Raw genomic sequence first — 72,089 nt, forward strand, 5'->3', positions numbered from 1 at the left:
AAATTCTTTTTTTCCTTAACACTCCTAAGTTGAGACAAAAGGACATCATAAGAACCCTAAATATTAAAAAAACTAAAGCAAGAGATAAATATCTTGGCTTCCTTCTATCTTCTCAAGATTCTTTAAAAAGACCTTTATAATATAATTTAAAAAATTCAATCAAAAAATTACAATTGTACAACAAATTCTTATCATACACAGGTTGAGCCACTCTCGTAGGGCATGGGTAACAAATCCCATCGTCGTAACTTCTTTCACAATGAAACAGCCTATCGAACTATTATAGAGGTTGGAGTACGAAACTCCTTAAATATTACAGGCCAATATTACAGATTTCAAATAATAATAACAGTGAATAATAGAATAAATGAATAACAACTTATGTATAAAAAAGGCTTAGATTAAGCTAGATCCAAACCAAGAAGAAAACATGGTCTCTAGGCAACACACCCACAAACACAAAACTGACTCACAGTTGCAGCTTACCACTTACAACTTCAGATCACAAAGATCAACACGAAACTGTCACCAAAGACCCACCACCCACGTTCACACAGAACTTTGAAAGTGGGAGAGAAAACTATTTCTGAATCAGTGATTTTGACCGAGGAGTCAAACTCCATTTATAGGGGTGAAAAGAATCTGTGGATAAGGAAGATTTGGGTGGCTTTCCAAAACCATCATTTTGGATTTGGAAAGCCACCGCCATTAACGGCGGTGAAAGAAGGAAAGAGGGGCAGCCATGGAAGGAATAGAGAGAGAGAGAGAGGCAAACGGCGGAAGGTAGAAAAGGGAAAGAAAAATAAGAGTAAAGGGTTAGGGTTTAGTATAAGTAGGTAGTCACCTGGGTCGCGTCATTGGGTGGTGGGTCGGGGTGGGTGTAGGGGCAGGGGCCTTCCAAGTGGGTCGATCAACAGATGGGCCTCCAAGTGGGCCTACGAAGTTGATGGGTCATTGGGTCCAAAATTATAACATACTCCACCTTGGACCAAGATCCATTTAGGGAGCAAAGTCCGGAGTTAATTTTGGATTTGGCGTATAATCACAGCCGAAAAAATTCTCCTTGGGTGTACCTGCAATTTTGAACAAATCTTTGAAAACATGTATGTTAGTCAGGAAACAGATTCAAAATTTTCAAACAAGTGATGAATTTTTCTGTAGGTAAGCACTTAGTACTTATATCTGCTGGGTTTTCTTCAAATTTGATTTTTTCCAGTTTTATGACTTCTTTTCCTACAATGTCCAGGATGAAATGGTATCTAACCTCAATGTGTTTTGTTCTATCGTGGAATACAGGGTTTTTACATAGTTGAATGGAGGATTGGCTATCAGAGAACACTATGAGTTTGTCTTTAATTAAGGAACCCTATTTCTTTTATTAAGCCATCTAACCAAATTGCCTTTTTAAAGGCTTCAGTAGCTATACTCAGCCTCAGAAGTAGATAATGCAACTATATATTAAAGTTGGGATTTTCAACTTATGCAAGAGCCACAGAAAGTAAACATATAAAAGGTAGTGGATTTCTTACTATTCCTATCATTTGCATAGTTAGAGTCTACATACCCAACAAGTCGAATGTTTTCAGAGAATTTAGAAAAAGTGATACCAATATTGTCAGAGCCATGCAGGTATCTCAGTAACCATTTTAGAGCTTCCCAATGAGGGGGCCCGGGATTAGACATGTATCTACTAAGACAACAAATGGCATATGCAATGTTAGGTCTAGTACATACCATAAGAAACATAACAGATCCGATAATATTAGAGTATGGTACCTTTTCCATTTTTTCTCTTTCAATCGCAGTTTTGGGGCTTTGATCTTTACATAGTTGAAAATGGGCAGCTAGACGCACAGAAATGGGTTTAGAATTTTCCATAGCAAATTTCTTTAGAATGGACTGAATCAATGGTTTTTTATTTAAAAGTATTGTGAATTTTTCTCTATTTTTAGCAATGTTCATTCCAAGGATCCTTTTGGCATCACCAAGATCTTTCATTTCAAAAGTTTTACAAAGGTCCTTTTGCAAGTAAATTATAAGTTGAAAACTAGGGCTAGCAGTGAGCATATCATCAACATATAACACAAGAAAAATGGGTATGTCATTCACATGCTTAAAGTAAAGACAATGATCATAATGGCTTCTTTTAAATTTAAAAGAATGCATGAATAAATCAAATTTCTTGTTTCACTGTCTAGGGGATTGTTTTAAGCCATACAAAGACTTTTTTAATAAGCACACATAATCAGTTTTAGACTTATCAATAAAACTAATTGGTTGAGTCATGTAGATGTTTTCATCCAAATCACCATGCAAGAAAGCAGTTTTAACATCCATTTGTTTTAATTTTCAATTATAATGTGCAGTGAGAGCAAGGATAATACGAATAGTGGTATACTTAACAACTGGAGAAAAGATTTCATTATAGTCAATTCCTTCCTTTTGTGTGAACCCTTTGGCTACGAGTCTAGCTTTATATTTTATGGGATTTTCTTGCTTAATTTTGAAAATTCATTTACAGTCAAATATTGTGGAGTCTTTAGGTTTGGGAACTAGAACCCAAGTTTTATTATCTTTCAGAGATTTCATTTCCTCTTTCATGGTACTCAGCCATTATTCCGATTTTATTGCTTCATCAACACTACTAGGTTCAGAAAATTCACTATTAAGGGCTATGTGAAAGTCTCTAAGTTTTGAGGGGATCCTAGTTTGTCTTCTATTTCTATCCCTAGCTAGTTGGTAGTTTCAAGAGTGATAGTATTTTCAGTATTTTCTAGATTTTCTGCATTTTGTTCTTCTAAGTTATCACTTTTCCCTTCCCCCTTTTGCTTATCCTTTAAGTTTTCCTCCACCTTATTAAAAGTAGGTTCTTTATGTTTGATTTTTGTTTATCTAAACAGGGCATTTTATTTTTATTAAAGGTAACATCCCTACTGATTAAGACTTTAAAACTAGGTTGACTACAAATCCAAAGTCTATAACCTTTTACCCCTTCAGAATAACCAATAAAAACTCATTTCAAGGATCTAGGTTCTAGTTTATCTGAATTTTGATGAACAAAAGCAGAACATCCAAACACATGTAATGAAGATGTGTAAAGTTGTTTTTCAGACCAGACAGATTCAGGAATTTTACTAGATAAAGGAAAAAAAGGAGACATATTAATTAAATGAGCAGTAGTACAACTTCACCCCAAAAAGATTTTGGTACACCAGAACTTATTAACAAACATCTAACCTTTTCAAGTTGTGTTCGATTCATGCATTTAGCAACACTGTTTTGTTGGGGGAGATAGGGATGGTCTTGTGTCTTTTAATTCCAAATTTTTCACATAAGTCAGAAAAATTTTGATTGCAAAATTCAAGACCATTGTCAGTTCGAAGGGACTTCAATTTTTACCAGTTTGATTTTCTACCAAAGTTTCCATTTTTCAAATGTTTCGAAAACTTCATATGTATGTTTCATCAAGAAAACAAAGACCTTTCTAGATAAATTATCAATAATAGACAAGAAATAATGATTCCCACCATGAGTGACCACACTTGAAGGGCCCCAAACATCAGCATGTACATAGTTTAAAATGCATGTAGACATAGAAGGGTTTGAGGAGGATGAAACTGAAAATGTACTATATGCTGCTTACCCATTACACAATCGTCACAAAATTCTAGTTTTTCAAGTTTGTCATTTAAGATTCCTTCCTTCCTTAAAAATTTGAGTCTTTTTAGACTTATATGATCAGGTCTTTTATGCCACAGAGATGTTTTATCACATTCAGACACAGATGCAACAATATTGTCATACATGACACTGCACATATATAGGTTTCGTTTCATTTCAGCTTTCAAAACAATTAATGGACCTTTCATAATTTTCATAAGGCCCTTTCCCACCTGCCCTCTAAACCTTCTTCTTCGAGAGCAACAAAAGAAATAAGATTATGACTTAAATTAGGGATATACTTGACGTTTCTTAAGGTTAACTTATAACCTTCTTTAAAATTAAAGGAAATGTCACCTAGACCTTTTATTTCACATCTCTTTTCATTTGCCATTGAAACAAAACAAGAATTTTCTTTTCTAAAGTTTGAAAAAAAAAATTTAAAGGACTCAAATGAAAAGTACAACCAGAGTTAATTAACCATTCATATTTATTTTTAGAATGAACTGAGTAAGCTTGACATACCACAATTACTTCACCAGAATTTTCATTAGAAACATTGTTAACTTTTTCTTTGTCTTCATAAAACCTATCACTATTTTCTCTTTTAGATTTTCTACAATCTTTAATGTAGTGTCCCTTAATACAACAATTATAGCATCTTCTTTCTTTTGTTTTATCTTCCTTATATGAATTTTTTCTAGTCCTAAATTTGCTTCTACTACCACTCCTACTCCTACTTCTGTTGTTGTACCTAAAACCAGAGTTCCTAAATTTTGGTCTTCCCCTAACAAAATTATCTTCATGTTGGTTTTGACTAGGTTTATTGGCTTTTAAATCCATCTATTTACTTTTTAGATCATTTACAACTGTTTCAAAGTTCACATTATCCCTACCATATTTAATTGCAGCTTTTACATCAGAGTAGATTTAAGGAATAGCATTAAGCAAAACAATGGGAGAGTATTCATATATATTTTTATCACCTATGTGTTTCATATCTTGAATTAATTTAGTGAAGTCATTAAGATTTTTATCAATATTCTTTGATAAATCAAGTTTATATCTGAAAAGTTTTTCTGACAAAAAGAGTTTACTTGGTAGGGATGTCTCAGTGTACAAATCTTCTAATTTTTCCCAAAGTTCTTTTGAAGAATTTTGTTTTCCTAATTTTCTAAGAATAGTATCATATAGGTTCAAAATAATTGAAGAATAGACATATTCGTCATTTTCTAATTTTTTATCTTCTGAAATGTTTTCTGCGTATTTGCCATCTATTGCTTTGAACACTTTTTGTTGAATAAGAATTCCTTTCACTTTTTTGTTACCATATTGAAAAATCACTTTTGCCATCAAAGGGTTGAAGATTGTATCCGGCCATTTTAAAAATAGTGTGTTCAAGAGATGTTCCACATATTTTCAGAAAAAATTGTTTTCCAAAATTTTTCAAAATATCAGCAAAAAACACAAAAAAAAATGATCACAAATTTTAATAATTTCAAAGAGTATAACAGTAGATCACGACAGCAAGGTTCAGAAAAATTATCTCAACAGATTTTAATAATAATTTCAAAAGTAATCAAAACAGATCACAATAATAATTTTAGAAAAATTATCTCAAATAGATCTCAACAATAATTTTTAGAAAATGATCACAGCGAGTCACAGTAATAGTTTCAGAAAAAAATAATCACAACAAATCACAATAACAACTCCAGAAAATATTCACAGCAGATAATAATTCTAGAAATAAGAAACTGAGGCTTTCCAACTTAAGTCGCGACCAGATACCCGACGACCTCAAGGGTCTGGCCAGGTGAGATATTAGGAGATTTAACCGCGGTAAAGTAGTAGTAGTAATTCCACAGACCCAATAATAGCACGACAATATCACTAAGATATAAACAATTTTAAAAAAAAAATTACAGAAAAATAAAAGGAGGGGTTTCAGAGGTTACCACCACCAAGGCAAGATAAGCGATCAGAGACGAGGCTCTGATACCACTGTAGGGCGTGAGTAACAAATCCCTTTGTGGTAACTTCTTTCACAATGAAACAGCCTATCAAACTATTACAGAGGTTGGAGTACGAAACGCCTTAAATATTACAGGCCAATATTACATATTTCAGATAATAATAACAGTGAATAAAAGAATAAATGGAATAACAACTTATGTATGAAAAAGACTTAGATTAAGCCAGATCCAAACCAAGAAGGGAACACGCTCACTAGGCACCGCACCCACAAACCCAAAACCGGCCCATGGTTGCACCTTACCACTTACAACTTCAGATCACAAAGATCAACACGGAACGGTTACCAAAGACCCACCACCCACGTTCGGACAGAACTTTGAAAGAGGGAGAGAAAATTGTTTTCGAATCACTGGTTTTGTTCCGAGGAGTCAAGCTCCATTTATAGGGGTGAAAAGAATCGGTGGATAAGGATATTTGGGTGGGTTTTCAAAACCCATCACTTTGGCTTTGGAAAGTCACCGCCATTAACGACGGTGGAAGAAGGAAACAGGGGCAGCCATGGAAGGAATAGGGAGAGAGATGCAAACGGCGGAAGGTAGAAAAGGGGAAGAAAAATAAGAGTAAAGGGTTAGGGTTTAGTATAAGTAGTCACTTGGGTCGGGTCATTGGGTGGTGGGTCGGGTCGGGTCGGGTGTAGGGCCTTCCAAATGGGTCGGTCAATAGGTGGGCCTCCAAGTGGGCCTACCAAGTTGATGGGTCATTGGACTGCAAAATTATAACAACTCTAATTGAATGTATTTTGAATACTATGTCTCAATATGCAAAGAATACTTTTACCCTTCCAATGGAACAATTCCCATACCTCTAAAATTTGCAAAAAATCCTTCGGAACACTACATCATCAACCAACAAAAGGAGCGTGGTTAAATGGGATATAGTTTGTTTTCCAATGGATTACGAATGACTTGATATCAGAAATCTAAAATATCTCAACAAGGCTTACAATGCAAAAGTTGCATGCAATCTACTTTTAAAACCAAACACACTATGGGCAAAGTTAATTAAGGCCAAATACTACCCAAACTTCTCAATTCTAGAATCCATAAAAATAAATGATCAAAGTGGAATTTGGAAAAGTATCTACAATATCCTTCCTTTTATTCAAGAATCCATTTTCTGGTGTGTTAGAGATGGTCAAAATATAAGTTTTTGGAATGACAAATGGATTAATAACTTCAAATTATCGGACATTATCACATTACAATGCAGAACTCCTATTGATAAGAAAGTAGCCTACTTCATTAAGAATGAATACCCATACTGGAACTTCCAAATGATTAATCAAATGATACCATACGAGCCTGAATCATAAATTTAATTCAAAGCATTGCTATTCCAAGATATAAAACACCAGAAAAGAGTGGTTTTTTGTTTTTTAATACCATACTTGTCACATAGTTCAGAAAACTGTTTGTTGCAAAACTCCAAACCATTATCAGTTCTTAAGGCTTTGAGCTTACGACCAGTTTGGTTTCCAACTAGATTTTTCCAGTTTTTAAATTTTTCAAAAATATCATATTTTTGTTTCATAAGAAAAACAAAAACTTTTCTAAAATAATTATCTATTATAGAAAGGAAATACTTATTTCCACCATGTGCGTTCACATTTGCAGGAACCCATACATTTGCATGAACATATTCTAAAATGCTATTTGAAGAGGTGGGAGATGGGTATGAGGTAGTAGGAAAATGCACTTTATGTTGCTTTCCTAATATGCAATCATCACAAAAATTCAAAACAGAAGGTTTTTCATGCAAAAAACTATTTTTATGTAATAACTCAAGTCCTTTGAAACTATTATGACCCAATCTTTTATGCAAAGTTCAGATTTATTTTCTGTAGAAATATTTCCAGAAAAAGAGTCATACTTCACAGTGCACAGATACAGGTTTCTCTTTTTCACTGCTTTGAAAATGGTCATGGAACCCTTAGAAATTTTCATAATCTCTTTACCCCATTTCCCCTCCAGTCCTTGTTCTTTTAGGGCAGAGCATGAAATCAGATTATGAGCAAGATCAGGGACATACCTAATATTCTTAAGGGTAATTTTTGAACCATTTTCAAAAGTAAGACATGTATCACCATATCCAAGCACATCACATAATTCTTGATTTGCCATTGATACAGAACCTAGTCTTTCAGTTTTAAAATTCATCAAAATTTCTTTATAAGGAGTCATATGAAAAGTAGATCCAGAATCTACAAGCCATTCATATTTATTCAAAGAATTTTCAACAAAATTTACATCAGATACCATATACACTTCATCTGAAGTTTCTTCAGAAACATTAGCAGAGTCATTATTTTGTGGGTTCTTTTTTGGTTTCTTACAATCCTTAATAAAATGACCTCTACCTCCACAATTATAACACCTACAATCCTTTTTGGTATTTTTATCTTCATTTCTTTTATTGTTGTTGTTATTATTATATTTAGTCCTAAAAGGACTTCTTCCCCTACTTCTGCTACGACATTTACTGTATTTTCTGAATTTAGAATTATTATTATTCCTAGTCTTAGGTCTTCCTCTTACATAATTTACTTCATTATTACTAGTACTAGGAATGTTTATTTTTAAATCCATTTCTTTGCTTTTTAACCCACTGATTACAGTTTCTAAGGTTACATTATCTCTACCATATTTGATAGCAGCTTTAACATCACCATAGGATTCAGGAATGGTATTTAACAGAACTATAGGAGTATAATCATCTACATTTTTATCTCCAGTAAGTTTTATGTCTTGAATTAATTTAGTAAAATCATCAATATTTTTTTCAATATTTTTAGAGAGATCAAGTTTACACCTGAAAAATTTTTCTAAAAGAAATAATTTATTAGGAAGAGATGTTTCAGTATAAAGTTCCTCTAATTTATTCCAAAGATCTTTAGGAGTGCTTTGTTTTTCAACTTTTCTAATCACAGTATCAGATAAATTTAAGATAATAGAACTATAAGCATACTCATCATTTTCAAGCCGTTTTTCTTCAAAAACAGTTTCAGAGTATTTTCCATCAATTGCTTTAAAGACTTTTTGTTATATTAAAATTTCTTTCATTTTTTGTTGCCAAATAGTAAAATCAGATTTTCCATCGAAAGGTTGCAAGTTATAACCAGACATTTTACAAAAAACAACAAGTCACACAGCAGTAATATTAATCACAGGGTAATATCCAAAATACACAGATCACAGAGCAACAACAGATTATAGAGTATTAATGTAAACAAGTGGCAGTAAAGTATCGCAAAGATATTTAACAGAATATTGCAAGGGCCTTGACTGTCTCTCCACCAGATACCCGACGGCTTCTGGAGGCTGGCCAAGGGAGTTTAACAGTAACGGATTGGGGATCTGGGACCGAAAAGTAAAGGAGTTTTAGAGTTGGAACAGTATTACCGTGAGTGGCGTTTTCAGGCCAAAGACTTAACCCCGCTTTGATACCGCTCTTGAGAGTGGATCGGTCTCCGGCAAGATTGCAGTATAAAAATTACAGAAACTTAAAAATAGTTACAAACTTTTCTATAACGAATTACAATGGCCCTATATAACAAAAATAAACATACAAGTAATAAATCGGGGAAATGCAACAATACAGAGAAAGGGGACATAAACAATTTCAGATTAATCGGCTCAGAGGCCTAAGACCCAGGGGCTAGTGAGGCCGAAGGCCACAACCTTGCTCACGGTTGCACAGATCACACAGATGCCACAAAGGCTTGTAAACCACAAAGGTTATACTCAAAATTCCACCAAGGAATTGCCACTAAGGCTTTTGAACCAGAAACCACAAAGGTTTTTGCCACAGAGGCTTTCAGAGATTTAGAGAAAGGAGAAGACAGAGGAATAATTAGTTCGTTAACCATGAACCAACAAGAATCAGCCATTTAAAGAGGCCGGCTCTTAATTGGTTCATTAACAGCCATTTTTGGAGAAAGAAAGAGCACAGAAGTCGAAGGAGTGGGGAAGGACCCAAAGGGTCGTCTGAGAGAAGAAGAAGAGATGAAGACGGCGAATTAAGGTTAAGAAATGAGGGAGAAGGGGTTAAGTAAGAAAGCAGCAGGGTCAAACTTTCAATGGGCCGGGTTTGTGGATAGGTAAGGTTTGGGCCTAGTGGATTCGGCGGACCAATGAGCAAGGCCCAATCATTTGGTTTGGGCCATATTATTTTTACACAACCTCTATGCAAAAAACAGTGTTGATAATCCTATTTGTAAAATCTGAAACTGTCATGCAGAAAATATAGACCACTTGGTGTTTAATTGTCCGACCCTAATGCCGCTATTCACACACGTTCCTTTATTAAGTTTTTCTAATTTTTTACCTTGCCTTAATAAATTCAAGAATAGCGAGACTACCCAACAGGATATCTTACACACCATTCGGCATATTTGGAAAGCTCGTAATGAATACCTATTTCAAAAAAGAAAACCTAATTACACAAACTTTTCTATGGATATACAAAGGTTAAATAGTTTGTTCAAAGAAAAAATCGTAAATCTAATCAACACATGAAAATTCTCGAGTGGGAATATCCCCCAAAGCCTGTATATAAACTGAATATTGATGGTGCCTCAAAGGATATCCCAGGCTTAGCAGGGGCTGGTGGATTGATTAGAGATTGGCATGGACAATCCATTTCGGGTTCCGCACGTCCACTCGATACTACTTAAACACAGCAGAATTATGGGCACTCTGGATGGGACTCCAACATGCACTCACTCTTGAAATTTCACATCTTATTGTTGAATCTGATTCACAATTTCTGATTAACAGCGTCACCAAGGATCCACTTCAGGCACTCAAAATGATTGACAATCTGCCCGGGACTGCCGGAGCAGCTTGTCTAATTTTCAAGAAGTTCCGTTTCACTTTTGCTACAGGGAGCTTAATCAAACGACAGAGAGGCTAGCCAACCATGCTGTATCTTCTCAAGTATATGAAACCTTTTACTACTGTCCTTTTTTTGTTTTTTTTTTCTGCTTAATTTTGTGAAAAAGGACAAATCATGTTTTGTAAATCGTCTATGTAAAACGTCCATGTATACTCTGTCCCTGCAGAAGCTTTGCTTTTGCTTTATCTAATATATTATGTTATGTTAAAAAACAAGAAAAAGAAACATCAAACACAGCACTGCGTCTGTTGAAACCAAGGAAAGCCGATTAGTACTTCTCAGAAACTCCATAAATTTTCTAAGTTACGATTTGATCACATAATTCTGCACGATGTAGACGAACACTATTTTGGCGACTCCCGTGTTCTCCAAAGTTGTTGATATTAATTCTGATTCCTAAATTTTTAATTTCACTATTTTCATAAATATCAACATTTAAAGATAATAAACAAATTCTAGAGCACAAATCGACTATGTATTTCAAAATTGCGAATCTTAATTAGCATGTCCTGTCAATAAAATTTAGACGTGAATTAACTTCCACAAATTTTTCTTATTCACCATATTAGACTTTAATCTAAAATACTACCTCTTGCTTTATGGTGTTTTATGCACTCATAATTCATGGCTTTGAGATCTTTACAAATATATTTTGTTATTTTAGTCCATCTTTGTATTAATCTGGCTTATTTGTTCGATGAGGACTCAGCAGGACCAGCGATCTTCAACCCATTGAAACGAATACATGGATCTAACAGAACATTGTATAATCAAGCCCTTTCTTGCAGAATCGAGTTATAGAAATACGGAATTCCTTTCAGTTCAGTCATTGTCCTCTCATACCACCAAACTGAAAATGGAGCTGGAGGTCTTCATTTCATCCAACCAATATATAGAACAAGTCATCCTTCATTGATCCCGTCATTTTTTGAAGAAACAAACATCACAGAAATATAGGCATTTGTATTAGTCTGCAGTCGGAAAAATTGGTTGTATAGATGAAGTATAAAAGTCTGTGACTTGACGTCTGTCCATTACACCATCCCTTGGATTCCAAATTCCAGAAAACGTGAAGAAATGCAAGAAGGGAAGAAAGCACTGACATTTCCATCGTTAACTGAATAGATCAGGCAGGCAGGCAACCAGCAAAATCTGGAGTTTACATTACACTACACGCAAGCTCAACTAAATATTATAGGCATGATCCATTCAACTCAAACAGTGCAAGATTGCGGAATTGTATGCTGCAATTTCTGCACCTGGTAAAGGTACTCTCAAGAATCGGGTTGAAACAGTGCATCAAATGATCTGTCCAGCAGGCCAGCACCTCTGCATTGTGTGCTTAACTATAAGCGAACTTGTATGGAAATGGTTTCTTGGAAGTTCATCACTTTGGCATTCTGGGTTTGCCCTGTTGCAGACTCTAAGCCATGCCAAACTTGGCAGAAATCAGGAACATGGTGAAGAGCCTCTAATTTTACCATCTAACCACTATATATATGAACGAATAAAGAACAGTTGCAGACAAAGCAAAATTGTTTATTAGCTTTGATTGGCACAATTCCTCATAATTTCTTCAGCTTGATTCTTGGGTTCTTGTAGGTTGCTCCAAACCGTTCTGAGGCGGATGCCTTGAAGTAGTGAAAAGTGTAGCCCCCATCACAGGAAGGATACATGAAATTATGTTATCACTTACCGTTAGTGTTCCCATGCTTGTTAAAGGGCCAGAGATTTACCAGGCGTTCTAAAACTGCGGCACTTTTGGAGAAGTAGCCCGAGAATCCTTGAGGAATTGATGGAGGAGGAAAATCTTCAGCTGGCATTGCAAATGGACGAATCATCTTCTCCATCATCTCTAAAGTTAAATATGATCCTACTTCCTGCAGCCTCTCAGGACCCATTATTGGCAGGGTATGCTCCTGATGCAATGAAGCTGCCTCGCTATCCTTTCTCTGTCAAAATGAAGAAAGGGGGGAGGGGGGAAGAATGTAAAAATAGCTCGTGAAGAAACTCAGAGGTGATTCTATAATTCCTTTCACTGCCTATATTAACAATGGTTCTTGATTTCTTTGGTTGAGTTGTTATGAGTTCAAGCGCTTGGCAAATTAAAGGACGGAATCAAAGTCTTCAACCTGTAGTACCATATTCAGAATAGCATGCAGCGGATGCCACCATTAATCAGAAACCTAAAAACATCAAAAGGAATTCCTGAAATCATGTCTGAGCTGAAGATTACCTCCAACGGGGACAAGTCTGCACCCCGGCTAAAAGCCATCTCTACGCGGAATCTCTTTGGATCTTCTAAAGCCACCTGCATTCAATTTTAGATATTGATTGTGCTGGCAAATTTTTATTATAAACTATTAGACCATGATACATTAACAACCAGTAATGATTCAACATCTCTGTTCTGATTTGAAGTGTGATACGCCAAATGAACAGATAGGACTACCCCAGCTCTATTTATTTAGGCTTAGGCGTACTTCTATAGTGATGTTTTGCATCAACAAATAAATATCCTCTTGACTTTTCTAGACTCATATAAACAAATCCTTTAAGTTCTGATAATCTAAGTTTCTTCTAGCACATTCAAAGGGGGCAGATCAAAATGCACCAAACTAAATATCTCTGTTGGAAGAGTTCCACTATGCAATGGTTTGTTTCAGAAATTGTTCATGAAAAGAAAAGAGTGAAGTGCAAACAAATGTTACACAAACTTGAATATTCACAAGAAAAATGGAAAGAAAATAGATTTGAAGCACGAACCTCTGTGTTCTCAAACATCCTCAATACAATGTAACTCATGTAATCAAGCTCCTTTGTCTTATACAAGCGCTCCAAAGCATTATCACAAACAAGGCTAGGTTCTCCTTGAAGGGATTCATCCAGATTGCAATAACGGAGAACATTCATCAACGAATGGATATGGGATTCCTGTCATCTCAAAGAATAATGGTCAGTTTAATTTGGATTGGAGACAGATAATAGCACATATAATTCCAGCCCAATAAAAGGCAACTCGCAACAGGTTACACGAATATCCAGAATAAATCTTTGGAGTCTTTACATACTCAAAAGGACCAGAAAGCAGCAAATGTCATGCCCAAAAAAGACAGAGAACATGCAGCCGTTGACGTAAGAATCGTGAATACTCACATGGGCTAATCCAGTTCAGACCATAACTCATCGCAATGTTTTTTCCTAGATTTTTATACATGAAATATCTCATCATATCTACAATTGTGTCCTAGTTAACTAATTTATGCTTGAACATCACTAGTATTTGATGCTGGATTTAGCCTGTGGATCCCAAAAGCTATTTTCCACATTAAATACAGCCAAAGCATATGTTACATAAAGAATCCATATTATGGGAACCCAACTTGATGGAAGAATTTGACAGTAAAATGATGCATTCTTGCAGCAGCCCTAACATTTGTACCTTTACGCTCCTTTCTACAAGCTTACAAGACCCATAACTTCTCAAGGAAATAGTATGGTTCAATGGTTGAACAAAATAATGAGATCTGAGTCATGGAATTCTGCAAGTAACCACTCTTGTAGACATGTCTAGTTGTGGAGCCCACTACAGTTGTGACTATAACACTAAATTTCCACAATAGCAATAACTCACACAGACAACTACAGGAAACAGAGTTAGTTGGGGAGAAAGAAATAAAATAATCAGTTCACGTGTACTCACCGAGGTAAAGTATAGCCGTGTTCGCACATGACGCTCTGGTGTCTTCACGTTTGCATATCTGATAGGAGAAAAAACATGTATGACTGACAAGCACTGCAATTGGCTTCAGCATTTTAAATGATAATTTGCTTGACCATACTAATTATAATGATCAATGCTAGACTATAAACGTTTAGAACTTTGTGTGCTTGTGAGTAACGAGCAAATATCGCAATCTTACTTTGGATCCAGGCGGTATTTAGTTTCTTTGTCATCATCATCATCTTGATCCATTGACATATCACTAGTAAAACTAGTTCTTCTTGAGCCTTCAATTCTACTGTGAGATTTTGTATGGTAATCTGTGTCTTCTTTCCCAGTGCTAGTAGCTGCTGAACTATTGTCTTGATTACTCTTCAATTCTGCAACACTGATTGCCTCTTCACGTGTGTTTCTCAGATCAATTAAGATTTTTCCCAACAAGCGCCGAGCAATCTGAGATTCCGTAAAGGTTTGTGCATGAAGGAAATGACATGGTTCCAAGAGAACTATAACTAGTGAAAAAAATGTCAAAAACACTCAAGAGAACATCGTCAGGTATATAGACCTGATGAGATAATTTTGCCCATAGTTTTTCACAAGTAACAACCAAATCGAACTCTGGACAAGATGACAGCACATAACCAAGTAGCAAGAATACCATATTGTAACTTCAGACCCATTGCAAGTCTCTACAGCAGCATCACGACACATTCACCGAAAGTGAAATGAATAATCACTGACTTAATATTTTTATAGCTATTATTATCAATCAGATCTGCAGGCAAGTTAGTTGATGAAGTTCTATGTACTGCATAAAGGATCCATATAATGGGCATCCTCAAATTTAATAGAACCATAAATGGAGAATTTATAGCGACTTTTTTTACCTGTGACGAGTCTTTTCAACCCATATAGGTTCATGTACCAAACAAGATTGCTCCCAGCTTTACAGACTTACATATAGATTGAGGAAAGTGCAACAAATTTGATGGGAGTTTCAACTAAGGAAAAAAGAGAAAATGCATTTTGTGGTATCTGAAAATTAGAGCTAAATTTACCTTTGATCCAATCTTTAGCTTTTGCCATGGATTGATTCCGTACTCATTTGGAATAACACCATCTGCAAGTAACTAAAGAAAAAAGAGCCACATAATACTGAAAATTAATAACTTGGTCATCCTCAAAGAAAATATGTTATAATCAAATGAAAGGAGTTGTGGCACTGAGTGAAAAACAATTCATCACATTAGTTGAAAAAGTGAATTGTTTTGAAATTTCTCCTTTATATTTCCCTTTTCTATTGGAGTGGGGGGAGGGGGCTGCAGAGTTCACATACATTACAAAAGGTGGGCTATTTAATACCTGGGCAACTTTGAAGAGCTCATCTAATCCTTCTAGATTTAGATGTGCATTATGTAAGAGATCATATCTGTCAAAATGGGAAGGCACAATACGGAAACATCAGAACATACCAAGGTCATGATCTGTTGTGTAATCTCTCTAGCTCTACATTTGAAGAGCAAGTTGGCATGCATGTTTCACCACACAAAATATGTTGTCTATATTAATACACCAACAGAATAAAGCTCTGACTGAGTTGGCGTAGCCATACAGAAACTTCCCACCCCACTGGAAAAGGTCTTCTTATTAAAAGCCCACATAACGCCAAAAAGTATACAAAAAGTAACAGGAAGGCAATGATCGACAAAGGCCTGAATGAAATTTTAGCACATGGCACAAGCAATGCTCCATTATTCCTCATGGATGAATATAGTCATAAGAAATTTATAGACATGAGAATTATAAATCATATCACCAAAAATGAAATGCCAACTGCTTACTTGCAAGAGTCATAAACATCAGGAATTTGTGTTATGTCAAATCGCCTGCAATTGTGCTCGATTATAAGTTAGTTAGACTTCGGCCACATAGGAATATAGAAGTACGACCTGCAGCATTAATTATTGTCCAAAAAGAAAATAAGAAAACGGATAATGGTCAAAGAAGACTTACCCTTTGCGTTCATTATACAAATCTCTCTCAAGTTTTCTCCATCGAGCAAACATGAGAAGAAATCCCTCACTACCACAAGGTAAGCCAGCAGCAATCCGATCAACATCTATATTTGTCTTACCAAGTGCCTTAGCTTGATCATATGGTGGGATGACATCATATGAGTTTGCCTCAGCAAGCTCCTCATCTTCGTCCTTGGCCAGAAGTCTTACTTGTTCAGTAACCTTCTTCGTTAACTTCACCTAATATTCATGATAAACACACTAAAACCCATACTAAAAGTACCACTCTCAATAGGAAAAACGTGGCATGGGAAATGAACTGATGACTTATACAGGATGCTAGAACTTCTTACCAATTTCGGTAAAAGTTCAGATGCATTTGCAGGAAGACCAGCTCCATCCACCATCCAAGGTTTATCTGGCTCGCCACTGGTATAAACAGCTCTTGCTCCAGAAGTTATAATCTCACTTAACCTGGCCTGGGAAAAAGAAAACAAGAAACAAAGTTCACAAACTAGACATGGACAACTCTAAGTTCCAGTATTTTCCACAAAATTCGTGTTCCAAGACATAGATGGGCTTAGAACTGAAAGCATATAATTCAAATGCGTGCAGCTTATACTGAGATCATTGATGCCCATGGCTGCATCCAATGATTAAATGAAATATTTATCTGAGTTGTGGTGATATCCAACTTATCCGTTCACCAACCATATACTGTAGCATGGGAAATAGCAAATTGTAGCTATCAGGTCAAACCTTCGCTTCTTTTATCTCAATACTGGCATTGTCAAGTCCATCCAACATTGAGGAGTCCTTGCTGACAAGCGAAACCTTGAAAAGAGAAAAGAAAAGAAAGGAGTGAACTCACCTACAAAAAGAACATGTCGGTAGTAAGAGATGTTAAGGTTACCAACCAAAATAGGGGTTAGTTGTCCTTCCAAGTCAAGAAGGCCCTTAGCAAAAGCAGCTGCTGACATCTGTCAATAGTAAACAATGACAAGAGAAAATAACCATTTAGTAACAGCAGAATTTGTAACAATCAACAAAAATATCCAACTAATCCAAAAAAGCAATTTACATAAACAGACCAAAGATTGCAGATTCATTGAATACACCAACTATATTTAGAAGCATAACCTGTACGCGGCCTTCGTCTGAGCTGTATATTTTCAAGTCATGACGATATGTACTGTGGAGGCGAAGCAGGCCAGTACCTTCACCTGGTACAAACAGCACAAAAGATAAAAAAGAAAGGAAGTTAATAACTTTGGCACATGAGGAGAAATAGCTCCAAATTCAAAGAGCACGATCATCATGCCTGGTTCAAAAATAAAATGCACACAAAGTGAAGAACAACAAAAGCATGTTTTTAAGAGATATAATATATATATGTGTACATGCATTAAAACTTCAGTCCTACTATCTAGAATAAACAGAGAATCCAACCATGAAAAGAAATTTTGATTAAATATACTTCAAAGGAACATGAGAAGGAAAGATTGAAAGCTAAACGCTGCTTGCACTGGATGACTCATATTCAGCCACACTTCCCAAATGAAAGGAGCATTATATAAATTTTACCCATATATAATATGCATGAATTCCAGCAAAACAAATTTTGATCAAATGCCAGAATTAAGCGGGAAGTACACAACTGCAGATCTTGAAACTGTCCGCTAACCTGGATACATATTGTTTCGAAAATACCTGCCCAGTTCTTCAGCCTGCCATGAAAATGATCAGCATAGTGCAAAGCATAAACATTCAATTGCATAAGCTAAAAATGCAGATCAAATTATTGTCTCATAAAAGGGAAAAGAAAAGATTCCTTAATTACCAGAGAGAAAAATATATAGAATAACAGGCATGATACAACTATATTCACCTGCTTTCTCCCAGCATGAGTAAGAACCCCACCATATTTAAGAACCATCAAGGCCTCCGTAGGTCGTTCTTCTTCACCTTCACCATTAGCTTTTGGAACCTTGACCCACTTTAATGGCTTAAGTTGAACCTTTCTATATATCCCAGAAAAATGCCCTCCCTGGATACCCAAGTATCAATAATCATTTAAATAACCATTATAACCATGTCCACGAAATCCCTTGAAAAAGTGGGAATAGAATAACAAATGTATAAAATTCAAACACCAAATAAAGTTCATCACTAAATGAAGAAATCAAAGCTAAAATCTTATATTTCTGGAAAAGTAGAAGTGTTGAAATTACATGGGCATGGGCAAAACCTGACGTTGATGCACATAGGATTCCAACATTAGGGAGTGAGGTGGATTTAACAATAGAGATGGTGAGCGAAATAACATTCTTCTTTACTTGTGTGAGTTCTTTATTGGTATATTGTGAATACATTGTCAAGAAGTAATGACCATAGGATTTTATACATAATTGAGACAGTAATTGGTAAATTATTATAGATTGAAACTGGAATATATTAAAACTTGAATGGAATAAATTGGAGCTTATTATAATATTTGGGAACAAATTATATTAATTAAGAAAAATAGAAGGGGGCGTAATGGGTATGCTGTAAAAATTTTAAATTAAATTAAATAAAAATAAATAAAGGGTGCAAAGTGGCATGTGAAGCCACTCCTCACTGCATTCCCTCTTTTGGTTTAATATAACGACACACACACAAAACATAAAAAGAAAAGAAAAATGAAATCACACAAACACACACATTAACACACACAGGAGAAGAAAACTGAGGTAAGATCTTGATCTTAAAATTTTTATTATTTTACATAATTATTTTATTTAATTAGTCCATTTACTCTATTTAATTTTAATGACTGAAGTAATCTTTAACCAGAAAATTTTATGAGTTTGACTATTAAATTAGTTACCGATTAAGTATCACATTTAACTTAAGAATGTTATAGTTCATTAATTAAATTACTTGATTTTTTAAATTTAACTATTACTATAATTAGTTTACTCAATTTCATCGAGTATATTAACCAAATGCTTAATTATACATATTGATATTTAATTAAATTCTATAGTAGCGAGGAATTAATAGAAAATTAATAGAAATATTCAGAAATTATATTTAAGAAATATAAATATATTTGAGAAATATTATGGTTATTGAAAAAAAAATGAGTTTTGTTAATAATCTAATTTAGAAATATTATTAAGAATAGTAGCTATAAAAATATGAGGGATTTTATAAAATAAATTCTTATGAACTAATAAAATTAGATATATCCAAGGGAACTTAGAATGTCTAGTTGTATAAAAGAAATTGGAATAAATTTTCGAATTCCAATATAAGTGAAATATTAAAAGATTAGTGAAAAATATATGAATATTATATAATATTTTAGTCAGATTTTAAAATATGTACAATGTATTGATTGTATTATTAAAGTTTGCTATAGGACATGAGGATAAAGAAGAGATTTGAGTTGTTCCTTCTATTAATGTAATCGTTTGAAATTTGAGGTAAGTATAACTAATTAAATGTATACATATATAAACATTATACATTTGTTGTTTGTAGATTTTATCATGAATGTTGATTATTTATTGGATTACCTTGATATTTGCGAAATTGTTATTATGTGTTTATCTGTAATTATGTTGTACGGATGTCACATGAATGATTATGTGATTGTATAACTGATTGTTGAACGCAATCAAATGAGAAAGCTATTGATGAGAAAATAATTGTTAAAATTGAATGATGAAGTTAATGATATTGTTGTTGTGAATTGAAATAAAAAGATGGCTTACCTAACTAAGAGCATACTGCAATGGCTTATGATGATATAATTAATGACGAACTATGTGTTGTCATTGATCAATGGAGATGATGGGACATATCATATGAGTTGTGTGTTGTGTGGTATGATTGATGATGGGATATCATACGAGCTATATACTGTGTGGTATCACTGATAATGAGATATCATACGAGCGGTGTACTGTGTGATATTCGAGAAAAAAAAAAAGAGATATTGTGATTGAGGTGATGTTAGCCGTATTGAGTGATGCACTCCAACTTTGGTAAGCAGGGCCTAAGAAAATAAACTAAAACGTTAGATATTATGTCGTGGCCTAATATATGACTGTGAGTACGTGTTAACAAATATTTGTTGGTTGGTATGATCATATTTGTTGCATATGTATATATGTATAAGCTCATTAACTATACTTATTGAGTAGACACTTATTTGAGTATACAACTCATTCTTTGCCATTTATTTTGCGGGGATAAGTCACACTAACTAACAGAATTACATCATAAGCAGATCAATAGTATTACTATGTGGGTCGACACTCATACCTAGAGTTGAGAGCCGTAGCTACATAATAATATAGATTCTAAGCTTTCACTGAATTTATATTTTAAGTTTTGTAATAACTAGAACTTTCACTTTCTCCTTTCCTTATATTTATAAATACTAATATTGACGGTTAAATATAGAATTTTGATGACATACATCATTGTGAGATGTTTACATAGTACATCAAGTAAAATATGGTTTACTTTATTGTTTTAAAGGTGAATTTCTTATAAGATGGAAAGTGATTAAAGAGGAGGTGAGGAGATCTTCTACAGCCCCATGGATTTGGAGATCGTCTAACCTCCAGTATGAGGAACTAACAATCAGTCACCACCAAATTTGCATATCAAGAAGTTAAAGAATCGAGTACTTTCTGTCAACAAGTTCCATCATGGAAAAAAGTTGGCACAGCCTGCTGATAAATAAAGGCCTAGCAAAATTTTGAGAACCTGCAGAATTAGAATCTACATATCTAATAATAATTAAAGGTTTTCCTTGGTAACTAACTAATTCTTGAATCTTTGATTAGATTAAAATTACTTTCAATCAAAACAATAGCTCAGTTGTTACAAACAAATAATTACTTTCACCAGTTTTCTTAGTGCAATAACAAAATTCAGTAATTTTACCAGTTAAAAGAATATTTAGTATCTTATTGGTCAATATTAATTAGACACGTTATTTTTAATCTGTCAAAATAAATAGCTCTTAATTGTTGGATTAGTTAATAATACAATTACTTAATTCCTTACTTCAAATTTGAACCCTATTAAAATGACCAACTTTCAACTTTTCAACAAAAAACTAAACTAAGAGAATTTATATCCAAAATGTCACATATTTAAACTGACCTCCTCAAGCACTGCTTTCACTTGGCGAAGCTTTTCAGCATGCTCAATGTCTTCAGCTTCACTATCACTTTCACGACCAGGTCTGGATGATAATTTTATCATCAGTACAGAGTGATCTCACAGAATATTCAACAGGCAGACTAAGTTGTTGCACTGAACCTTGGCATAATTACTGTTCTTTAGAATACTAGCATATTCACAAGTTAATTAGTTGAGAGAATTAGATCAAGAAACATTCTTTCTATACCTAGTACGAGGAACTAAGATTCGTGTTGCATCCAAGAGATCCTGCAACTGAACAGCACTTTTCAGCTTTGTCTGCAGAACCATGCAAGGGAGGTTAGCCAGCTAAAACACATTAATTGTACGTGATGCTAAAGATAACAATAAGCACCTCTGCTCTAGGTCTTCCCCCATTGTATTTTAACATCAAATTCAAAAGCTTTTCCTCGGTAACTTTCAACTTCACTTTCTGCTTTGGAGTTCTGTCACCACTGTAAAGCAAACAATGATGTCGAAGGAGACTAAGACATGAAATACCAGAACAGACAGTAGCAGAAGTGACATCTTACTGACGAATAATGGTAATCACACAACGTAGCTCTTCAGATTGCCCAAATGTCCCAATTAGCCCACTTCCTTGTCGTGTTAGTCCTTCAGAAGGCTGCACTGGCTCATTTACCTTCCATGGTAGAGTAGGAGGAATTGTTGAAGAAAGATGTGGGGCTTTTGCATCAAGAAACATCTTCCTCAAAACACATGCAGCATCGTCATAATATCTGCATTTAATACAAATAACCAACATTTACAAGGAAAAAGAGAAACAAAAAGCAGAAGAATAGAAAAGGAGAAAAGGAGAAAAGTAGAAGGCAAATATCAGGAAATAAAGGTAATAGAAGTGTATGCAGAACTTCTGGGTTAACTGATGCTCTGACTTTTAAAGCCCACATAACCACAGTCCATAAACTCAAAAAAGGTCAGCATATAGACTTTATTCTTGAAACAGGACCACAGATACTTTTGAGAATGATTCCTAGTTAAAGTCCATCTACTAACTTGTTACGAAGTTGACCAATCAAGGAAAATGAAATCAACCAGAAATGTTACTTGTAAGAGTTCTTAACAAAGCTCCATCCATTAACATCGCAAACATAGGATCGTCCCTCGCAGCGTAAAAGATCAAATCCACAAACCTGAAACAATATCAAAAGAAAGTTATCTGTTAAGCAAGCATTGCCACATAGACTCTGAAAAGAAAGATTTCCTGATGGTATCACAGGCATATATCCTCCAAGCAAACTAAATGTAGTGAATACATTAGCTATGAGTTAATTACATGGATTAAACAGCTGGACCGAACAATAAAATCTTAATTAGTGTGTCGTACGCACTAAGACCAGTTGGCCACCCTTCCATAGATCGAAGTTATTATGTCAGGAAAATTTGTTGCATGTATGAGGAAATAACAAATGAGAAGTCCAATAAGAGCAATTGAAAGACAAAAATTGGTAAAAAGTATGTCATAACAAAGCAACCACCTGGTGTAGCACCACCCAGAGAAAAATAGAAGTCCCAGCTAGAAAGGAAACATCATACTCAAGTCTATACATTTATTAATTCTGGCCATAGAACTTCACTTGAAGTCGATCCAAAACATTCAAAGAATTATCTCAAAGCAGAAAAGTATATTATGGTGGTGCAAGCTGCAGGAGGCAGGAGAGACATCTAGAGCGAGCTCAGTTACTGAAAGCTGTTTCACAATGATTTGCATAATAAAATTTTCACATACAAATGAAATGGCATTTCAAAAAGAAATTCACATTTTAAGTTTCATATTGACTTACAGCTTGCCTAAATGCAACGCACACCTCTCTTGCCATTTGCTTCTCAGTAGGAGTAAGTAGAACAGGATATCTGACCTGAAAAGAAAGCAAGCAATTTAAATTAAAGATAGTGAATAATCAAAGAAGTTCACCAGTAATCGACTAGATGTGGCTTGCAGACAAGTTGGAGCTATCAAGATTCAGTACCTTTATTTTGTTGTTACAATGAATACAAACCATACAGTGCACTCAAACTTAAGTTTGCACCTGGATCAGATAATTATTAAAATATGCAACTTGAGAAGGGGAAAATATAAAGTTGAAACAGATTTTTGCTATCCATGGGCTACAAATTACGGTGTATTGGTTGTATCTATATCATAGAAACTTTAAGAAGAAGGAGACACTGATCTCTATTATCTTTATTTCTTCTGGCTTCTAGGATTCCAGGGAACAGCTTTAGGGCAGCAAAAGTAAGCAATGGTTATGAAATTCTGTATCTCTGCCTGTACCGAGTGGTACAAAATGTTGCACTGTGTTCAGTAACACATATATTAAGATTTTAATAAACAACATAAAATAAACGCTTCACTTTATTCATTTATTTCCTAAAAGTGGAAGAAAAAGCCAAATGCATGAAATCATTATCAAGTTTCGTAGTTCATACATCTGTGAATGACTTACTTCTTTACCATCAGGATTTCTCATAACAACACCATCAACCACAGGAGATTTCCTTGCCTCCGCATGAGCATACTCAGGGCCGACTGTGTACACCTGAGATACAATAGTCAGACGTATTTGTTTAATTAAATGTAGACAAGAATACCCTTCCAGACTTCAAACAGCATCAAGACAATAATATCAAATGGATAAAGAGCCTAAGAAGATGATTTCTCTTCACCCCTTCTTTTTATTATTGACAATCTACTTTCCTAGGGTAGAACAAGAAAGGGGGCACACATACAGGATGGGAGATGACCAGCAGAAAGGACAGTAAGACAAACTTGACAAAAAAAACCATTTCCAGCAACCAGCATGTAATACTAAAAATCAAGGTGTTCCTGTAACTAGCATGTATATGTCCTAAGAACACAAGGGAAAAACTCCAGCATGCATAAGTAAATTGCTAGTGGTATCAAGTATAGAAAATCCAGTACATCTATAAATTACAAATTTATAAGGTGATACAACCTTCACATCTGTTCCCCCAGTCGGCATAAATTCCTCATATATATAAGACCCTTCACGTCTCACCCTTCTAACCTCTGGATGAAACTCACTCGAGCGATTACCAACCTGTAAAAGAATAAAAAAGATCCATAATTATCCCCCAATAACAAAGTACAACATAAAACATCATTAGGTTCCTAATCAACACCAGCAATGAACATTAAGGCGCTTTTCAATTTGAAACATTTGATCATGATCTGATTCCAGTGACCAGATACGCAAAATATTTGTGATCAAATATTATTGAATTATCAAAACAAGTTATCCAATTGCCAACCAAACTCATCATTTTACTTCAACTGATTAAAGCGGCTTTCTTAACCAAATAAAACGTATAAAACAAGAGAGGCCAATAAAAATAAAAACAAACAGTTTATGACCTTAAGTACGAGGAAATTCTAATACTCGTTGAGCAAAAAATGTTTAGTTTTAAGAGAAAACGAATAAGTGAATCCCAATAAATATAAAATGACAATCACATGCTTATTAAATCATATAGAAGAACTCATCCTCCACATACTTCCACAAGTTCATCTGTAACTACTAAAATTTTGCTGCAGCAGAAACCATGAAAATCAATTGCTTCCCCAAAAGATGTTATAATAAATACCAACTCCAGAACTATTGACTATCCCGAGACTCAACATAAAGACATAGTGCAAAATCAAAATTTTGGGAGAAAATTACGTCTGGCGAATTTCGATTGCACAAAAGCATTCAAGGACCAGTGGGCTTTGCACATTTACCAATCCTTTTACAAAGCATTAGTAATCTAAACAGGTCAAAGTTCTCACACGACATGATAATGGGGATTGAAAGATGTAATGATGCACAAGCACTAATGTCTAAGAGAAAATGAACTCTATACATCTGTCGGAATTCTCACCTTTCTGAACAACTCCTTCATTCCGCCACCAGCTGAACTAGGGTAATATATCATTATACTGTGATCATCACCTTCAGAAAACGGGGATGAAAATTGGCAGTCATTTCTAGAGTATAATATCAAAAAGCATGAAATACTGGATAATGTGATCAAGTAGCGTGTTGCCATTACCATGCTGACAACTTCACATCAAAAATTAAATTTAGAAAAGTCAAAGGTGAAAGCATTAAAGAAAGTGTAAAACTACTGATCTCAAAAAATCAGATTCACATGTACGTGATTTCTTTCTAAGAAAGTAAAAAGATTCTGTTGAGTCAGAAGAATCACACCAAGGTAAAACTATATGGGTGGATCTGAGGGTAGATCAAATATTCAAGATTTGACTAGAATTCATGTACGGATCTTATAAACAAAACCAATGTCCTAAAATTCTTCTGTTGCACAAAATTTAAGTAATGGTTATTTTAACCAAATAAATATGATGGAAGTTACACAACACATATAGCATTCGAAGCAGACAGCAACCAAGTAGATTTCTTGTTTTGACTACAATGAGAATAGGTTACTAATGGGGTAAAACCTCTCATTTCCTAGTTCCTTTAAACCTCAAATTTTAGCTGCATTAGCAATTTCATTCACATGTACAAACTACCACCAAGACTATTCACCATACATTCCTCATGAAATTTCATGATTGTTTTATGTAAATAAATCATAATTATTCTTTGCAGCAATAAGGACAAAAAATCGTTGTTTTATCTAGCATAAGGACAAACAATCATTGTTTAGTTTCCAGTATCATATTCTTCCTATTTTTTGGTTTTTAAGATAAATTCTCCAGCATTCATTGCCTTGCAGAATTTTAATTAATTTTCCACTGCACTGGAACATCCCTGACAACACTAACTTCATTTGGTAGAAAATACCATGCAGTATAGTAAATGCAAAGGCCATAAGAGCACATTAAACAAACTCAGTTCCTAAACAAAACTTGCCGCAAAAGGCAACTATTAAGGAAAGCCAGCTGCAATTTGCACTCTTCTTTTTATGAGATGCCTGTAAATATGTAGCAGTGTGGCCTGAAAGGTATAGAGGCATGCAAAGCTGCCTCAACTGATGTCATTTCAAGCTTAATCAACGCGTAGCACATTCCTAAACAACCAATAGGTGCAAGTGGACGTTGTATAGGTAAAAAAAATGATTTAACAATTCAAAATAGAAATTTGGATAAAGATGTTCTAAGTTGTAATTACAGCAGAGGGTCCATGAGTTCATTCAAATCAGTAGCAAACTCAGAATATCAGCAACCTGGATGAAACAGTGGCACCCATAATTTTGTGAATGACATGACTAGGAAAGCATTACAAAGAAAAGGCAATAATACAAAGGGCCAAGATTTGTTATATATTATGCATCATAATCTTACCATCGACAGGCTTCTCCACAAAAGGCTTCCAGAATCGATTTCCATGGACCTCAACAAAATCTTCCTCCTCAACAAAATAATCCAGCTCTTGATTTGGAAAGTCCCGGTTAACTAAAGCATATCTTGGAACAGGAATTCCATACATTTCAAGCCGCTGGAATGCCCATCAAATAAACCAAGCCACCACCACCATAAAACCCACCAGAAAAGGAGAAAGAAAAAGAACAGTTAATAAGAGTAATGCTTAGCTTCTGAAGTCAATGCCGAAAGAGAGCAATTAAGAAAAAAAATGCATACTTTCCAAAGAGAAAAAGATATTCCATAAAATGCTTTACTTTGATGTGCATACATCTTATTGAACAATGTAATAGCAAACAATAATAAGAACTGGATTCAAGATGGGAAATTGAGAGGTATAAGCTAAGAACCAAAAAGGGGAAAATGGTGGGGCATTAGGATAGGAGGGAATCAAGAAGGTATTAATTTTAATTTGTCGGTAGCAATCAAATAATTTGTGAACTAGCTGCAAATTGAAACACCACCAGGTTCGTCGTGTGCTCAAACCAAATAGGTATGTTTATTGAAATATTTTTCTTGGCAATCAGACAACTACAGAAATGGGAAAGAAAAACATACATGAATATGGAATTTCTCCAAGAGACTAAAAGATGCGAACCTCATACACTTTTCTTCGATCATGAAGAAGATGTTGTTGCCCCAACTCATTTACAAGGAAAGGCCTACACCATACAAAGTGATAAAGACGCACACCAATGGTTACTTAGAGATATGAAAAGGCTAGATAATGTATCCCAAATAATTTCATTAAGATTAAAACTAAAGAAAAACATATCAGATAAGAAAGCTCCCAGTCAAGATAACATAATTGCACTTTTCTCTGAAGAAACGCAGTTAAAAGTCATCAAACTCTCAACTTCCACAACCCACTTCACCTAGGGCCCTCCATATTTCCACCCACCCTTCGCAAATTACTCCACAACTTACACAAAAACAGTTGAATCAAAGTCAATCCTAGAAGTCATTGAAGCAAATCATCTTACAAGTTTGATGAATTCATTCTTTATTTTTTTTTCTTTTTTCCAACATTTGTACACAACGACATAGAGTGGGATGGATTTATAGTCTTATCAATGTTGGTAGTTCCTGTTGTTCCTTTAATGGTTGAAATTTTGAAGCTTATACTAAAGAGTTTAGCCCGAAGGCTATAGCAAGATTACTTATCAGAAATATAAAATGATAATTATGATGGTTGACGGTATTTATCACATTCTGATGGTGTGCTCATAATTTGGTAACAATAAGCACAAAGTTGCCTTGACTAGTATGCTAACCGTGGCTTACGAATTTTTTTTTCTTGTTCTGCATAATGTGGGATAATAGTCATGTGAGATGGAATAAGAAGAACAATCAGATGTCAACTTACTTTCTAAGTGCAGCATATGCCTCGGCCCTTTGCAATGGATATCCAGTTGAATAGAAGGCAATCAGGCACTCACATATAGGCCAGCTGCACTTGAGACCAACAATATTATCAACCAGGCGTCAGTTGACAGTTTACAACTTATAAAATTCTTGACAATTGACACGGTCTTAGAGATAGAAGAACTCATAGGAAAACTAGCAAAACTTATCATCATTACAACAACACTAAATCCAACGACAGAAAATTCACCTCTCTATAGGCTCTTCAAGGATTACTTTGTCCCCAAAATGCACAATCTGCACCATTCAGGATCTATTGTTTATCATTACAAAAAGTACTAATAAACCAGGAACTGACATTCAACTAATAATTTTATGATTATCACCATTGCAATAATTTCCTTATCTTATTTCATCGCATTGTATTGCTAAAATTTGCCAAAATTAAAAACCAATTAACTACCTCAAATTCTCCAAATGCCTGTAGTCTCTCTAAAATCTGCAACATCGGTGCAGAGGAAGCCTAAAACAAATCGAAATAGCCAAAAGAGCAGCAAAAATGAAGCGGAAAAGAAACAAACAAATTGATATTAGTACTCATCAACAGTATTCCAACTAACGGTGCATGGTTTTGTGCAGAGTAATTTTGAAGACAAAACGAACAAAACCTCGGAGCCGCACTTCACCTTCTTTTCCAATACACACACTCCTATCGTTATTTTCTTCTTCACAGCATCCTCTTCCCCGCCCATTTCCAACTGGAAACTACGAAAATCTCAAAAAATACGCCTCTCTCTTCCTTCACTGCTCAAAACTCATCCAAAAAAAGCAAAAAAGTAAAAAACACTACACCGACATTGACTCCTTCATACTAAAAACAAACATCAAATACACAGACCAAAAAAAGAAAAATGCGCTAAAAAGAAGCACAAGAATATCTTACCTGAGATGCAGAGTACGTATCGGAACAGAAGTAACGAATGCGTATCTGACAGAGACGACGCTTTGCTGGCAGTCAAAAATCACGAGAAATAGCGGAGAAAAGAGGAAGAAAACGGCGCGACATGTGACAACATAAAAACGAAGTGTGGGTGAGTGGTTTAGGTGGGGAAAAGGAGATGATTCCAGGATATACAAAAAGGGCACGGAAGGCGTTTGGGATATTTTGAAAAGGACGGATTATAGATTGTGAGACCCTTATACTGCGAGTCCCTGTCATTGTCCATCACAATAAAGTTCCAGTCTCTTTTCCCTATGTTTGTTTCTTAACCAAATATAAAAACCGGTTGCATCATTATCCTTCGTAACAAGTGGACTCGTAGATTTTATGGGATATACTCGCATACACATGGATATGTGAGGAGGATAAGGATGTTATTATTTTCTTTTTTTCTTCTTTTTTCTAAATTAAAATAAAACTTTATATAATATAAATAGTCCAAAAACATTCATTATATTTGGATTAGTATTTCGAGTGTTTTGTTTTGGTATTTTGGAGATAGAGAGAGAAAAATAGAAATAACTAAGTATGTATTTGAGATAGATGGTATGTTTGGATTTGTGTTTTGATATAATATAAAATTGTGTAAAATAAGTGGTGTAGGTTTGATGTTGGGATTTGGGAGTAATTCATTGTCAAATATGTCTTTAAATCTATATATTTATTTATTGATACATATGCATATGTATATAGTATTTTGTTTGTTAGTGAAATATAGTATATATATTTATGTTAAGTAATTTTCTTTGTTGAGGAATTTACATTTTAAATAATAATTACTAATTTAATGCATAATTAAATACATTGTAGTATTGTCTCCAAAATGATACTTTATCTTTGGAATGAAAAAGCATAATATATAAAATTCAAATAAAATTTTTAGAATTAAGTATGTATTATTCGTATATTATCCTCAATTTTAAAATTTCTCAAATATTTCGTTGAAATAGGAAAAATTTTGAGTACAAATTATTTAAATAGTCTAAGTTGAAAAAAATTATAATTAAGAGTTAAATGCACTATACTAACATGTTGAAAATACATTCATAAGACTTTTATATTCGAACTAGGTATATAGTATTGATATATTGTCCTCAGTATACGCAACTGCTACAGTATTCCCGTTAGGTAGAAAAGTTTTAAACATTTTTACTAAGTAGAATTGATAGTAAATATCTTTAATATCAATAGTTTCACAAGTTAATAATTATTTTTTAGTAGTACTTATTGATTACATTTGACATATATTATATATTAAATAATATATAATACATATAAAACAATTAAGTTTTAGAAAAACAAATAAATCTCATTTGCTTTGGTGTGGAATGGATTTGTTTATATTAAATAAATAGATTATGAATTTAGTACATGCACTACATCTGTGTGTTGAAATGATTTTATTGGCGTTTATATTCGTGGTGAAAATATTTACTTGATAAATCGAACAATAAACACTTTGCATTACGCATGCAGTAATGATATATTGTCCAAATTTTTTAAAATTTCTCAAATATTTTGTTCAAGTAGAGAATGATGCATTGGGTCCAAAATATTTAAATAATTAAAGATGAGTGAATAAGTATTGATTAGTTAAAACTATAACATAGGGAATATTTTTACTCGTACCATATAAAGCTGTCAATTTCTAGGGAATTGTTCAAATTCGAAAACACATCAGCACGACATATAAGAAATGAATGTGTTTGACAATAACAAAATGCTTGAGTAGTTGTTCCATTTTTACTAATTAAATCAACATTTGACTTAGAATTTTCATATTCGGCCATTGTATTTCTAAGGACCGTCACGCCGCCGTGGTGAGAGTCTCTATAGTCGACGTGAGCGCGCTGTGCACAGTCTCCCTCACTGTACGTCTGGGCACCTCGATCAGACTGCACGCCAAACCGACGAATGTAATCAGTCCACGATACAATCTCCCCCACTTTCGATCCCATATCAAGACTGTGTCGTGCGGCTAATGAGTTATTATGTGCCAGCGGTGGGCCAACATCGCCACACGCTATATGTTCCACTGCATCCCAACTGGCAATGTGTGTACGCATCTGCGTCGATGGGGCGGTAGAATTCGATATGGCAATGGGTGCATCCTCGCCTCCTCTTACCGGACTACGCACGGTGTTACTACTCTCGCTTCTCGGTGCATCATCCTGGGCCTCAGCAGGAACACCCAGCAACATCATAAAGCCCCAAACCTCTAGCATGCTCAGATAATGTGGCTCTTGGTACTGATAGTACCGTCTAGTCAATAAGAAATGCTGCAAAAGGGTCCAATGAAATATTTTATTGCATTGCAAATTAATGTTTGTAATTTGAAATGGCAATTGTTAAATGGATGTCATCAAATTGGAAATAACATGATGTACCCGTGATGCGCATGGTCGTAGCTCAGAAGGAAACACCATAACAAATATTTCAATATCATAATAAATTTTTGGTATCTGAGTGATGCCGTGAAATTGGAGAAATCGACTTTTAAACTCATAGAATTTATCACGGGCTTGATCTCGTGTAGGGATATCCAAAATGTCTTCGTAATGCACATGCCCATGACCCATCTGTGCCTCTACACGTGCATCGTCTCTCATGGGTGTTCGGGTGCTGTCGTCCAGTATCATCCACATGAAGCGCTACTAAATATTTAAAGTCCAGTGGAAAATCCAACACTCTCCAGATATCTGAAATATGCCATGTATACACAGAATAATGGTTGGAAAATATTAATGTGCAACATCGTATCACATGGTATTCCTTGCAAATGTACAAAATGCCAATTTTGCTTGGATTAATGCATCACCAATTTTATATAATGTCAACAAAAAAACACACATCATCGTGCTCTTGATTACTACTAAATGATCCTATAACGTTAGAAGCTGAGGCAAAGTGAGAATCGGCAAAAGGTTTTAATAGTTTAGATATCAATCAACAATTGTTCCATCTTTCTTTTCCTAATTCGGATGGTGGGCTGCCCACATTTGCAGCGCTATGCTATCTCGGAGGGCGCATTGAGCTTCTAACTCAGAAGTGGTTAGATGTCTCCTATGATAAAATGAATCCATGTCAGGACGATTGTCTTCATCCGGTTCATTGAATATGATGTCATCGTTGATGTATCTACGGATGAAGTTATGAAATATGCAACATGCAATTACTATATCGACCTAGTGGTTTTGAGGGTACCTCGGCATCCCCCACTGTAGTATTGGAAAATATTTCTTCAATACACCGAAAACATCGTTCAATGACATTTCGCAACCTTGAATGTGCATGGTTAAACATGTCCTATGGGGTCTGATATCGACGACCTTGTCCCCTCCACTCAGGTAGGTGATATCTTGTTCCTCGATAAGGCACTAGGAAATATTGGTAGTTTACGAAACCCGCGTCTACCAAATAATATTTACCTGCATTGTAAGAAGACATTGTCATAAGGAGAACCGCCAGTACCACGTATTTTCTTTTTAAGCATGACATTCGATGGAATGTAGCAAATATATTTCATCATCTCACTGATGAGCAGAAATGAAAAATTTCGGTCTTGTGATACTGCATAGTCCAGGATCCGGGCATCGGCAGCACTTCCTTCCCACCCAGCATAGACATAGGTAAATTAATATTGAAATCACATATTGCTAGTGCGTTCTGTGCTAGGTGGCCTTTCCGCGACTGATATCGGTTTTGATCAACTCGAGGGACCTAAACAGGTAACAACATCCCATCCATCGCTCTGACACAATCCTATATCGAATGCACAATGTATAGTATAGTTACATGCATGAAATAGTATGCATCTGATTAGCTTGCATTAATTACGCATGAACAATAATGTGAAAAATGCAAGTATGTATCTTGAAGTATGGGTAGAAATCGAGATTACTTGCCACTCTCGGATGTGTATTTATAAAATCCGGATGAGTTATTAGTTTATGCACCATTGCGAATAAGGCAGAAATCACTCGATGGAATCTACGATGAATGGTCTCTAGTGAATATTGAAAGCGGTCCATATTGTCGCGGTGTCTTTTATGCATGCTGACCGTCTGCATGGAGAGTGCAACCTCCTCGATTGAGGTAACCCTGGACATCTAACCATGCTGCAGTAACCCTCTAAAAGTTAATGCATCAATCAAAGCATAGAAGCATGGCTTGGTCATGCAAATGTCGTCAAAAAAACGTCCTTGGTGTGGGGTTGTCAGTATCTCGGCAACCCACCCCGCTCCCTGTAGTGCAGATGTGTTACGTGGCACGTTTTTCCTAAATAACTCTGGTACATATTAAAATCTCTAAATGCGTAAAACTCCTCTGGAACATCAGATTTTGTTACTTCCTGGAGTCCTTGGCATCATTAGGCTGTCGCTTGCGAAGCTCGACTCTAAACCTCCATCAACATCTGAGCTTGCCATATATCCGGTCGTAGCTGTATTGCTAAATAGAAACATGCAAAAGTAGCAGGTAAGTTATATATAGTATACGTCCGGCGGCTAAGGACATGCAAATTCTTAACACCATGGGTACTTGGTATGATTGCATCTAAGTAAACCATACATGCACAAATGTACATAAATTACCCAGTTTTTGATAATATTTTAACCACCGGGCATTACATTCACTTGTCCAATTAATACAACTAGCGGAGTTTGTTCTTGTCATTAAGACTTAAGAAGATCGTGTGCATGTTGTGACTGTAAAAGCGCTCTAACGAGGTGGTGAATACGATGTCCAACAGATTCTTAAACTTTGCCAACTCATCTACGCACTGCTAAATCGATTCAGTAGTTTTGGGCCCAGTGCGGTCAATCTTCCCTTGAAGTGATTCATTCAACCTATCCATTGTCTCACACTTCTTAGCTTACAACTTGTCGGAACCGACGACCGCTTCTAGATGGACCAGTGGACACCTGCGCTAATCCCGGTGAAGAAAAGTATTCTGCCCCGGACGTCATGGGCTGTGATTAAGAGAATATTGTATCTTCATACTCGTCTCGTGATCGATGGCTGCCCGATTGAGTGCCATCCATCTGTTCATCATCTATGTTGTTGGTGTTATGGATTGTTCGGCGTTGTTGGGATGACGAACGAGCAAGCCACTAGATACAGTGTTCCGTGAGAATATTTTGAGTGCATAGGTCAAATCGTTGAAGCCCATGCTGAATAATTTTTATATAGTTCGGATTTTCCTGCAATCATTCACATTGCCAGGATATATTATTAGTTTGTGAAAGAGTATGTTCGTTGCATTCAAGAGAGCCTTCGTGCAAAATAGATGGTTAAGCGAAGACAGAATGAGAGCACGATCAGATATTTACCCGGTACAACTCCTCTAAACGTCTTACCTTATTTGTTATGGCATTCCTTTCTGGGTCCTACCCCCACCCGGTTCCCCTACTCAGAATGTCGTTCAACAGACGCCAAGCACGACGCAGTTTGTTAAGTTTGCCTTTTAGTTGTACCGTTTTAAAAAGACAATCTTGACTCCTAGCTAAATTCATTCTCTCAGTTGTACGAGCCCACACCGACAGTGGAAATGTGGAGGATCGGTGTCGGTGTGTGATGAACTCCTCGTGCATTAACTTAATGGAAATGCATTCCATTTCCGAGTTTCATACAACTTTATCATACCGAGATGACTGGAAAGAACCAGCGTCGTTTGGGTGTTGCATCTTTGTCAGTTGGCTTATATTCAAAGTGTCGTAAAAAATAAGCACGATAATTTATATATACACAATGAAAAATTTTATGATTTACAATTTCACAATCTTTGAAATTCTACGTTTGGATTTTCTAAGTTATATCACTATATCAATTAATTACTACAAACCTGAAAGTAGAAGCGTGATTGAGGCACGGCCACATTTTTTGTATTTCTATAATGGGTATTTTTTTAATTTATTTCTTTTAGTAAATTCCTTGGAAGAATGGCGAATTATGTTATATTATTTAAAATAAACACCAACTAATATGACTACAAGAAAATAGGGTATCAGAGACGAAACTTTAGAGACGGCCTTAAATCTGTCTTTGATAAAGACGGATTTAGAGACCGAATTGTTTTTATGATAAATTATTAATAATTTTTATTTTAGAGACGGATTTATAATTTTGCTAAAATATGTTATTCTCCGTCTCTGATACTGTTAAATGATTGCTTAAAAATCGAGATGGCTGACACTTAATTTTTTTTGGTTATTTCTGTCTATTTTGCCATGGAAATTTTTGTCTCTGATGTCGTAAATAGGAATTTTTTTTATTTATGAAAATAAGTTGAAAAAATTTATATGACATGATAATATATATATATATCTGTAAAGTATAATGTATAAAAATTTTAATTTTAATTAATTACAATAAAATTAAAAATAAACTTTTTATTAATTTTTTTATTTTAATAAAAAACACTCAATCCTCATGTTTTCTCTCACAAGCGACCACCCCTCTCTTCTTCTCCCTTGACTTTACGTTTTCTCTCTTTCCAACTCCTTCTTTCTCTCACCAGCTACCATTATGAGTGTTCGTAACTCGATTAAACTGGCCGAATCGAACTAGATCAAAAATTTGGTTCAAACTAAAAATCAAATTGAAAATTTTGATTTAATTTTACTATTTTTTAAATTTAATTTTTGGATTGTTTTTTTTTACAGACTCTGTGAACCGAACCGAATTAGAAAACCGAATTAAATATGTATATATTTTAATTTTATTAATTATATATATTCTGTATTCTATATTATTATATTATATATTATATGTTATATATTATATTATATATTCATATTTAAATTATATAAATAACTAATATATTTAATATTTATTTACTTTATATAAAATAAATTGCATCAATAAATATATATATATATATATAACGAAAAGAACCGTTGACTAGTTGACTCATTAAATTAACTTTGACAACCTCTCTCTCTCCTCTAACTCTCACTTGAGCCCTATCTCTCCTCTAACTCTCTTTCTCGTGGCAGGAAGAAGAAAGCAGGTTTGCTCGATCGCAGACGGCTCCGGCTCCGGCTCCGGCTCCATCGGCACAACTTCTATCCGACGACATTAACAGGTAATTTTTGTTCTTTGTAATTTTTTTTACAGTTTGTAGGAGAAATTTTAATTGCTTTCAAGGTGTTTGTTAAAATGCCCCATTGAACACCCCAATGTTCTTCTCGCCTAAATATATATTTTTTTTGCTGAAATATGTTGAAAATTGAAAGACTTGGCTGATTGACATGCGAAGCTTTTGTAATTTGTTAAGTTGTTGTCGGTTTTCTCAATTTGTATGAAATCTTATACTTAAATCAACTACTATGCATTTTGTATATGGGGGAAGAATGTGGACGATTCTTCAGCTTTGTTTAGCATGATTTGACTGCAAAATGATAAATTGAAAATAACCTAAGATGATTCACCAATTTTGTATAGTTGATGGAGATGTCTAATGAGTATTCTTAAATTATGTAGTGTTATAGTACTTGTTTTGTTGTTAATCATAATTATGAATAGAGGATTTTATATAAAACTGATTAATTGGAGTGGAAAAGATTGGGTTGCAAAATTGTTGGCCGGTTAACAATAGAGAATATTATTTGAATTTTAGGACCAAGAAATTCTACTCATCAAAGAATGATTGGAGTTTGAAATGCGTAAAGTCTGTGTTTGGCGTCTTGTGCAGCACCATCACCATCAATATCAAAGCACTTACACTCACTGTATTTCTTCCTGTGGAAAAATTTGAAAAAAGAAATTGTAACTTTATGTAGGATGATAATAAGTCTTAGTGAAGGTAATGGAAGAATTAGTTATATTTTTCATAGAATTTTATATACACTAAAATTAGTACAACAAAAAGGTAACAACAAAAGATGGGTGAGTTGCTGTTGATTTTTTTATCTAGGTTGGAGATTTAGGTTGCTTACCAAGTAATTTAGATTGCTGTTTAGAACTTGGAAAGAGGCACAACCAAGTGTCATTAAGGCTCAAAAATGGGTTAAGCGACCATTAGGTCCATTACATGATGAAAGTTATCCGAATTTACAAAGTTGGTAATAAGATACCAATATTGAATGATTACATATATATATTGCCCCTCCAAGAATCTTGTAACTCTCTGGCATAGGTCTACGTTCAATTGAGAAGTTGTTAAATTTGTTTGGTATTTTATTAAGTGACTTGAGTTACCATTACGTCAAATTTGATTAAATATTAGTTTCTCTTTTCTTATATCAGTAGATCAAAAACTTTGGTCTTCAAAATAATGGCTAATTCATCTAGCCTCCTTTCTCTATCAAGTATATCTAAAATCGCTAAAAATTGCAGAATAATGAATATTGACCGTAGTTGGATGTGGAGGCGCTTGGATGATGATGGGTTTCTTTTAGATGAATCCGTAACAAGGGTTTATCAGGAGTTCTTGAACTTTGCCTTTGATAACCCACGATTTCTGAATAATGGACAAATCAAATGTCCATGCTCTAAATGAGGCAACATGAGATTTTTGAATCGGAGTGATGTGCATTTACACATAGTAAAAAATGAATTTACTCAAGGTTATAACATCTGGTACGCACATGGTGAATCCTCGAACACAAGAGATGATGTGGGGGGCTCTTCAACGGCTCCTCAGGTAGAAACTTCTCGTTATAGAACAATGGTGATGGATGCAATAGGCTTTGAGTTCAGCTCAAACTTCATGTGTGATGAACAACAACCTAATCCAGAAGCACAAAATTTTTTTAACTTATTAAAAGATGCTGACGAACTATTATGGGATGGCTGAAAAAATCACACAAAACTCTCTGTTGTGGCCCAACTATTAAGTATTAAATCAGAATACAATTTACCTGAAGCTTGCTATGATCGACTTGTGTCAATAATCTAAAGCATCTTGCCTGAAAATGAAAAGGTGCCAGATAACTTCTACACATCCAAAAAAACCTAGGTACGCTTGGTCTAGGTTACGAAAAAATTGATTTTTGTGTAAACAATTGCATATTGTATTACAAAGAGACCAAGGGATTTCAAGAATGCCCTATATGTTATCATCCTCGATATAAGCCAATCAAGGCAGGATCACGGAAAAAAGTACCTTTCAAAGTGTTGCGTTATTTACCTTTGATACTTAGGCTCAAAAAGCTATATGCATCTAACTACACCTGTGAGCACATGACATGGCATGCAAATAATCATTGCAGCCAGGAAAGTATGGCACATCCATCTCATGATAGGCATGGAAACATTTCGATCGCACTCATCCATCATTTGCCTCAGATGCACGTAATGTGCGGCTTGGGTTATCTACAGATGGTTTCAGTCCATTTGGGAATTCTAGTACTCCTTACAGTTGTTTGCCTGTTATTATTATTGTATATAATCTTGATATATTTTATGCCCATTAATAGATGAGCTGAAAATATTTTGGACAATTGGGGTGCAAGCTTATAACGTGTGCAAAAAACAAAATTTCAACATGAGAGCTGCTCTTTTATGGACGACCAGTGATTTCCTTGCAAATGCGATGGTATCTAGATAGAGCACTCATGGGTTGTTGGCATGTCCTTATTGTATGGAAAGGACAAAATCTTTCAAACTTCGTTATGGAAGGAAGGCGTGTTGGTTTGATTGTCATCATCAATTTTTGCCTCCTGACCATCCTTATAGAAGACAAGCCTATAAGTTTCGAAAGGAAAAATGTGAAAATGATTCTCCACCTATGCGCTTAACTGGAGAAGACATGTGACAAAGGGTGGATGAGCTTCCTGAACACCATCTTTGAAAAACCACCAGGTGGTACACACTCAATCAATGGATTTGGTAGGACACATAATTGGATTAAAAGGAGCATATTTTGAGAGTTACCATATTAACACACAAATCTTATCCAACATAATCTGGATGTCATGCATATCGAAAAAAATATTTTTGATAATATCTTTAACACCATTATGGATGTTAAAGATAAAGCAAAAGATAATGTCAAATCTCAAAAAGATTTGGAGTTGTATTGTAGTCGTACTGAGATGCATTTGTTTGAAGGTGCAAGTGGAAAAATCTACAAACACATGGCACCATATACTTTAAGTAAAGCACAGAAGAAAGAATTGTGCTCTTGGGTAAAATCATTAAAGTTACCTGATGGGTATTCCTCAAACATTGCTCGTTGTGTGAATGAAGAAGAATGCAAATTTTATGGAATGAAGAGGCATGACTGTCATGTGTTCATGCAAAAATTACTCCCAATTGTATTTAGAGATCTAATACCGAAACCTATTTGGGAAGCACTGACTGAACTTAGCAGTTTCTTTAAGGATCTATATGCAACTATATTGTGTGTGGAGCACATGCAAAAACTTGAGAAGAACATTGTTGAGATATTGTGTAAGCTTGAGAAAATTTTCCCCCAGGCTTCTTTGATTCTATAGAACATCTACCAGTTCACTTTGCGTATGAAGGTTAGGTTGGTGGGCCTGTACAGTATCGATGGATGTATCCATTTGAGAGATAATTTTTTTAAGCTCAATTATCTTATATAACTAGAAAATATAAGTTATCTTATGTAAATTAAAGTTTAACAAATTTTAGGTTTCTATATTATTTGAAGAAAAAGGTTGGTAATCGTGCTCGACTTGAAGCATGAATTGTTGAGGTGTATATGATTGAAGAAGTCTCAACATTTTGCTCTTCATATTTTGAACTACATGTAAAATCCAGATTAAATGAGGTTCCACGAAATGATGATGGAGGAATGGTAGATTATTGTGAAAGTCTATTTTCTACACATCCTGGACGACCACTTGATTTTAGAATTGCAGTTAGATATCTCGATGATGATGAGATGAAGGCTGCACATAGATATGTCTTGATGAATTATGAGAAGATCGATCCATTCCTGCAGTGAGTGATCTAACTCGTGCATTATGTCCTCACAAATGTTTCGATTGACTTGTGTCTATATTTAACATATGATCATCACAACTTTTGTAGGAAATTTGTGAAGAAAATAGAAAACAATTTCCAAGAATAACTGACATAGATCTTGAAACATTGTGGGACACAGATTTTTCTCGGCTGCTACTTGCTCATGTAAGTAATAGATTACTTTCTAACAATGTATATATTAGCAAATTCAAAATTATGTTATCTTATAAATTATTATTTTTTTCTTAGATTCGAGATACCCGTGACGAAGTTGACGACCTCATAAGAAAGTTGGCTGATGGCCCTAGTCGACGTGTTTTTTGCTATAAAGGGTACTTTTGTGAATGGATTCAAATTCCAAATCTTGGAGTACGGGCATTCTAAAGCAACATTAAATTATGGTGTATGTATTTTCGGGAGTACCTACAATGAATATGAAGTGGATTATTATGGAAATTTGGAAGAAGTTATAGAATTGGAGTATTACGGGATAAGACGTGGGGTTGTCTTGTTTATGACATTGGTACGACACTTCTGATAAAGGGCTTAAGTGACACACATCGGGTCTTGTGGAAATTAACCATAAATTGAAATTAAAATTAAATGACCTTTTAAATTGGCTTCCCAAGCACAACAAGTCTACTTCATAAACTTTCTGAGCACCAAAAGAGAGAGGCATGATTGGTTGACAGTATGCAAAGTAAAGGCTACCGGTAAATTTTACTTCCCATTAGTTGAAGGATAAGACGAGAATATTGAGCAAAGAGTCGATATTGCTTTTCAAGAGGATGAGGCATCTGATCCACACCAAATTTTGATTGAAACTGATCGAGATGAGATCAATATTGTTTCGAATGGTGTGGTAGAAGAAGTAGATGCAAATGAACTTGAGGGACTTCAACATGGTGTAAATTTCAATGAAGTCAAAATAGAAGATGAAAATCATTGGGAAGGAGAAGAATTCGAACCAGAAGATGATGAACAAGAAGAAGAATACGATTCAAATGAAAGTGACAAGGATATGGACACTGTTTGTGTAATTTTATTTATTTAATTATATTGCTTTATATGCATTTCATATCAGGATTGTTCATCATAGTAATCTCAATGTTAGAACTTAATAGTTTTTTGCTTCTCTTTGACACGGGATGGTGACTAGATGACGAGTCGGCGGACGTGGGCGATGGCGGGGTAGAAGTTTGCAAATTCGAGATGAGAACGAGGAGTTAGTGGGAGATCACTTATCACAACTTGAAGATAATCCAAGTTCTAATCCTAGTGAAGAGGTGCGTGGACAAAGTATCTCATCTCGTATTCTTCCAAGAGGTTCGAACAATGAAACGCAAGTAAGACAATTTTTTACTTTTGTTTTTTTTATATTATTTATTATGCATTAGCGAATTTTTTTTTTTTTTTTTGTTATAGGTTGGTCAAACAATACCTTCAACATCTGAAAATGAACAAAATAAAGGACAAAGTGAAGGTATTGTATCACATGGACGTCAACGGGGACCCAATAATGGAGCTCAGATCCCAGATTATCCAAGTAAAAGGACAAAAGTGACAGTGGTGAACAATCAATAATTTCAGAGCTTCAAAAATTGAGCTTAATATATTCATAAATAATGTTAGCTCTATTTCTTAATTTTATATAATTTTTTTATTTATTCTGTCAAAATAGATTTATTGAAAGTGGTGTTACATGAAACCTCACAAATGATATTAAAGGCATTTTCACTGAGGCATGGCCAAGATGACACGCAGTGTCAAAAGCATCTAAAGATTTGTTGTGGGAGAACTTCAAGGTAATAAATACTATTTATATTTAATCCAATTTATTCATTGCAAAATTATATAGACATATTTTTGTAATTATTTAATGTGATTTACTGTTTTGAAATGTGATAGTTGAGGTATTGGTGGGATAATCTAACCGACGAGGAATGAGGAAGATGTGGAATGAAAATGCAAGTGGTCGATTCAAAGAGATGATGTACAAAGCTAAGCAAAAGGCACTGAATGATGCTCACAAACAGTTAGGTAGAGAACCATAGATGAGTGATATGATTTATAGAGGTCCTTATTGGTTGAATCAATTATGGAATGAGCTAGTTCAGAAGTATTAGGCCTCAGAAGATTATTTAGGAAAATGACTGCCTGAAAAAATCGTTTGACTGAAAAAGATGGTTCGATAACAAAACACACTGGTGGTTCTATTCCTATAGGGGCACATAGGCAAAAAATGGTAAGCTTTAAGTATAAAGTTTTTAGATATCTTTTATGCATTTTTTTGACATGTGAATTAATATTGTTTTGTAAACTATAGGAAAAATAACTTGGTAGAGAAGTGACTGATCTTGAGTTATTTCAAAGATGCCATAGAAAGAACAAAGGAATTGGGGAACTCATCGACAACAAATCCAAAAGAAATAGTGTAAGCATAATTTGTCATTGAATTTAAATATTGGTTAGTATATATGTCGAGAAATTTTGTTAGACTTTTATTACATAAATGTTCCTTTGTATCTAATGTACTTGCACAGGAAAGATACCTTGCAAAAACGGGTTGTGTTGATGTTTCTTCACAGTCTTCATTCGATATCTCAACTTGGTATGATATCATTGGAGGTCCTTCTAAAGGACGCTTATATGGATTTGGATGTAGCTCCTCATCTACAAGTTCAAGTTCAGTCAGTTCTACTCTTAAAGCTTCTGACAAGAAGATTAATGAGTTAACAAAAGTTGTGGAGGACATGCGCTCTAAAGCTACAAAGATGGAAGAAGAATTTTCAAGACGAGAAGAAGAAAATAGAAAATTTCTTGAGATTGCTCTTGAAGAAGCTCAAAAAGGGAGGAAGATGCTCGGAAGAGGGAGCAGACCTATAAGAATTAGTTCGAAAATTAATTCAAGATTTGGAATACACAAACCATCAATTTGCTGGTGGGTCTGAACAGCAGGAGCAACAACATATGATCATTAGTTTATTTTTTTTATTGGTTGTTTATGACTTAGTTTATGTTGATTTGGGTTGTACTTTGACTTACGTTTGTTGACTTGGGAGTGCAGGCATTGATATTATTTGGTAGTAATTGGATGATACAATGACATCAATTGTATTAGTGTTGGTTGTATTATGAATATCTTTTTTGTTAATATTTATTGTTCTTGGTTTGAAAAATTCAGATTTTGGTATTGATTGAATGTCTTTGATGGTACCTTGCGTTAAAGTTCCCCTGCCACCCTTGTAAATCGAGTGATAATGGTACAAGCATTAAAAATAACAAGAAGAAACAGCATCAAGGTGGTCCAGAAACAGACCCTGTTTAAGTAAAAGAAATCTTGTGTACATATTAAACAGATCAAAAAGGCCACCTGACTTTCTAACTAATCAAGTTGAGTTTTGCTTACCACCCGACCCATGCTAAATACAGTTCTTTTCCTATCCTGCTCTTAGCAAAATCATACAAGTAGTGGTGCATTATAATGGTTGGTTCTGCAACTCCTAGAATCAACAACAGCCGCCCGTTGAAAACCGCTTGGATGACCCCACAAATAGCGATAGAAGCAAGTGTCCCAATAGGGGTTAAGGTCCCCTCTATCATGAAAATTTTCAAAAACATCAATAACAGTATATTCTGTTGGTAAGATCAAATTACTTGGGAATACATACTTCTCTAGTAAGTTCATCGTTTGCGAAACATCAAAGGTAGAGATGAATGTAATGGATTTGTAGTTTAAGAGTGACTTGTATCCCGACTCAATTGCTCCCCAAAGGTGATTATAGAAACAATAGAAGCAAAGAAAATGTATGTTATTGGAGCCAAAATACTGAAATGGTGAATGAAGACAAAGGCAAACATTATTGAACTGCTCAAGTTCACCTCATAAATGCTATTTACAATATATATATATATATATATATATATGCTTTCCTGGAAAAAGAACATAAAGGCAGCACCTTGTATCAAGCTAGTCACTTTTGTAGCATGCCAGCCTGCCTTTAAAATCTTTAGTAACTCCCGCTAATGGAGCATTCGGTTTGTCGACAGAATCAGCGATGAATTACCCTAAAATTTTGTTCTTGTTTGTCGACAGAATCAGCGACGGAACTGTTCGATTAGAGACGGAATAATTCTGTCGCTAATATTTAGCCACCGGGTTTTCAGCCATGGACTGCGACGATGGATTTTCCCGTCGCTAATTTATTTTAGAGGTGGAAATCATGGTTTCAGAGACGGAAATTGCCGTTTCCGATACCCTGTTTTCTTGTAATGATATATTTCTACCTCTCTCCTACATGTCATATGAGGTGGACAAGTTAACTAGATTAAATTTTTATGAATTATTGCTAATGCCTTTATGTAAAAATTAACAAAAAACAGAGTACTAGTGATTAAAAATAGAAACGACAAATATCTAACCCCATTAAAAAGAGCAAAAATTATTTTGGTACTTGAGATTTAGCATTACTGTTAAATTGATACATAAATTTTTGTAATATGATCCAATTGAGCACCGATGTTTTCATACATATAAAATTGATACATGAATTTTTGCAAGTGTTTGGATTGATACTTGAGTTTCTCCATAATTATCAAATAGATAACTAGTTCTATCTTAAAATATATTTGTAAAGACAATTATGTCATTTAATCTAAAATTAGTTTCTCTTTTTTTTTTCATTAGAAAAGCATATCGTAATTTTTAGCCATCTTTTCGGATTTAATTTGTCTCCATTTACGTATTTTTTTGAAACTTCTTGTGGAGTTCAGATCGGGAATTGGATTTGGCTTTATGATTGTTGTGTGACTGGTGGATGCTTATAGTACAAGCTGATAATTTATGAGTTGAAGGTTGCGACTTTTAATGGCAATCACGAGAGTTTAACATCTGTAGCATTTTTACTTGGTTTTGTATCGAACTTGGTGAGCCTTTTCTATTGATCGAATCAATGGTTGTTTGTTGATAATATTTCACTAGTAGTTGAATATTCAGTGGGATCTGAATGAACGCGGATATGTTGTTGTCATTATTGTATATAATAATGTATGCTAATGTATGAAATAGAATAAATAAAATAATAAAAATGTATAGGTGCAAGTGTTCAAGATACATGTGTATATGTGATTACTTTAACAATAGCAAATTTGTATGTTAATGCTTATTACAGTGCAATCTATAGCTCTATCCAATTCAAATGAAGCATAATATGAAAATCTTGCTCAGAATGATACTAAGATTACTTATGTGAATTAGTTCATATCGACAATATAATTTCTCAACTTGATCCATGAACCAAATGCTATCTCACTTGATGTTAACCACAATGCACAAGGTGTTTGTTTCTGCATATGGAGCCTTAGCCCGTGATCACTTTTAGGTTTTCTGTCAAAAGCAGAAAGTTCCTTGTGACTTTTTTCAATCTATTTTGCTTCTAGTATGGGAAACATGGGATATTGTTCTAGCTTAAATCGCTGTTTGACAAATATCTATTTCCAGAAGTTCCCCATTTGGTGTCTATATTCAACAAACTAAAAGTTCTCAACTAAAGAGATAATATGCATGAATCCCCTTCTAGTTTCAACATTTGGGTTAGGTAGGATATAGTATACTGCAAGTGATCAAGCCAAAAATCTAAAAATACGATGTTAGTACCATGAAATAGTATATGAAACTAAACAACATAAAATTAGACTTATTGAAATAAAAAAAAAACAAGAGTGTAAGAACCCAGCTAGACTTCAAACATTACGTTAAAAGGATTAACAGGTACTTTTTTCAGTCAATGTAGGAAGATGATGGTTCAAAAGTAGAACAACACAGATGGAAAGTGGAATGCAAGCTACCGTTCCCCAACTGCAACACTATATTCGTATACGTACAACAAATACATACAAAGTTCTGAATTACAACCCCTTCCCAATACTCAATAACCAATTCTAGTGTTTGAACTTTGAAGTTTAGATGAAGTATTTTTTATAGCGCACTATATGAATGCTCTATATATAGGCAATATGTGACATCTATGTTATAGTTTGAAATGTATAAAACGTATCACTATGAGGTATGTGAATCTCAATCACAGACAACAGACAAAAAAGGTTAAAAACTCAACACTGCCACACTGACTAGCATCAGTAAAAATAATGCAACCACTGTCAATGCAATGTTAAATAAAAAAAATAGTAACTGTAGATATTGCAGTGTATAGTCACTGCATTTTATATACATTTCAACACTCATCTGCAAGAAATCCTCAATTATTGTCCTATCTACAGTGCGACAAAATAGTATCCCTACAGTGCGTCAACACAGTATAATAGAACACACCAAAATCAATTTCTGAAAATATATAAAAAAAATTGCAACACATAAATTAGTGCTAATTTTTCTCAATCACTGTTGTATTGTTGAGAAATATGTCGAAATCCATACAATTACTTTATAATTCAAAACAAGGTCCTAAGTTTAAAGAATGAAAAAAGTCACCATTAAAGAAAATAGTGCGGTTCACTGATTTGAAAGGGGCGCGCGTGCGACATGTCCTTAACGGTAGCTTGCGACGATTGATGATGGAGACACGGCCTTCACTCGTAAATGCAAAGCATTCTCTTCTCACGGACTCAACCTCCAAATCAATGATAGCAACCGACTGCGGCTGGCAACAGATCTGAGGCCTCGCACACGGCAACAACGACGGCGTTGACTCAGGTGGTGGCGGCGACGCGAACGGTAGAGAAGAGGGTGCGATGATTGCTGCAATTTCATAGAAGGAAAGAGAAAGCAAACAAGAAAATAAAAGGAAAAGGAAATTGGGTCAAACAAAGAATCAAAGAAGAAAGTAAGAGAAGAAAAAATGGAAAGAGAGAGGAAAGAAGAAAGAAAAGAAAAGAAGAAAAAACACTACAAGATAACAAACTTTTAGAGATGGATTTTTCCGTCTCTGAAGCCTCCATCTTTGAAGCTAATAGTATTAAATTCCATCAAAAAATCTATTGCTGAAAGCCCAATGGCTAATTCCGTCGCTGAATCTGTCACAGTATTTTTGACGGAATGTTATCCGTTTTAAAATCTGTCTGATTTAACAAACAAACTTAGAGAAACCATCTTTAAATCCGTAGTTGATCTGTCTCAAAATCTGTCGTAAAATATTATCTTATGTTGTTCTCTTTTCATCTTTATTTCTGTCTCTTTTCTGTGGCTGATTCTGTTACTGAATCCGTCTTTAATTTTGTACCTAAAGACAAAACTCCCTTTTCATTCAATCCCTAATTTTTTTTAAGCAAAGCTAAATTAAAATGAGACTAAGTACCTGGACAAAATGAAATATCACAATTATAACAAATGAAACAAGCATCAATTATTTTTGGAAAACTATACAAAAACTATGAAATCAATTAATATGCTTAAAGTGAAAGTATGAGAAATACTATCGTTGTTTACCAAGAAGAATTGCAATTCTTCATGTTCACAATTATACACCAAATACAATCATAAAAATATTTAAACATCACATCATTCAAGAGCTTACACTCTTTACTTGAACCCAAGGATAATCACTATTTAAGCTGCAATACTCTTTAATTTGCACCAAATCAGAAATTGCCTAACAATTTGCTCCAAAATCTTGTTGCTCATTGGGTCCAGATCCACCTGCAAACCGGCTATTGGTATATCCCACCTCTTGAATTAATTAGCGTACCATTTCTTCAAGTTCCACCGCCCTTATTTGTGAATCTTCTTCCCTCCTCCTTGCATCTTCTTTGCTCCTTCTCTCATCTTCTTCCCTCTTCCGCGACTCCTCAAGAGTCTGCTCTAGCATCTTTTTACACTTTGCTTCTCTTCTTAAAAGTTCTGCTTGCATTTTCATAGTTAACTCATTTTATTTTTCATCCATTACTTTCGTTAACTCATTATATCTTTCTTTAGAATCCCTAGATGTTGAAGTAACAAAAATTCTACTAAATCTTTCAAAAGATTAACTACGCCTAAATCCATATATCCATTCTTTAGATGGCCCTCCAGTTACTTCACACCATGACTGCATGTCAAATGAATGCTCAGTGGATTCGTTACTACCACCTAGTATTGAAATATAATCTTCCTTCATGTTGTGACATACAAAGAATATCATGTAATGAGAATCTAACTTATTATATTTGTGAAACAATAATGAAAAGAAAAAGACTATAAAAGGTACTTACATTAACTTTTTTTGATTTATTACCTACAAAGTCTTTAATTCCATGATTTCTTTTGTGTGTTCTATGAAACAACTCCAATTCACTTACTTCACAGCCAAGCTCTTTTTTCTAAAATCATATAAAAATAACATTATCAATATCTAGAAAATAAAATGCAATAAATAATATTTTGAAACCTCAAAATAAAGTTTACCATTCTCATCTTGTGTACTCTTTGTGGAATGGAACGACCAGTGTGCTTTGTAAAGCAACCCTCCTTCTCAGTCATGCGATTCTTCTGGGCAATTTTTCATTTTTTCTTGTAATTCTCTCCACTCCAATGCTTCTCAACTAATTCGTCCCATATATGTGTGTGCATCCGATCAGAGTTTCTACCAATCATATCTAAAGTATGAGGTTCTCTACCTAATTCTTCACTTGCATTTGCTAATGCATTTCATTTTGCTCTGTAAATCATCTCTCTAAATCTAGAACTTGCAGTCTCATTCCACACCTTTCTCATTCGTATATCCGTGAGATCATTGCATCGATACGTCATCTAATATTTTTTAAGCAATTTATCATCTTTAATCATCTTAAGCATATAACAACTGAAAATGTATTGTGATAAAAATTACGTTAAACCTCTGCCAAAGTAAACTTTTAGTTGGCTTTGGCACTTTATGTCATCTTGGCCATGCCTCTTAAAAAATGCCCTTAATATCATATGTAAGATTCCATGAAACATCAGTTTCAATAAATCTAATCAACAAAATAAAATTTAAATATTAATAAATGAAATTCCAGTAAATGATGATAATATGCAAGCTCAAATGTGATCAATCTGTACTCTAGTACACCAAATACCTTAGAATCTACATAACGACTTAAACATAGAATCTAGTTATGGACCCTCCTATTGGAATTTCAGCAAATAATTGTTGCTTTTATCAAAATATTAACTATCATCTTACTCCATTTGAATTTTAGATATTTCAATTAACCTAATTATTCACATCAATTTGCATCATTCACCTTTAACCTTTGATCATGATTTTCTGGAACCTGTGATCCTCGGTTAGGTTCTCTGAGTTGATTTTGTGAAGTGACATCATCACTTGGCTCTCCAATAATAGGGTCATTCCCCGACCTTAATGGTAACGTCTCATCAACCTATAATATTTAAGAATGAAATGTGTGAATGTCAAGGAATATAAAAATCACATAAACATGGTATGATCATACCTCTGTGTGAAGGTCAGGTGCTCTCAGCAAAGAATTTGAAGAAGTTCTTTGTTTGTCTTCCCCAACATGAGATGATTCAATTCCTAACAACTCTTCATTCACAACCAGAATGTGCAAACTTGTCCCTTGACCTCGTTCGCGACCTCTCTCCTGCCCTCATCCTCTCCCTCTCCCTTGTGCTCACTCTCTAGTCACCATCCTGTGTTAAACAAAATGAACCAGCGATTAAAATAGTTAGTAAGAGTAGAGGTAAAAAAAGCTTTTTTTAGTAATTATTATGTATGTGAAATGCAAATTTAATTAAATACATATGTATAATGGAACGTCAAAAAAAAAAAAATACACAAATAGTTCAAATGTTACACGTCTTAATCATTCTTGAAATTACAAATTATTAGAACTTCTAACTACTAGTGCATATATACTCAATCATCATTTTTCCATATCATTATCATTATCACTATCACTAAAATCATGATCCTCTTCATCTTGCTCGTCTTCTTCTGATTCAATTTCTTCAAGCTCTTCTTCTTCATCCTGTTCTTCATCTCTTATCTTAGTTGAATTGTTGTCCATGGTATATCGGAGTGCTTCAAACTCATCCGAATCTACTTCTTCTGCCTCTTCATTCGAAATAATGTTGATCCCATCAAGATCAGTTGCCACAGAGATAGGTTGTGGATTTGAAGCCTCGCCCTTCTTGAAAAGCATTTTTTACTATTAGTTCAACATTTTGACATTGACATAACTAATGGAATGTTAAATTTACCTATAAATTTTACTTTGCACACCGCCTACCAATCACGCTTTTCCCTTTTCCTGCTAGGAAAACTTGTAAAATACACTTTTTGAGCTTGGGAAGTCAATATAAAAGGATCATTTGTGTTTAATTTTAATTTATAATTAATTTTCACAAAATCGAATTTATGCCTTTTGAGTCCCTTATCTGAGGTATCATACCAATAACAATTAAACAACAGAACGCCACGCTCTCCATAATATTCCAATTCCACAATTTCTTCCAATAACTCATAGTAGTCCACTTCACATTCACTATAAGTACTTCCTAACACGCATACACCGTACTTTGTTGTTGCTTCAGATTGACCATACTCTACAGTATGGAACTTGAACCCATTGACAAAGTATCCTTTATAGCATGAAACTCGTCAACTTCGGCCATTAGCCAACTTCCTTATAACATCATCAACTTGATTTTGAGTTTCTCGGATCTATTAAAAAAGAGCATTTACATTAAACTATATGTATTTTCAAATGATAATTTTATGAAATTGTAAGCAACACATTACTTACATGAGCAAGTAACCACTGAGGAAAGTCCTGATCACGTATGATAGCAAGTTCCATATCAGTTATTGTTGGAAATTGTTGTTTCTTTTCTTCATAAAATATCCTAAATGATTTGAGATGATTATATAACTTCTATATATAGATTTATGTAATAAAATAAGATAATAATACAAGACTTAGAGAACTTGCAGCAGATATTGATCGATTTTATCATAATTCAACAATACATATCAATGTGCTGCTTTCATCTCATCATCATCAAGATATCTAACTGAAACTCGAGAACCAAGTGGCCACCCTGGATGTGTAGTAATGAATAAATTCCCACAAGGATCGACCATTCCTCCATCATCATTTCATGGAACTCGATTTAATTGAGTAGGTATATGTGGCTCGAAATATGCTGAACAAAATATTGAAACTTCTTCATTCATATATGCTTCAACAATTGAAGCCTCTATTCGAGCTCGATTTCCAATTTTTTTCTTCAAATGGCGTAGAAACCTATAATTTGTCATAATTTTTTAATTTAATATAAATAGTATTATTAATAAAATAAAAAATAATTAATTGGTGAATAACCTCTGAAATGGATACATTCATCGATATTGCATAGGTCCACCAACCTTCGCTTCATATGCAAGATGCATTGGCAAGTGCTCCATAGAGTCAAAAAACCCTGGTGGAAATATCTTTTAAAACTTGCATAATACCTCAACAATGTTCTTTTCAAGTTGCTCCATATGCTCCACATGTAACACAGTTGAACATATGTCTCTAAAAAAGATGCTAAGCTCTGTTAATGCTTCCCAAGTCGATTTTGGAAGCAGATCTCGAAATTCAATTGGAAGCAATCTTTGCATGAATACATAGCAATCATGGCTTTTCATCCCAAAAAATTTGCATTCATCCTCGTTCACACAACGAGCTATGTTCGAGGAATATTCATCAAGCAGCTTCAATGGTTTTGCCCAAGAGCACACTTCTTTCTTTTGTGTCTTACTTAAAGTATAAGATGTTTTGGGCTTGTACACTTTTCCATTTGCACCCTCAAACAAATGTATCTCGGGCCGACTACAATAGAACTCCAAATCCTTACATGTGTATCACATCTATAAGGATATCATCAAACACATTTTTTTTTTTTTTATGTGTATCACATCTAAATTGTGTCGAATGAGATTTGTGTGCCAATATGGTAACTCCCAAAATATACATCTTTCACATAATTATGTGTCTTGCCAAATCTATCAATTAGTTGTCTACCACCTGGTGATTTTCCAAAAGTTATATCAGGAAGCCCCTCCACTCTTTGACGCACATCTTCACCACTTAAGCGAATTGGTGGTAGGTCGTTCTCAATTCTTCCCTTACGAAACTTATAAGCCTGTTTTCTATAAGGATGATCAAAAGGCAAGAATTGACAATGATAGTCAAACCAAGAAGTTTTTCTACCATAATGAAGTTGGAAGGATTTGTCATATCCATACAATAAGGACAAGCCAACCACCCATGAGTGCTCCACCCAGAGAGTATCGCATGTGTTGCAAAATCACTAATGGTCCACAAAAGTGCTGCCCTCATATTGAAGTTTTGTTTCCTACACACGTCATATGTTTGAACTCCAGTTGTCCATAATATCTTCAACTCATCAATCAATGGACGTAGATATACATCAATATCTTTTCTTGAACTCTTTGGGCATGGAATAACCATGTTGAGGAACATGAATGGCTCTTGCATGCACATACATGAAGAAAGTGATAATAACCAGCCAACAAGAGTAAGGAGTACTGGAATTGCCAAATGGAGTGAAACCATCAGTGCATAATCCAAGACGCACGTTACATGCATCTAATGCAAATAACGGATGAGTACAATCAAAGTGCTTCCATGCCTCTCCATGTGTTGTATGTGCCATGCTTCCTTCTTCACATTGGCTATTTGCATGCCATGTCATATGCTCACAAGTATAACTGGATGCATATAACCTTTGGAGCCTCGGTATTGATGGCAAATAATTCAGCACCTTAAAAGATACATTCTTTTGAGCCCCTGGCTTCCTTGGCTTATATCGAGGATGACCACATACAAGACACTGTTGTTTGTCTTTGTTTTCTTTGTAATATAACATACAATTATTCACACAAGCATCAATTTTCTCGTATCCAAGATCAAGCTTTTTCAATTGCATTTTAGTCTTATACAAGTTATCTTGCAACTTCTCTCCTTCTGGCAGCATGATTTTGATGACTGACATAAGTCAATCATAGCAAGCTTCAGACATATTGACTTTGACTTAATATTTAACAATTGTGATACAGCAGAAAGTTTGATGTGATTTTTACAACCATCCCAGAATAGCTCATCGACATCTTTTACTAAGTCAAAAAACTTTTGTGCTTTTAGATTAGGTGGTTGCTCATCACACATTGGATTCTGAATAAGCCCAGGGCCCATAGCATCCATCACCATTGTTCTATAACTGGATCCTTCTTCATTAGGAACCTTTGAAGAACCACTGGCATCATTTATCCTATAACCACGACTGAACCGATTTCTTACAATGTGCAGATGCACATCACTTCGACTAAAAACTTTTCTATTGTCGAACTTAGTGCATGGACATTTTATTTGTCCATGGGAGACAAATCTTGGATTTGAAAAGGCAAAGTTCAAGAACTCTTGATCAACTCTTTCTACAAATTCATCCAAAAGATAGCCATTGTAGCGCCGCCACATCTAACTACGATCGGTGTTAATGATTTCTGCATTTAATAATAATTTTAGATAAATGGATTTGACTATATTAATAAACTTCAAATTCTTTAAAAGAAAGGATTTGATGAAGTTCAGAATGAGATAGTTATCTAATTGTTCATTGAGATTCAGAAATAAGACAAGAATTCAAGTGAAACTACAATATGCCAAGGCATAAGAAATTTACACATGCATAGACTGACTAAAGGACTTAATACATAAGTTGTAGCTTGCAACTCCCCTGCTCTAGTTTTGTAAATGTGGTGCATGAGTTATTATAACAATGTCACTAGTCCCATATAGTGAAAACTTTGAAACAGTTAGAAGCTAATTAAGCACAATAATGGTTCGAAAAATTTGCTCATGATGATGATGATATTTTGTTGCCAATGTATGTTATGTTCTAAAGTACTCTGTGAAGCAATTCAACAAAATCCTATAATTTAATGAGATATCTCTTATTCATAACTCATTAAAATCCTATAATTTACTAGGATGCTGACTGCTTACTTCTAGACAGAACCTCGGCTTCATCTTACTAGGAGTAGAAGTGCATGCTTTGAATGTCACTGGACTAGTAATCAATACTGTCGGTGGCATATGGTATTCTTCATTTGTTCAAGAAGGTGACTTTTGCTTACATGTTCTCACTGCATTTCCTCTCGTTCTTTCTGTGTGTGTTCTTTCAGCAATCGTCCAAAAACATAGAGATTCTTGAAAACTATTCAAAAAATTTAACATAAATAATCTCACTCATATCCATGTGGAACTTGAGGTGGTAATGGCTGTTGAGTTACCTTATTTACACTTCCCACTTCCCTTTTTCAGCTCATTGTCTAACAGCAGCTATTACATGGAAGTTCTGTTCATTCACAAATTTAAGGTACACTATACATGGAGTATGTACTATGTTTTAGATAAATGCTTTATTTAATTCTTCAAAAACCAAACAAATACCAAGAAAAAAAATGCAATGTACAATATCATGATATTTTTTAGATCAGGGCGCAGTCCATTCTCATATGTCAACTTATTTTTCTACAAATTTGATAAATTTGATGGCTCTCTATTTGCAGGCATTCGTTGATTACTGGAAAATATACTTCATCAGAAGTATTGGAATGAGGTCTTGACTATTCATAATGAAAAATAATGTAATGTAGTAGATTTTTTGTTCTTCTCACTATGTAAAGTTGTGATAAAATGACATGGGATACTGCAATATTTGTGCATGATTTATTTGCAAATGCTTTGAAATCAAACTCTCAGAACTCTTACATCTCTTACTACTCTTGGTTACTGTTGTCTGTTTTTTTGTACAAAAAAAAAGAGATAATAAATGGTTTGGACAAGCGGAGGGAGAAATGATTGGTTATAAATGTTTGTCTCAGTATTGTATATCTTTCCATTTACAGGTCATCATCATCATTCCCGCTATTTCACTCCACACCATCATCTCATTGTCACTTAAATCATACATATTTTAGTCCTACTACTAAGGGACTGCTAAGCTGAACTAAAGGACATATTAGCATAGTGTATCCATGATGAGTATTCATCTCCCTCGTTCCTCCTATTCCAACTTTCTAGCTTTAACCCAAACAATATGCACAATCTCTTTCAAGCAATTTATCAAACAAGTAGCAAGCACTCAAATGTGTTCTCTAATTTTAAGTTGCTACTCAGTCATCAACTTATATGATACATACAGAAATCTATTTCAACATTAAGTTAATCAAGAAGGTAAAAAATAGGGGAAAATGAAAAATAAAGAGGAGATTTGTGAGCGATAACTAAGCAAAAGAAAAGCTAACCTTTTTGTTCGAATGGCTCTTTTCCTCCACCGGTCACCCACAAATAGCTGCACAATACACTTCGTTCAACTCCTAGGAGTATTTTATAGCACACCGGCAAGTTCTCGTCGATGGTGCATCGGTAAGTTGTTGACGGTGGCACGCAGCGAGAAAAGAAGAAGATAGCTCAGTACGTCACTTGCAATTTGGGGATTTTGAGGGTTTAATTTCATTTTTACTAACAATAATAATTTTTAACAAATAATATCTAACAAAAAAGAAAAAAGAAAACAAAATTTATTTTCAATTTTCATTTATAAACATATGAGATAAAGATGGAAATAAAGATAGAATTAAAGAGAAAAGCAAAAAAAAATATATTTTTGAATCCATCTTTAATTCCGTCTTAGATTTTGAGAATCTAAGACGAAAATATTCCATCTTAAATTTTTTTGTTTTATTATCAAGTCAACAATGGAATCAAAGATGGAATACTTTTTATATTTTTAATTTTTTCCCAAAAGTTCCTATTCGTAAAAAATTCAATCAATATAAAGATTTATTTTATAATTTTTAAGACGAAAACTTTTTTCGTCGTTAAATCCGTCTTTGAAAGGTTAAATTTTTTGATGGATATATTTCCGTCTTTGATTTCCGTCTCTTATAGCCTGCTCTCTTAAAGTGAAAGAGAGAGAAAAAATCGAAAGAGAGAGAAAAGAAGAAGAAAGAGAAGAAGGAAGAAAGAGAATTAAAGAAGAAAAAAGAGAAAAAAATAGTTTTAAAAAAATTTGCAAAGTATTTTGCTTGGGCTCAAAACCCAAGCAAAATACTTTCACACGTAATCAAGGTGTGTAAAATCCTTAACCAAACATGGATTTGGTTTTGACCAAAACACAAATCCAAACATAGGCATCATCTTATACAGAGACTTTTTACATAAGCAATTTACATAAAATCATATAGTTCGTAGGCTTGAGAAGATATTGAATGGTTTGCTAGCTTGTCCTCATAAAGTTAAGACAAGCTCCTCCGACAATCTCAAAAAAAAAAAATAAATTAGGATAGCAAATTGTGAATCAGATTCAACAATAAGATATATATTCTAGTGAGATGAGAAGTTGAAGGCCCAACCAAAATACACACATTTCTACTTTGTTATTTGATGTCGTGGAAGGGGATGGAAAAGCCAATAATATTATAAGAGTAAAAAATACGACGATAAAAACTTACAAAATTATTAAAAAAAATAAATTATTGAATTTTTACTTTTTAAATTTTAATAAATCCCGATAATACCAACTATAAAATGGTTGTTACTAATATATTATAAGGTACTTGATATTATCTTACCTCAAAAAGTTATTTTGGAAATATGAAGATAGATATTACAAGATAGACAATCCTAAAAAAATAGAAATAACAATAAGATGCTGACTATGAAACCTATTTTAATAATTTTGAAAGCTATTGTTCTTTTCAAAAAATGACGTAAATAAAGCTACAAGAACCTAAATTAGCGTATTTGCAACATATTTATGACAAAGAGATATTCCTATCATCATAAAAGAGTTCCTACGCCTCCTAGGGTCTTGTTTGCCTGCTATGGAAAGAGCTGATTGTCCAACTACCTTTTTGGGTAATCTTGACTCTCTTTTTTCAATCCAACTTTGGTTGTCAACTACCATAAAATACAACTCTACTTTCTCTTTTAAATTCAAAGTCATTTCTTTTTTATGTAAATCGAGAATATATTAATTGGCTAAATCGCTAGTCAACAAAGTATTCACCCTGGGGATACAATAGAATAGTCCCCTTCAAGGTTAAGTGCGATTTGGGCCAATTGATGTGCAACTGAATTGACCGATCGAAAGACAATAGAGTATGAAACAGACTCCAGTTGAGCCGCAAATGAAATAATGTTAGAAACCAAGGGACACAACAACAGAACAGTCCTCAACAGCTTCGGAGATCTTGGAAAGAAGTGTAGCGCAGTCCCTTTTGATTATTACCTTTTACCACGAACTACGACATGCTAAGATGATTGCTTCTCTTGCAGCAAAAGTTTCTGCCAAAAGTGTTGGACCTCTTCGATTAAAGCGGAGTGAGCGCTATGCCAAACAAACCCCCAGCGAGTTTTGTGCCACCACCTTGAGCCCCAACAATTTCCCCCCCTTCAAGAACTGCATCATCAAAATTGATTTTGATACAATCTTCATGTGGAGCCTGCCAACAGTGTTGGACGAGGAGAAAATTGAGTAAACTTCTACAATGAAAAGGCATTAAGATAGCTCCTAGTAAAATCCACAATCTGTTAAGGTAAGAGAAAATTCTTTTTAAGCATTGTTAAATTATGCCACCACCATAATGTCCAACAGATCATGAGAGCAATCAAAGTCTTCTGATGACAATTTATCCAAAATGTTAAAATAACCAATGCTTCACAGAGGAAACAAAATCGCTCAAAATGTGTCAACTAACATTCTATAACGCATAAACCTGTCTCGAAAATCAGCTGCAAAAGTGTGTGGATGATTCTTTCGCCCGTGACTGTACAAGAAGGACAAACAATTTCCTCGAGTGGCAACTTCCTTCTTAGATTGGCCGCGGTTGGGAGTGCATTTCGAATTGCTAGCCACGTGAACACTTTAACTTTTTTCAGAACCTTCGCCTGCCAGATTTTCCTCCAAAGCTTCATGGAGCAATGTCACCCATCACTAATGCCTATAGGGGAGGCAAAAGAGAGTGCAATATGATACGCACTGTGAACCGAAAAAAGACCATTATTAGAATAATGCCAAACCATAATATCTGAGTCTCCTGATAGGCGAAAGGAAATTAGTTAAATAGCTTCTCTGTCCACGGGCCATAAAAGAGCATTAATAGTATCCACATCCCACTCCCTAGTTTCGGCTAAAATGAGGTCACTAACGCAAAAGTTATGCACATTGTGTATATTAGGAGTAATGACTCTGAAAGAAGGTGTCCAAGGTATCCATGGACCTTTCCAAATATCCACCGAATGACTTGTCCCAATTCTCCATCTGCAACCCGAACGCAAGAGTTCTCTAATTGCAATAATACTCCTCCATGTGTAAGAAGGGCGTGTTCCCACTAAAGGTTCAAAGATATGATTGTGAGGAAAGTATTTAGCATTTAAAGCCTTACTAACCACGCAGTTTGACAGAGTCACAATGCACCAAAGTTGATCTGCAAGAAGCGTCAAATTGAAAACCTCCAAATTTCTAAAGCCGAGTCCCCAATCAAGCTCACTTGAGCACAACTTATCCATACAATCCAATGTATGCATCCACGGTCCTCGTCATGCCAAAAGAAGTCCGCCGCAAGTGATTGAAACTCTTTAAGCAATGTTTTAGGAAGGCAGAAGCAAGAAATTGCATAAGAAGTAATTGCTTGCACAACTGACTGAATAAGGACAAATTTATCGACTTGCGACAGTGTTTTTTCATGCCATCCCTGGATTCTCTTCCAAATTTGATCTTTAAGCGAAGCAAACAATGCTTTTTTTGAACGGAAAGCCAAGGTACTTCTCATGTTTGTTTTCGAGTCGAATTTCCAAAGGATCAACCAGGTATCTCTAAAGTTCCGGTGTAGTGTTTCGGCTGAAAGAAAAAAAAAAGACTTCGAGATTGTGGATTTGACTAGACAATCATTCTAAGATTGACCATCGCAATTAGGGTTAATATTGTGTACGTAGGTCAGATTACACACATAGTTGAAATTTTGGATTTGACTAGACAATCAGTTTAGGATTGACCTAACTTCCACTTATCAAACTTGTTAATTTAATTCAACTTTTCACATTTATTTATTAACTTTTTCTTGCAGGGGGGGGGAGGGGGGATTTCCTTGGGACCTATATATTAAATGTGTGACTGTTACTTGTTAGGTCCCTTCTGAAAACAAACCATGTTGAATATACGGAATTATTCTTCTACTCTTGTTGGAGAAAACTAACCACTTATGTACATTTGATATTACATATACATGTAGAAAATCATACATATAACACCAGTACAGTACAAATACAATAGTATGCTCTAAAATAATATATAGCATCCTATTCAAATGGTACCTAAAACAAAAGTGAAGAATATATACTATATACAGAAATTACCTTTTTTTTTAAATTGAAATATATAGAAGTTGTTATGCAAGAAGAAAGGATTTACTAAAACCTAAAATTGAAGTCTCTAGTTACACCATCAACATTCAACACCTACAGAATAGCATCTTCCTTAAGTGAAATAATGATCCAAACTTTGACATAATGCACAAGCCTAGTTGTATGGCTTGGATTTCACTAATAAAAATATACAGAAGCAATAGCATCTAAAGCAATAATACCTCCCCAACAAGAATAGGTGTGATTTGATCCGGCTCTGCATAGTATTCAAAAAAATATCTGCAGGAGCCCCGATATGAGCAATGTATTCTTCTTTCTTGAATGTTTGGGCATGTTCTTCTATTATACCCTAACTCATTGTAAACCTTACACTTCACCTTGTTTGATCTTCTAAATACATTTGGTTTTTTAGCATGTTCCTTTTTTCTGCTTTTCTTAGGTCTGCCTGGCATTCTTTTAATAACTGGAGGTAAAAGAATGTGAGTAACATCCACTCCATCAGGCCAGGATATATGATCTGGTACTAGATATATGGAATATTTGTAGGATTAATGTAGTTTTCCTTGGAAAACCTACTGTCTAGTAACTATCTAATCATCCCTTCTATGAGATATTTATAATGTTGCATGCTTACATGGAATGCCAGATATATCCTAAACCCTGCAATTACATGTTTTTTTTCCTCTTACAATGTAGTTAATATTGTCATCTTGCACTTTAAACTCATAATCGCAGCCAGCAAAAGGTGACACTTTCTAGACTCCTCTACATTGTTCAATCCCTTCACAGTATTAGGGACAAACAAACCAAGACCAATTGATGCCCTTTTGTTTTCTTTTTGCAGTCTACTCATCAATTTAGCCCTCAATCCATCTACCAATGTTAGAATTGGTTTGCTTCTATGTTCCCCAACCCAATGGTTAAAGGATTAAGAAATATTATTGGTGACATGATCGTCTTTTATCCTCAGGTCAACCGCATGCCTAGATCACATCTCAGATGGGATTGTGAGCAGCTATTCATAGGTTGTGTGTTTCAACTCTTTTATCTTATAGAGTGAAAAAATTGAAACCTGAATCACTATATGATTTGGTAGCTTGCCAGAAATACCTCTTCGGTGCAATCCCTACAAATTGACTCCTAAAATTTGCATAAATATGCCTCCCATACCTTCTAGTGATAGCAAATATTGTGTAACAAATACACCCTGAAGTAAAGCATGCATTACATTTCAGTCCATAACTTAAACATCATCTAACAAATACACCCTTAAGAAATACATGCATTACATTTAAGTCCATAACGTTAACACCATCTAACAAATACACCCTTAAAAAATACATGCATTACATTTCAATTCATTAATAGAAACATGCATAATACCAAACAATATGCTAAAAATGGAGGATTTAACTCGTGGCCTGTCAATAGGGAAGCCTCCCACCGGCATTGACAGATTTTCAAAGAGAAAAGTCTAAGACTCCTTACACTCTAACTCAACAACAGAAAATGCAACGGGGAATAGCCCGGTATTCCCATCCAACCTAATGGTAGCTAGTAATACGTTCCCAAATGGCCATTTGAAATGGCACCCATACACCCCTTCAAATACCCATCGCTATAATTAGACAATCCCACAAAAATCTTCTAGAAACTGATATTGAATGGATGGCTTCAGTCTCACCTACATTGTTTCAAGTCACACACTCCCCTAATTTTTTTCCAATACAAGATTAGCATAATAAATGCACCCTCTCAAATGACTTAGCATACTACCTTCTATTGACTCCATGGTCTGTTTTTTAGCCCTATACATTTTCATGTACTGAGGGTTGACACCAAACTTCTTGATTTCATTTCTAATATCTCTAGCTTTCATTCTTGGGTTTTCCTTCAACACACTCTCAATTTTAGAAGCTATCCACTCAACACTAGTTTCTTTTGTAGGATCAGATTTGAAACACGTGTAGTTAGGTACATATGTCTTTACCTGAAAGGTGACACCATTTGCCGATGGAGAAGCATGAAGTCCCCAAGGGCAGTCCTTCACACAACAGTGGGCTGTTACTCCTTTATTTATTTATTTATTTTATTTCTGATCCTCATTACATTAAAACTCTCTTGAATTACAAACTCTAAACTCTTCTAAAAGCATTGATATCTGCTCCAAGAGCGCTTATTCCCCTTCATGTGCAGCCTATTCCTCCTAACCCTAAGAAGGCATTGTTGCAACCTATGAATGTTCGGAAAGTGCTAAAATGCTAACACCGGTAATGGGTAATGCCGCATCTAAGACCGGAAAAACAGCTATTTGTCTAATTCTGCCTTCTCTCATAGCATTCTCCACTTCTGAAAAAATAGCTAAGAGCGCATTCTTGGATACAAAGACCATACTCCTTTTCTGATTTGACTTTTTGTCCAGTTTCACAAGGCAACAAACATCCATCCTATTCAAACTGAATCATCCTCAAAATCTGAATCACTAAATTTATTAGGCTCACAGTGATCATCAAACTTGTAATAGCTAAGCTCATCCCGCTATCCTCCCCAACAGACTCATCCTCACTATCCCCCCCAACCCCACTAATATTCTCATCACTACACTCATTCTCACTACCTCCCCACAAGTATCCTTCCCATTCTCATCAATCCACTCATTCCCCTCTCCCTTACTTTCTCCCTCCACATTCTTAGAATCCTGTCCCTTCTCAAGAAATGCAACAATTTCAACAGAAACATCAAATTCAACTCTAATTTTATTTATACTAAACATGCTTAACGCATCCAAATCACCACTAATATTCATAGTAGCATTACTTCATCCACAGTGCATGTAATCCTGAAACACAATTTCATCAGCAACAGCATGCACAAAATATATGCAACTATAATTATCTGGATCAATATTTTTCAGTTTTTTGCCTTTGCCCCTATAATGTGTGGCCAAAGCATACACCTTGTTGCCCATTCCTGTTTGACAAATGAAATACAAATGAAGATGACAAAATGCCACAATCTCAATAGTCCCACAAAAACTAAAACTTCTAAAATAAAAATGGTATAAATATACCAAACTTTTCTGTTAATTCATAAATATACATACACAGAATTTATGAACATAACTATAAACTCTCATGCATTATTTAATAGTTGAGAATTTAGAAATTAGCTTTCTGTTAATTCATAAATACAAGGGTAAATTACAAGGACCTTTCATGAAATTTGGCATAATTATGAATAGCCCCTCAATAACCCCCTAATTTTGACAACTGTCTAACAATTAGCCCAATCCATTAGGTTTTCATCTATTTTTTTATAGTGAATTGACCAAAATGCCCTTGTGGATTAAAAATTATTTTATTTATTTTTTTATGAACTAAGTGGATAATTTTTAAAAAAATTTCATCCATCCCGTTTAATTTTTTTATAATTTTTAAATTTTTAAAAAAATAAAAAAGTACAATAAGGGTAAAGTTGACAATTTCATACCTCTATCTAAGGATTACATAATTTCATCAAATATCAGGGGATACAACGCAGGGATATTTGTAATTATGCTATACCTTAGAGAATGCCTTTGTAATTTACCCTAAATATAAATACATAGAATTTATAAACATAAATATAAACTCTCATCCATTAAATAATAGATGAGAATTTAGAAACTTTATGTTAATTCATACACATATATACATACATAGAATTTGTAAACATAAATATAAACTCTCACCCATTGTTTAATGGATGAGAATTTAGAAACTGCAGGTGGCATCATGAAAATGTAATGGATTTTTGCTGATAACTTCCATAACACGATAGTTAATGGACTACTAAAAAATTTTAAAAAATCCCAATATCTAATCAGAAATCTACAAATAAAAATTAGGGTTTTCCAAAATTTAAAAATATTGGGCAAGCACATGGTTTCCAAAATCATGGAATACAAAATAACATTCAACAACAAATTATTCATAAATAATTAAAAAAAATAGAAATGCATAAAATAGACATTGGATTAGGCTCCAAAATACTAAAAAAACTAATTATTCTTGTAGAAATTAGAAAATTGATATTCATAAAACCTTGAACAATGTATCTGGCAGCTCGTATTATTTATTGAGCAGAATTGAAGAACTGAATTAGCATAAGAAAACACATCTGAATAGCTATAAATAATTTTGCTTGTTTCTTTCTCTTGTTTGAGACAAGTTGTGAAAATAGAAATTATATTTCTTAACCAAAATTACAAAAAAAACAACAACTTGCACATGCGATTAGAGCAAGGGAGGGAAGCATACATACCTTCTTCTTCGATGACTGACGACGAAATACTTTTTCTTAGGCCTTTAGAAAATTTTTATAATAGGGTTTTTCTTCTTCTGTGCTTCAGTTAACAACGATGACGATGAAATGCATACCTCTCGTTATATTTATTTTAGAATTTTTCAAATTTTATTTTTTTTAATAAAATAATAAGGGTAAAATCAAGATTTCCACTGCATCATTTAGGATGATATTTGTAATTTTTCAAATAATGAGAATATATTTATAATTATGGCAAACTTTGAGGGAGTGTGCTGTATTTTACCCTTTTTACTAATTACAAATCTATATGCTACTTTTATCATAATTAGATGTCGTTGTAGCAGTGTGATAGAGGAATACAGTGAATGGGCTTCAACTATGATTTGCGGACCAAAAACATGAAAATCACAAAATATTTTAAGGTGTTGCGTCTTCTTGAGCAGGTTGGATTGCATCCGACTCGTTTGATCAAACAATCTAAATTATCAACCTTTTATCCAGAACTCATCCGATGGTTATTGTATGGATACGTGGTCCGTATGAACTCTAACACATAATCTATCGAGGGTCCATTTGATATATATGTACTTATTACACTAAGATTACATTCTAAGACCTTTTGTCAGTTCATGATCTAAACGAGTCGCACATACACCCTAGTACATGTTCCTCGACGCTGAGGACATCCCCGCGGGGGATTTCGTGACATTTCGATCTACAACCTTGAGCTTATATTAACTTAAGTATTAGAGTGTTTTAGTTGTAATTTATCTTTGAAAAATCTAATATGTTGTGTGCAGGTCAACCCCTTATCTTCCAATTCGCGCTAATCAATTGGACTAGTATCCTAAGAGATCCCTAGATCAACATCCAGGTCGTCGCCAAGTCATCACCAGATCATGGGGACCTTCGATCGGAATCACATTGGCTATCTAAACTTTATTACTTTTGACTGGATGTAATATCAATTAATTTAATTCTTTTCAATAAAATTTAAAAATAATAAATTAAGGCATGTGTATTATATATACAATGATTTAAAGATTATTAAATCAAAATTATTACAAAATAAGTATATTAAATTAGGTTCAAATTAGATAATTTAACTTTATATTGCACATAGATATGTCCAACCTGACATAAAAACACAATGTAATTAATTATAGAGTATTTAATTTATTTCTTAATTTTCTGAGTAAAATTTGAAAAAGCATTTTCGATATGTCTCTGCATGTGTGCTGGTAAGTGTGGTCGATTTAAATTTTGTACATATAATGTGTATATATTAAATATGATAAAATTCTGATTTGGAAGATAAAATCTCCGCTTTCTAACGTCAGTACCTAACCATCAACTTATGTTTAAGCCTCATATAATTAATTAATATTAGCTGTTTATGCTAAAATGTATTTCTAAAAACATAAATCTGGATATGAATATATTTAATTAGAAAAAAATATAAAATATTATTACGATTTTAATCCCTTAATTATCTTCAAATATTTTTTTTTCTATATTACTCCATGTTAGAATTTGACAATGTATGATTATGTAATTATGATTTAATAATTTTGATGATTCGGATACAAAATGGATCACATATATATCAATCGAGAAGGAATAGAGCCAAATCACAAGAATTTCATTCTATGTGTTATTTATTTGTGAATATTTTTAAAGTTGCTGTGTCAAGTTAAGGAATCATTCAAAGTTCAGGAGGTAAAGTGTCATAAGTAAGATGAAATATTCTACTTTTATAGTAGTTTAATTGTTGTTCATTTATCTCGTTTGAACGTATTCGTTAAATTGAATTATTGACGTATTGAATTAATTTTGAAATCTGAATATAATCAATAATGTAATGAATCACATGCTATCGAGAAAAAAATAATGTTGTCTGATTTTTGCTTAATTTAAAAAACTTACAAAATATTATTTTGTAGACTAATTTCAAAGTATGTACACTTGATACTTTATATATATGCGTTGGATGTTGTTCAATTATATTTAAAATTTTATTTATCTAATATTATTGATCAATATATAATTATCATAATTATTATTGTTAAGTATTGGTATCTAATAAAAATATTTAAAATGAAATCATTTCAATTAATATTAATTATTGGTTGGAATAGAAAAATTCTTGAGTTGTTTCTCATGTTGACTTTGATGCAAGTGACAAATAAAATCTGCTGACGTGATGAAATCTTATGAGTTACATTACATTAATTGTTGTCCTTGATAAGATTAAGAGGTTGCTGACAGCAGGAATCCATGTTGGGAGAAAATAGTGCTTTTGGTTTTATAAGTTAGATTTATTTTATTTTTAGTCTTATTTATTATAAAATTAGTAATTTTAGTCCTCAAAATTATAAGAAAGAGCAATTTTTTTTTTATACAATTTAACGTAGGTCACGTGTCCAATATGTGGCCATTAAGTATTTCCAACAGGAGGAAAAGTTGATACATTTTCTAGCTCGGGAGCACTTTTAGGTAGAAATATATAACTATACTTGAGGAGAAAAAATAAATCTTGAAGGAAATTAAGGCAAAGAAAGGGGGGTTTTAAACCCCACACTTCTCATATTTCTGTAAGTTGAAACCACGTAAAAACAATATAAAAATTCATGTTTTCTACAAGTAAAGTAGTATAGGTCAAATGGAGCATTCATATGGTACTATTGAAAGAAGGGCCAATTTTCTCTCAAACCAAAATACTTAATGGCCACATGTTAGGCATGTATCTTATACCGTTCAATTATAGAAAAAAAAGTGAATAGGGATCAAAAGTATTAATTTTTATAAGTTACGGACTAAAAATATTAATTTAATAATTAATGAAACTAAAAGTGAGATGGATCTAACTTATAGGAACAAACGTGCTACTTTCCCCCATGTTGAGCTTCAACTTGATAAGAATATTATTATTAATTTGTTTAACCTTCGATGCATGCAATTTTTGTCAATAATTATTCAAGAGGATGAATTGCATCATATTTACTATGAATATTATTATAGTAATAGGATAATAATATTTATACCTTAATTTAGATCTATTTATATAAATTATTCTCATTTTCTTGCAAAATTATAAAAATCACTTTTAATAGTCGAAAAACAATGATAGTTTGTGTAATGATGTCAACATTTTTGGGGTCTATGTATAATTTTTGAAAAATAGGGTGGTTTGTATAGATAAAATTGATGTTTTTGATGGGTGTATGTGTAATTATTCAAAAAATATAGATAATTTGTGTAAACAGATAATATATTTAGTAGTGTAGATGTAATTATCCCTTTAACTTCTTCAAAGCCCCCAAAAATCATTTTAATAATGTCAAATGGCTCTTTATCCAATTGCTTTATTAGTGACTTGAATGTTGAATCTCGCCGGTCAAACATAACTCGATAATGTACTTTATATGATCGTCCGATCAATGCTGAGTCAATGCTTCATGAAAAATTTATAAATCCGTCGTTCTTATAGATACAGATTCTTTTGATGTTAGGTACATTTTTTTTTGCTTTATCTACAATCGAGTTTTAGCTCGTGCCGATCTTTTTAATTTAGGTATTGCAAGGCTACAATTAAGTCAATTTTGAATTGTTCTTATCGACTTTTGTAAGTGTAGATGAACCAATATAAAATCCACTATTCGTATAAATTCTGAATATGCAAAAAAGAATTATGACACTAGAAAGAATACGGACCATAAAATTTAAATTTAAATAGAAAAGGGCTACAATCTCTAAAGCAATGATTGCACTTATTCTTCTTCTCTCCAAATGTTGATTCCAGGGTTCACGCTTGTGTTTTGAATCGGATGCATAATCTCCTCCGACTCTGTGGACTAAACTACGTGTCATTTTGAAATTTGGTATCAAGACTTTGAGAATTTGATGTAAAAAGAAAATGTGGAACCTTCGTGGTTGTAGAGCTTCATCGTGGTAGATAGACCGACTTGCTTTGGACGTGAGTCCTTCCAATGTGCTATGTGTATATTGTGACTTATATCTGGTGAAGACCCCTTTTTACAGGCATGAGTAGCATTTAAGTAGCTTAAACTCAATTCTATTAGGTTTAGACACAACAGACTTGAACGTGAATCAATCTCCTAACGTCCCGTACTCAGAATATTCCGGCCCATTTAGCTAATCTAAAATATAAGAAATAAATTTTTAATATCTTGAATCGACTCATCAGGATGCATAAATTTCAAATTTGGTATGGGCCCGCACACTTATTACCAATTTATCTGAATTTTTAATTGATAATTTATTTCAACATATTTTAACGTTAACACATACGACTTAAGACGAAACAAGGATATAAACGTAAGACTAATAATCCTGAATTCCGACCTCAAATCGGAAACTTATTTTTTATTGGACTATAATAGAATTTGATAAATAATAATGCTAGAAAAAAGAATTAAGAAATGAAAGTTGCCTAAACTTGTGTATCATAAGGCATGGTCTAGCTCGGACCGGCATCGTTTTGGAACGTATACTAATTAGACTCAAATATTATAATGAAAATAAAAAATAAGGTTAATTAACATTAAAATAGACCTCGACTTCTGCAAACTCTTTCAATCTTGAAAGCTTTGACACAACGAGACTTCGGAAAAAAAAATAGTATTAATAGTAAGATATTAAGATGTATTTAAGGACAGTTATCATGAATATTAATATCTAGCTATATTCTGTATTATATATAATTTAAAAAAGGTGAATTAGTATCTCAATGATGTTGGTATGTCAGTTTTAATATTTAATTTAATTTATCGATTTATTTATTAACTCTCCACCCATCCATCTAACTTCCCACTTTCTTATTATCTTTTTCATAGCTATTCTTTTTTTTTTAAATATATATTTTCAATTCACTTTTTTTGTCACTATTTTTTTCATATAATATTAACTTATTGATTTATATATACTTTATTAAAAAAAAAAGATAAATTTTTTTATTATGAATATGGATATACATAGAGTGTACCACAAATTACTTGTTTATTATTAAGGGAGAGGGACCTTTCGGTTTATCATATTTTTCGATCTATCAACTTTTTTTAATTTTTGCGTATCACCACTTCCTTACAAATTTATTATTAATTTATTATTTTGTATATACTTTATAATATTTTATTTTAATTAATATTAAATAATTATATCATATATAGAGTGTGCCACAAATTGCCAGTATATCAGAAGAAATATGATTTTTTGCTACAATTACTATAGTAAAAAAAATAAAAAATTTTGGTGAATACAAATTAATCATAACACAATGACTATTAGTCATTATTTCTATAAGTAATGCCAAAATTTCAGTTATAGTAAAATCATGAAAAATATTTTAACCATAGTTAAAAACTATGTCTTATTTATATATTATCTGTTTTACCCTGATAAATATTTATGCTTTTACGTTGATTATGTTTGACCATCATTAATAGTATTGATCCACTGTAATTTTAAATCGTGATTATTTACAATGTCCGACAAAATTAAATTTTTTGTATTGTTTTATGTATTAAATAATTAGAATATTTACTTCGCTACAATAGTGACTTGTGCGGATTTAATACGAAGAAGAGTTGTGTCCAAATTGTTATTGTTAATGAGCGACAACATAGATTTTGTCATTGGAACAATAATGATATAATCAGTAAGAAAAAAGTATTAGTGATAATTATATAATGCACTGAATGGTTCTCTCTAATTTTTAGTATCCACAACTTTTATATAAAATTTCCACTATATTGAGAGTATGAAAATCATTATATGGACAAAATAAAAAAATCTTTCTACCTTTTAGCTTAAATATATTTTTCGTCATATAATTTAGTACTTTGACATTATAATCATTTATCTTGCTAAGATTATGAAAGAGAGCTTTAATTTTTTGACGTTTCGCAATTGATCCTTCCGTCAAAATTTACGACAGTTGTTGAAATAAATCTACGCACCTCATGTGGTTAATTTAAATTAGGGCTTTTGTTTTGATTGGTTCACTTTTCCCAACATGGATGAATTATTTTTTAAAAAAATAATGTGGCACATGTTTTATTCCAACAATTTTTGCAAAGTTTTGCATGGGAAGGACCAAAATTACAAAATATAAAAAAATTATAAAATTATTTTACAACCCCTAGAACGATAAAGGATAAAAATGCCAAAATTCCAAGTGCACATAATTTATTCCTACAACTTTGGTAAAATTCAATACCGAAAGGACCAAAATCGTGAAATGTTAAAAAGTTACTAGACTATTTTGCAACTCTAGAAATATAAAGGATAAGCAAGTCAAAGTGCCAAAATTATAAGACAATATATTTAAGCCGCTACCTTTTTTGTTTTTTTGTTTTTTTTTAAAAGCAATGCATTTTATTTAGGGATAATTACACTGCCCCTTTAAGGTTTTGTGTAATTACACATAAACCTTTTGTGATCTGAAAGATTACATCGATTACTCCTGACGTTTATTTTCTTCTAATAAATATATCTCCCAATTAATAAAAGTTCACCGAATTTGCTAATTTTAACAAATATTTAGCCGCATAGAGGAATGCCATCAACTAGGGTGCTATTGACCACCAACCACTCGCTCGCAAAGAAAATTCATATGTACTCCCTATTAACTTATTATTGATTTATTTCAAATCAAATAATTTTTTTCTAACCAAAATATCTATAAGGGTGAAAATATAGTAATAACAACTTACTGCAGAACTATATTTTTTTATAATTTTAATGGTAACAATATTAATATATATTTTTTTCTCTGTTAAATTAATGAAAACCCCGAAATTCTTGTCTTCAAATCTTTATATTCAGTGATAATTTTGTATTTACATGACAACTTGTCTTCATATTCTTTTTTTTTTTTCTTTTTTTCTTTTTGTCATGGTGACCATGATCGAGTTATATTTGTGACCATTTTCCAATGGACCCACAATTCAAAATTGAGGGACATAATTGATGGGATATCTTAATGTTTAAAGTTGAGATTTCATTAACAAATTTAAAATTATACGTTTGGATTTTATGGAATGTATGAATATTTATCTCACTTTACATATGTATTTATTTTATTTTATATAAATTATTAAGATTATTGTTGTTAGTCGTATTGATATATTATTTGAATTGATATATTGCTCAGTTTATCGAGATGTTAATATAATCATGCACGTAATTACTATTAAAAAAATATTTTAATTAATTCTCCCTGATCCTAAATTAACACTAAATTAATAATTTCCAGTTACCTCAAATGTAATTGATCCAAACCCTAGAGTCAACTGATCAGAGATTAATGGGATATCCTCTTATGGAAATTAATTCCATGTTGCTGATAATTATCAGTGCTTAGGGCAGTGATATAATATTAATATATTTAGTTTTGCCTGCCCAGAGAGCAACACTAAGTTTCCTGATGTACCAATACTGCGTATAAAAATGCATATTAGTGGGCAGCAACACTAAGTCTCCTGATGTACCAATATTGCATATAAAAATGCATATTAGTTTTAAATTAATTATATCTATATATGCATTTCCTGATTGGATCCCATTTCATAGAAAGCAACTAAGCTGGCATCCGCCGACGGAAGACGACAAGAAATTAGGGTCAAAACTCGAAATTGCGCATGCAATTTGGGTAATTTTTTGGAAGAGAAAAGATTTCATTATATGATCATTAATGGGCACAATGCTTTTTTAGTCCGTAAGACTAGGGCTGATTCTATGTTAGTACCATAATTTTGCCAAGTTTCATTTTTAGTCTCATAAAACACAAAATCATATTTTTTTAGTTTTAGAATAACGGCAAGTGATATGTGCCGTGCACATGGCCGTTAGTGGGTGTTAACATCTATTTGAATCATGTGAAGGGGTTTTCATTTTCACTTCAGAATTTGAAAAAAACGGGCAAAGCAAAAATCCTCTCACACTTTTCCCCTTTCAAAATTGAAAAAACCTTAGGGGAAAATTGAATAATTCAACCCTAAAGTTTTGTTTTATCATGTATACTTACTTAATCCTACTTACCCAAGGTTTGTTTTGGAGGTAACTTGGAAGAATGACGTCAACGGC

The 72,089-nt window shown here is 33.8% G+C and overlaps 1 protein-coding gene, 1 long non-coding RNA gene and 2 pseudogenes across 7 annotated transcripts; 2 read left to right on the top strand and 2 right to left on the bottom strand.

The window, feature by feature from the left end:
• Positions 1 to 11,562: 11,562 nt before the first annotated feature.
• Positions 11,563 to 29,487, bottom strand: LOC105167762 (inositol hexakisphosphate and diphosphoinositol-pentakisphosphate kinase VIP2-like). Of its 5 annotated transcripts, none has more exons than XM_011087581.3 (31): positions 29,250 to 29,487; positions 28,993 to 29,110; positions 28,770 to 28,829; positions 28,557 to 28,603; positions 28,308 to 28,391; positions 27,540 to 27,603; positions 26,864 to 27,017; positions 25,438 to 25,508; positions 24,513 to 24,617; positions 24,003 to 24,095; positions 23,340 to 23,414; positions 22,603 to 22,688; positions 22,068 to 22,274; positions 21,890 to 21,989; positions 21,743 to 21,813; positions 21,496 to 21,577; positions 18,218 to 18,376; positions 18,014 to 18,056; positions 17,470 to 17,552; positions 17,247 to 17,309; positions 17,089 to 17,163; positions 16,683 to 16,808; positions 16,328 to 16,569; positions 16,156 to 16,200; positions 15,677 to 15,743; positions 15,373 to 15,444; positions 14,514 to 14,767; positions 14,294 to 14,351; positions 13,357 to 13,524; positions 12,827 to 12,901; positions 11,563 to 12,542 (listed from the first exon to the last, which is right to left on the bottom strand). In XM_011087581.3, exons 2-31 carry the CDS (start codon positions 29,056 to 29,058, stop codon positions 12,279 to 12,281), a joined length of 3,159 nt encoding a protein of 1,052 aa, XP_011085883.1. In that variant the 5' UTR covers positions 29,059 to 29,110; positions 29,250 to 29,487; the 3' UTR covers positions 11,563 to 12,278. The 5 variants fall into 5 exon arrangements, with proteins under 5 accessions (XP_011085883.1, XP_011085882.1, XP_020551972.1 ...); XM_011087580.3 differs by having other exon boundaries at positions 28,975 to 29,110; XM_020696313.2 differs by lacking the exon at positions 29,250 to 29,487 and having other exon boundaries at positions 28,557 to 28,619; positions 28,993 to 29,052.
• Positions 29,488 to 36,246: 6,759 nt separating this feature from the next.
• Positions 36,247 to 43,352, top strand: LOC148787128 (uncharacterized). The gene is made up of 7 exons (XR_016066911.1): positions 36,247 to 36,390; positions 41,401 to 41,587; positions 41,667 to 41,810; positions 41,923 to 42,046; positions 42,150 to 42,486; positions 42,568 to 42,675; positions 42,785 to 43,352. It is a non-coding gene; the product is annotated as an uncharacterized LOC148787128 (long non-coding RNA).
• LOC148787129 (uncharacterized) lies at positions 37,491 to 41,304 on the top strand (annotated as a pseudogene).
• An 8,903-nt stretch (positions 43,353 to 52,255) lies between the features above and the next one.
• LOC148787130 (uncharacterized) lies at positions 52,256 to 55,739 on the bottom strand (annotated as a pseudogene). Its single transcript, XR_016066979.1, has 2 exons — positions 55,556 to 55,739; positions 52,256 to 53,749 (listed from the first exon to the last, which is right to left on the bottom strand). The product of XR_016066979.1 is annotated as an uncharacterized LOC148787130 (transcript).
• Positions 55,740 to 72,089: the final 16,350 nt, after the last annotated feature.

Source organism: Sesamum indicum, linkage group LG8 (assembly GCF_026168435.1).
Source record: "Sesamum indicum cultivar Baizhima isolate 11 linkage group LG8, ASM2616843v1, whole genome shotgun sequence".
NCBI lineage: Eukaryota > Viridiplantae > Streptophyta > Magnoliopsida > Lamiales > Pedaliaceae > Sesamum > Sesamum indicum.

Bases quoted from the DNA above. Each gene is read 5' to 3' on its own strand.
- LOC105167762 (XM_011087580.3), bottom strand. From the start codon at position 29,058: ATGGGCGGGGAAGAGGATGCTGTGAAGAAGAAAATAACGATAGGAGTG. The intron at 28,392-28,556 runs GTGAATTTTCTG...TCTCAAGTGCAG, and splicing joins CTTGAAGAGCCTATAGAGAG to CTGGCCTATATGTGAGTGCC. The intron at 23,415-24,002 runs GTAAGTCATTCA...CTTTCTTTTCAG, and splicing joins GAAATCCTGATGGTAAAGAA to GTCAGATATCCTGTTCTACT.